General features: G+C 37.9%; 2 protein-coding genes across 2 annotated transcripts in view; one reads left to right on the top strand and one right to left on the bottom strand.

Annotated features, from left to right (window-relative positions):
- Positions 1-1,222, top strand: part of LOC149949104 (NPC intracellular cholesterol transporter 2-like) — a 6,509-nt gene extending 5,287 nt beyond the window's left edge. Inside the window, exons 3-4 of the mRNA XM_090169347.1 lie at positions 1-100; positions 1,139-1,222. The exon at positions 1-100 is cut by the window's left edge and continues 76 nt beyond it. Of these exons, the coding sequence (XP_090025473.1) occupies positions 1-100; positions 1,139-1,222 (184 nt within the window). The remainder of the gene's footprint in view (positions 101-1,138) is intronic.
- Positions 1,223-50,345: 49,123 nt separating this feature from the next.
- On the bottom strand, positions 50,346-63,490 carry LOC149949103 (uncharacterized protein F54H12.2-like). The gene is made up of 4 exons (XM_090169346.1): positions 62,593-63,490; positions 52,769-52,798; positions 52,566-52,718; positions 50,346-50,356 (listed from the first exon to the last, which is right to left on the bottom strand). Exons 1-4 carry the CDS (start codon positions 63,488-63,490, stop codon positions 50,346-50,348), a joined length of 1,092 nt encoding a protein of 363 aa, XP_090025472.1.
- Positions 63,491-72,089: the final 8,599 nt, after the last annotated feature.

Raw genomic sequence — 72,089 nt, 5'->3', positions numbered from 1 at the left:
TCTCAACGTGTGTGACTCGAAGAACATTCGTTGTCCGATTCAGATCAACAATCCATACGTTTTGAAGCTAGAATTCGAAATGGAAGAATTTTTCCCACCAGTAAGTACCGTTCTCTGAAATGTGGAAACAGTAAAGGGTCATTTTGAAACAGTAGCGGACACCTGAGAAAGTTTATTTTACATAAAAATATCGCATCAACGACGTATTTACTTAACCTTAGCTAGAATTACATTGTTGAGACGATTTTAGTGTTGCTCCAATCGGTCTCACGCTCTAACTGTAAGCTCCTTCCTCCTAACAAATCAACTCAGCCAAGTCTCCCATTGGTTTCCTAAAACGGCATAGGTCGATTTCCTACCGTAAACGTTGCTACTATAGCAAGTAAACCAAGGAGCGGAATCACTATTTATAACGCATTGTTATTTGATATCAGGCATAGCTCTTTTTGTCAAGATTCGTAGGGATAGAATACATTCCACGCCCGACTTTACCTGGTGCGTAAGGCTTGGTGCTGTCCTCTAGGTTGGGTTATAGATGGCCCAAAGCATTTTTTAGTATGGGGTTGGTGGGCGCCGCGTGCCCCCGGCATTCGAGCGAAGTGAGTGCGCGTCGCCGTCAGGCGACATTACTCGGCGATGACTTCGATCACCCCTCGGAATCGCGCACTAAGTCCGGCGAATCCAAACCGCCACGTTTCTCGTGGGCCGATGTCACGTCGGTCGATTTTAGGGAGCTATGCCAGAGAATACATATATAAAGATATATAATACGAAAAGATATGTCAGAGCCATGCCGATCTGCAAAAAGAGCTATGCCTGATACCAAACAACAATACCTTATAAATAGTGACTCCGCTCCTTGGTTTACTTGCTATAGTAGTAATGTTTACGGTATTAAATCGACCTATGCCGGAACTATGCCAACTATGCCACCTATGAATTTTTATTGAGTATCCCTAAAACGTACGTTTGCTACCGTTCTTTAGTGGTAGACTATGCTATGCTACATTTCACTGAGCGCGTTTCCTTAACCCACATTATCAATTTTCTGTGCCCGAAAGTAGACTTCCACCGAGAAGAGGAGGCGATAAAGAAGATGAACCCAAAAAATTGAATAATTTTACCCATTGTTTTTCAGATGCTCTCTGCAATGACCATCGATCTAGTTGGAGAAAAGAACACAATCTTTTGTGCTGTAATTCCAGTTAGAATAATAAACTGATTTTGAAAATTTAGCCTTTTCAATTGTAGTTGTGCAAACTGTTAATTATAGGCAAAGATCGTATACAAATTGAGGTTCACATAAGTAGTGAATGCAGGGAGCTATCGGCTCGAGTGGGATAAGAGCCTTGCCTACTACGTAGTATAACACGGCTCTAATATCTTGTGGTGTATGATGAATGATTAAATAATCTACATTATAACTAAAATTAACTTAAGTCTATTTATAATTAATACAGATTGAATTAGGCCGCGCAATACGTTTCTCTGACCTGGATAATACCTCTCGTGCTATCTCTGTTTTGGCACATAAAGACTACAGGAATAAGATATCATTATACAGATAATCAACGAGGCTAATACCCAAGGCACCACCTTAGGCCTAAGTCATCATGTGACTTTTAAAGCCATTAATTCAGGTGGCCGGGTTACAATGCGCAGGAGGGTGGTTGCAGGCCCTTCATGCCATGCGAGCCAACAGCTCCCTACACTAACTATTACAGTTAACCTCAACCAGTTTTTATGGAAGGGGAAACTGAAGAGCTCGGGGAAAAACCCCTTAAACCAGTGGGGAGAGAACTTGCAAATTAACACAGAAGGAGTTGTTCTGATTTTTTACCCAGTGCCACAAGCTGGGATATAAACCGGCTCCTCTTGCTGCGAGGCGAAAGTGCTAACCACTCCGCCACCCCACGTATAAAAATGATATTGAACACCGGCAACCTGAATTAACAGTCGCTAGGTCATTTTGTGGTACCTTTGCTTAGGTTCTATTCCGGCGGATTATTATTATTAACTGTTCTTCATAGAAGAGTATGTTGAAAACTGTTTACCTAGGCAGAGGAAGTTCAAACTGTTCATCATAGGCAGAGCAGGCTCAAAATGTTCGTCATGGATTTATTTAGTTAACCATGATTGGATTTCTTCATTATTTAAGTGACATCTTTGCACGGGGTACACGGCTCCGTCTACTGGCCTTTGGCGCTACTAAAGTGCGTGGGAGAATCCTATGTCCGACCAAACTGTCTCGCGTTTGTCTGACCGCGCCACGTCTAGCCGCGACAAGGCCCGGCTGCTGTCGGTAAAATCCAAGGAGTCCGGCGCTTGGTTAAACGCTCTTCCGTCGCCATGTCTCGGTACCCATTTGGACAACGACTCGTTTCGTATCCCCGTCGGTATTCGGCTAGGTGCACAAATATGTGTCCCACACACGTGCGTATGCGGATATGACGTTGATTCTTACGGCACTCATGGGTTGAGCTGCAAAAAGAGCTCATGCCGGCTCTCCCGTCGCAGTGCGGTAAATGGCATTTTAAAACGTGACCTTATGTCCGCGGGCATTTTTACCGTTCTCGAGCCTTCTGGTTTGTCGCGTGATGACGGAAAGCGGCCCGACGGTATGTCACTCGTCGCTTGGTCCAGTGGGAAATCCTTCGTTTGTGATTATACTTGTACAGACCCCTTAGCGCCATCTTATTTGGCTTCTTCTTCCACGGCCCCTCTCTGGGCAGCAACCCAGGCTGAAACGAAGAAGAATGCCAAATATACTGAGTTGGAGGGCCGTTTTATGTTCAAGGCCATGGCTATCGAGATTCTCGGCTCTTTTGGTCCAGGCGATAGGGCGAAGATTTCGCGAAGCGTCTGGCGAGCCGCGCGCAACTGAGTACCTCACCAAACGGATCTCAATTGCAGTGCAACGCGGTAACGCAGCTTGCATTTTAAACACTTTTCGCCGGATTCCTCGTTAGAGGACGTTTTATATAGTCTACATTAATTTTGTGTCCAATTTTGTATCTTGTGATTATATCGTAAATAAAATATAATAACCAGCTTGATCTGTCTTTTTTAACTCAGGCAAATTTTATTTAATATGAATATAAGTTAAATGCGATTGACATCTTCTTTAACATTATATATCTACCTAATATTTAATTACACGAATGTGACCTACTCGACTTGAGAGATTTTTCAAAAACAAACATTTTCAGGCTAGATATATGATCTTTTTCGAAAAAATTGAGTAAAGAAAATAAGTTATTTAAATAAGTTTTATTAAAACGCAATGTATCACAGTTTTGCACAATTTATTGACAAATAAACTGTCGTATAGAAGTCTGCCGTTGGTCGGGTTATAAATGTGTAATGTCTCTTTCAAATTACGAGAGTTAATACAATTTAGGGTCAGCGTTCGGTCTCCAAATAGTTGAAATGATAAGACTTATTGAGTGGTCCAAAATTTTAGGTCACCATACCGACTGTAAAAGAGATCAAAAACATACGCAATATTATCTCAAAAACGTTCAAGACTTTTAAAGTCGGCATTTGGACAAGGGCCCAAAAGCAACTTTTCAACCAAAGCCCGACCATAAATCGACTCTTTGTGCTACAAGGGGTCTTACCTTATTGCGACGTTAAAAAGAATCCCCTATGGACTGCATTGCAAAGGATGATAAAATTAGCAAATAAGTAGATTAGTCGATTATGAAAAGGGATAAAAAAGCTAAACTCTAAACAAAATTTGAAGAAATTTAAAAACTTACAAAAGCTCGTACCGATAGGTCTTCGAGCAAACAAAATGACAAAATTGGTTTCTTTACCGTTGTATTCGCTCTTAAAGTAGTGTTTATTTTAACAACAGTTTTATCTTCCATGTACGTAACTTCAAAACCAAGTAATAAAATGCCATGCATGCCAGATTACGTTCGGTTTGACGATTGAACTCCTGGCCCAAGACCATGCAAGTTGACTGTTCATATAAGAGGTTCCTGCCGGCGTGATCCCACCAAAAGGAGGAACCATCCCATTGATTTGGTTACCGTTGTCTTCACTCTTAATGTAGTGTTTATTTTAACAACAGTTTTATCTTCCCTGTACGTAACTTCAAAACCAAGCAATAAAATGCCATGCATGCCAGATTATGTTCGGTTTGACGATTGAACTCCTGGCCCAAGACCATGCAAGTTGACTGTTCATATAAGATGTTCCTGCCGGCGTGATCCCACCAAAAGGAGGAACCATCCCATTGATTTGGTTACCGTTGTCTTCACTCTTAATGTAGTGTTTATTTTAACAACAGTTTTATCTTCCCTGTACGTAACTTCAAAACCAAGCAATAAAATGCCATGCATGCCAGATTATGTTCGGTTTGACGATTGAACTCATGGCCCAAGACCATGCAAGTTGACTGTTCATATAAGAGGTTCCTGCCGGCGTGATCCCACCAAAAGGAGGAACCATCCCATTGATTTGGTTACCGTTGTCTTCACTCTTAATGTAGTGTTTATTTTAACAACAGTTTTATCTTCCCTGTACGTAACTTCAAAACCAAGCAATAAAATGCCATGCATGCCAGATTATGTTCGGTTTGACGATTGAACTCATGGCCCAAGACCATGCAAGTTGACTGTTCATATAAGAGGTTCCTGCCGGCGTGATCCCACCAAAAGGAGGAACCATCCCATTGATTTGGTTACCGTTGTCTTAACTCTTAATGTAGTGTTTATTTTAACAACAGTTTTATCTTCCCTGTACGTAACTTCAAAACCAAGCAATAAAATGCCATGCATGCCAGATTATGTTCGGTTTGACGATTGAACTCATGGCCCAAGACCATGCAAGTTGACTGTTCATATAAGAGGTTCCTGCCGGCGTGATCCCTGCAAAAGGAGGAACCATCCCATTGATTTGGTTACCGTTGTCTTCACTCTTAATGTAGTGTTTATTTTAACAACAGTTTTATCTTCCATGTACGTAACTTCAAAGACAAGCAATAAAATGCCTTGCATACCAGATTATGTTCGGTTTGACGATTGAACTCCTGGCCCAAGACCATGCAAGTTGACTGTTCATATAAGAGGTTCCTGCCGGCGTGATCCCTGCAAAAGGAGGAACCATCCCATTGATTTGGTTACCGTTGTCTTCACTCTTAATGTAGTGTTTATTTTAACAACAGTTTTATCTTCCCTGTACGTAACTTCAAAACCAAGCAATAAAATGCCATGCATGCCAGATTATGTTCGGTTTGACGATTGAACTCATGGCCCAAGACCATGCAAGTTGACTGTTCATATAAGAGGTTCCTGCCGGCGTGATCCCTGCAAAAGGAGGAACCATCCCATTGATTTGGTTACCGTTGTCTTCACTCTTAATGTAGTGTTTATTTTAACAACAGTTTTATCTTCCATGTACGTAACTTCAAAGACAAGCAATAAAATGCCTTGCATACCAGATTATGTTCGGTTTGACGATTGAACTCCTGGCCCAAGACCATGCAAGTTGACTGTTCATATAAGAGGTTCCTGCCGGCGTGATCCCTGCAAAAGGAGGAACCATCCCATTGATTTGGTTACCGTTGTCTTCACTCTTAATGTAGTGTTTATTTTAACAACAGTTTTATCTTCCCTGTACGTAACTTCAAAACCAAGCAATAAAATGCCATGCATGCCAGATTATGTTCGGTTTGACGATTGAACTCCTGGCCCAAGACCATGCAAGTTGACTGTTCATATAAGAGGTTCCTGCCGGCGTGATCCCACCAAAAGGAGGAACCATCCCATTGATTTGTTTACCGTTGTCTTCACTCTTAATGTAGTGTTTATTTTAACAACAGTTTTATCTTCCATGTACGTAACTTCAAAACCAAGCAATAAAATGCCATGCATGCCAGATTATGTTCGGTTTGACGATTGAACTCCTGGCCCAAGACCATGCAAGTTGACTGTTCATATAAAAGGTTCCTGCCGGCGTGATCCCACCAAAAGGAGGAACCATCCCATTGATTTGGTTACCGTTGTCTTCACTCTTAATGTAGTGTTTATTTTAACAACAGTTTTATCTTCCCTGTACGTAACTTCAAAACCAAGCAATAAAATGCCTTGCATACCAGATTATGTTCGGTTTGACGATTGAACTCCTGGCCCAAGACCATGCAAGTTGACTGTTCATATAAGAGGTTCCTGCCGGCGTGATCCCTGCAAAAGGAGGAACCATCCCATTGATTTGGTTACCGTTGTCTTCACTCTTAATGTAGTGTTTATTTTAACAACAGTTTTATCTTCCCTGTACGTAACTTCAAAACCAAGCAATAAAATGCCATGCATGCCAGATTATGTTCGGTTTGACGATTGAACTCCTGGCCCAAGACCATGCAAGTTGACTGTTCATATAAGAGGTTCCTGCCGGCGTGATCCCACCAAAAGGAGGAACCATCCCATTGATTTGTTTACCGTTGTCTTCACTCTTAATGTAGTGTTTATTTTAACAACAGTTTTATCTTCCATGTACGTAACTTCAAAACCAAGCAATAAAATGCCATGCATGCCAGATTATGTTCGGTTTGACGATTGAACTCCTGGCCCAAGACCATGCAAGTTGACTGTTCATATAAAAGGTTCCTGCCGGCGTGATCCCACCAAAAGGAGGAACCATCCCATTGATTTGTTTACCGTTGTCTTCACTCTTAATGTAGTGTTTATTTTAACAACAGTTTTATCTTCCATGTACGTAACTTCAAAACCAAGCAATAAAATGCCATGCATGCCAGATTATGTTCGGTTTGACGATTGAACTCCTGGCCCAAGACCATGCAAGTTGACTGTTCATATAAGAGGTTCCTGCCGGCGTGATCCCACCAAAAGGAGGAACCATCCCATTGATTTGGTTACCGTTGTCTTCACTCTTAATGTAGTGTTTATTTTAACAACAGTTTTATCTTCCCTGTACGTAACTTCAAAACCAAGCAATAAAATGCCATGCATGGCAGATTATGTTCGGTTTGACGATTGAACTCCTGGCCCAAGACCATGCAAGTTGACTGTTCATATAAGAGGTTCCTGCCGGCGTGATCCCACCAAAAGAAGGAACCACCCCATTGATTTGGTTACCGTTGTCTTCACTCTTAATGTAGTGTTTATTTTAACAACAGTTTTATCTTCCCTGTACGTAACTTCAAAACCAAGCAATAAAATGCCATGCATGCCAGATTATGTTCGGTTTGACGATTGAACTCCTGGCCCAAGACCATGCAAGTTGACTGTTCATATAAGAGGTTCCTGCCGGCGTGATCCCACCAAAAGGAGGAACCATCCCATTGATTTGGTTACCGTTGTCTTCACTCTTAATGTAGTGTTTATTTTAACAACAGTTTTATCTTCCCTGTACGTAACTTCAAAACCAAGCAATAAAATGCCATGCATGCCAGATTATGTTCGGTTTGACGATTGAATTCCTGGCCCAAGACCATGCAAGTTGACTGTTCATATAAGAGGTTCCTGCCGGCGTGATCCCACCAAAAGGAGGAACCATCCCATTGATTTGTTTACCGTTGTCTTCACTCTTAATGTAGTGTTTATTTTAACAACAGTTTTATCTTCCATGTACGTAACTTCAAAACCAAGCAATAAAATGCCATGCATGCCAGATTATGTTCGGTTTGACGATTGAACTCCTGGCCCAAGACCATGCAAGTTGACTGTTCATATAAAAGGTTCCTGCCGGCGTGATCCCACCAAAAGGAGGAACCATCCCATTGATTTGGTTACCGTTGTCTTCACTCTTAATGTAGTGTTTATTTTAACAACAGTTTTATCTTCCCTGTACGTAACTTCAAAACCAAGCAATAAAATGCCATGCATGCCAGATTATGTTCGGTTTGACGATTGAACTCCTGGCCCAAGACCATGCAAGTTGACTGTTCATATAAGAGGTTCCTGCCGGCGTGATCCCACCAAAAGGAGGAACCATCCCATTGATTTGTTTACCGTTGTCTTCACTCTTAATGTAGTGTTTATTTTAACAACAGTTTTATCTTCCATGTACGTAACTTCAAAACCAAGCAATAAAATGCCATGCATGCCAGATTATGTTCGGTTTGACGATTGAACTCCTGGCCCAAGACCATGCAAGTTGACTGTTCATATAAAAGGTTCCTGCCGGCGTGATCCCACCAAAAGGAGGAACCATCCCATTGATTTGGTTACCGTTGTCTTCACTCTTAATGTAGTGTTTATTTTAACAACAGTTTTATCTTCCCTGTACGTAACTTCAAAACCAAGCAATAAAATGCCATGCATGCCAGATTATGTTCGGTTTGACGATTGAACTCCTGGCCCAAGACCATGCAAGTTGACTGTTCATATAAGAGGTTCCTGCCGGCGTGATCCCACCAAAAGGAGGAACCATCCCATTGATTTGTTTACCGTTGTCTTCACTCTTAATGTAGTGTTTATTTTAACAACAGTTTTATCTTCCATGTACGTAACTTCAAAACCAAGCAATAAAATGCCATGCATGCCAGATTATGTTCGGTTTGACGATTGAACTCCTGGCCCAAGACCATGCAAGTTGACTGTTCATATAAGAGGTTCCTGCCGGCGTGATCCCACCAAAAGGAGGAACCATCCCATTGATTTGGTTACCGTTGTCTTCACTCTTAATGTAGTGTTTATTTTAACAACAGTTTTATCTTCCCTGTACGTAACTTCAAAACCAAGCAATAAAATGCCATGCATGCCAGATTATGTTCGGTTTGACGATTGAACTCCTGGCCCAAGACCATGCAAGTTGACTGTTCATATAAGAGGTTCCTGCCGGCGTGATCCCACCAAAAGGAGAAACCATCCCATTGATTTGTTTACCGTTGTCTTCACTCTTAATGTAGTGTTTATTTTAACAACAGTTTTATCTTCCATGTACGTAACTTCAAAACCAAGCAATAAAATGCCATGCATGCCAGATTATGTTCGGTTTGACGATTGAACTCCTGGCCCAAGACCATGCAAGTTGACTGTTCATATAAAAGGTTCCTGCCGGCGTGATCCCACCAAAAGGAGGAACCATCCCATTGATTTGGTTACCGTTGTCTTCACTCTTAATGTAGTGTTTATTTTAACAACAGTTTTATCTTCCCTGTACGTAACTTCAAAACCAAGCAATAAAATGCCATGCATGCCAGATTATGTTCGGTTTGACGATTGAACTCCTGGCCCAAGACCATGCAAGTTGACTGTTCATATAAGAGGTTCCTGCCGGCGTGATCCCACCAAAAGGAGGAACCATCCCATTGATTTGTTTACCGTTGTCTTCACTCTTAATGTAGTGTTTATTTTAACAACAGTTTTATCTTCCATGTACGTAACTTCAAAACCAAGCAATAAAATGCCATGCATGCCAGATTATGTTCGGTTTGACGATTGAACTCCTGGCCCAAGACCATGCAAGTTGACTGTTCATATAAGAGGTTCCTGCCGGCGTGATCCCACCAAAAGGAGGAACCACCGCATTGATTTGGTTACCGTTGTCTTCACTCTTAATGTAGTGTTTATTTTAACAACAGTTTTATCTTCCCTGTACGTAACTTCAAAACCAAGCAATAAAATGCCATGCATGCCAGATTACGTTCGGTTTGACGATTGAACTCCTGGCCCAAGACCATGCAAGTTGACTGTTCATATAAGAGGTTCCTGCCGGCGTGATCCCACCAAAAGGAGGAACCATCCCATTGATTTGTTTACCGTTGTCTTCACTCTTAATGTAGTGTTTATTTTAACAACAGTTTTATCTTCCCTGTACGTAACTTCAAAACCAAGCAATAAAATGCCATGCATGCCAGATTATGTTCGGTTTGACGATTGAACTCCTGGCCCAAGACCATGCAAGTTGACTGTTCATATAAGAGGTTCCTGCCGGCGTGATCCCACCAAAAGGAGGAACCATCCCATTGATTTGTTTACCGTTGTCTTCACTCTTAATGTAGTGTTTATTTTAACAACAGTTTTATCTTCCATGTACGTAACTTCAAAACCAAGCAATAAAATGCCATGCATGCCAGATTATGTTCGGTTTGACGATTGAACTCCTGGCCCAAGACCATGCAAGTTGACTGTTCATATAAGAGGTTCCTGCCGGCGTGATCCCACCAAAAGGAGGAACCATCCCATTGATTTGGTTACCGTTGTCTTCACTCTTAATGTAGTGTTTATTTTAACAACAGTTTTATCTTCCCTGTACGTAACTTCAAAACCAAGCAATAAAATGCCATGCATGCCAGATTATGTTCGGTTTGACGATTGAACTCCTGGCCCAAGACCATGCAAGTTGACTGTTCATATAAGAGGTTCCTGCCGGCGTGATCCCACCAAAAGGAGGAACCATCCCATTGATTTGGTTACCGTTGTCTTCACTCTTAATGTAGTGTTTATTTTAACAACAGTTTTATCTTCCCTGTACGTAACTTCAAAACCAAGCAATAAAATGCCATGCATGCCAGATTATGTTCGGTTTGACGATTGAACTCCTGGCCCAAGACCATGCAAGTTGACTGTTCATATAAGAGGTTCCTGCCGGCGTGATCCCACCAAAAGGAGGAACCATCCCATTGATTTGTTTACCGTTGTCTTCACTCTTAATGTAGTGTTTATTTTAACAACAGTTTTATCTTCCATGTACGTAACTTCAAAACCAAGCCATAAAATGCCATGCATGCCAGATTATGTTCGGTTTGACGATTGAACTCCTGGCCCAAGACCATGCAAGTTGACTGTTCATATAAGAGGTTCCTGCCGGCGTGATCCCACCAAAAGGAGGAACCATCCCATTGATTTGGTTACCGTTGTCTTCACTCTTAATGTAGTGTTTATTTTAACAACAGTTTTATCTTCCCTGTACGTAACTTCAAAACCAAGCAATAAAATGCCATGCATGCCAGATTATGTTCGGTTTGACGATTGAACTCCTGGCCCAAGACCATGCAAGTTGACTGTTCATATAAGAGGTTCCTGCCGGCGTGATCCCACCAAAAGGAGGAACCATCCCATTGATTTGTTTACCGTTGTCTTCACTCTTAATGTAGTGTTTATTTTAACAACAGTTTTATCTTCCATGTACGTAACTTCAAAACCAAGCAATAAAATGCCATGCATGCCAGATTATGTTCGGTTTGACGATTGAACTCCTGGCCCAAGACCATGCAAGTTGACTGTTCATATAAAAGGTTCCTGCCGGCGTGATCCCACCAAAAGGAGGAACCATCCCATTGATTTGGTTACCGTTGTCTTCACTCTTAATGTAGTGTTTATTTTAACAACAGTTTTATCTTCCCTGTACGTAACTTCAAAACCAAGCAATAAAATGCCATGCATGCCAGATTATGTTCGGTTTGACGATTGAACTCCTGGCCCAAGACCATGCAAGTTGACTGTTCATATAAGAGGTTCCTGCCGGCGTGATCCCACCAAAAGGAGGAACCATCCCATTGATTTGTTTACCGTTGTCTTCACTCTTAATGTAGTGTTTATTTTAACAACAGTTTTATCTTCCATGTACGTAACTTCAAAACCAAGCAATAAAATGCCATGCATGCCAGATTATGTTCGGTTTGACGATTGAACTCCTGGCCCAAGACCATGCAAGTTAACTGTTCATATAAGAGGTTCCTGCCGGCGTGATCCCACCAAAAGGAGGAACCACCCCATTGATTTGGTTACCGTTGTCTTCACTCTTAATGTAGTGTTTATTTTAACAACAGTTTTATCTTCCCTGTACGTAACTTCAAAACCAAGCAATAAAATGCCATGCATGCCAGATTATGTTCGGTTTGACGATTGAACTCCTGGCCCAAGACCATGCAAGTTGACTGTTCATATAAGAGGTTCCTGCCGGCGTGATCCCACCAAAAGGAGGAACCATCCCATTGATTTGTTTACCGTTGTCTTCACTCTTAATGTAGTGTTTATTTTAACAACAGTTTTATCTTCCATGTACGTAACTTCAAAACCAAGCAATAAAATGCCATGCATGCCAGATTATGTTCGGTTTGACGATTGAACTCCTGGCCCAAGACCATGCAAGTTGACTGTTCATATAAGAGGTTCCTGCCGGCGTGATCCCACCAAAAGGAGGAACCATCCCATTGATTTGGTTACCGTTGTCTTCACTCTTAATGTAGTGTTTATTTTAACAACAGTTTTATCTTCCCTGTACGTAACTTCAAAACCAAGCAATAAAATGCCATGCATGCCAGATTATGTTCGGTTTGACGATTGAACTCCTGGCCCAAGACCATGCAAGTTGACTGTTCATATAAGAGGTTCCTGCCGGCGTGATCCCACCAAAAGGAGGAACCATCCCATTGATTTGGTTACCGTTGTCTTCACTCTTAATGTAGTGTTTATTTTAACAACAGTTTTATCTTCCCTGTACGTAACTTCAAAACCAAGCAATAAAATGCCATGCATGCCAGATTATGTTCAGTTTGACGATTGAACTCCTGGCCCAAGACCATGCAAGTTGACTGTTCATATAAGAGGTTCCTGCCGGCGTGATCCCACCAAAAGGAGGAACCATCCCATTGATTTGGTTACCGTTGTCTTCACTCTTAATGTAGTGTTTATTTTAACAACAGTTTTATCTTCCCTGTACGTAACTTCAAAACCAAGCAATAAAATGCCATGCATGCCAGATTATGTTCGGTTTGACGATTGAACTCCTGGCCCAAGACCATGCAAGTTGACTGTTCATATAAGAGGTTCCTGCCGGCGTGATCCCACCAAAAGGAGGAACCATCCCATTGATTTGTTTACCGTTGTCTTCACTCTTAATGTAGTGTTTATTTTAACAACAGTTTTATCTTCCATGTACGTAACTTCAAAACCAAGCAATAAAATGCCATGCATGCCAGATTATGTTCGGTTTGACGATTGAACTCCTGGCCCAAGACCATGCAAGTTGACTGTTCATATAAAAGGTTCCTGCCGGCGTGATCCCACCAAAAGGAGGAACCATCCCATTGATTTGGTTACCGTTGTCTTCACTCTTAATGTAGTGTTTATTTTAACAACAGTTTTATCTTCCCTGTACGTAACTTCAAAACCAAGCAATAAAATGCCATGCATGCCAGATTATGTTCGGTTTGACGATTGAACTCCTGGCCCAAGACCATGCAAGTTGACTGTTCATATAAGAGGTTCCTGCCGGCGTGATCCCACCAAAAGGAGGAACCATCCCATTGATTTGTTTACCGTTGTCTTCACTCTTAATGTAGTGTTTATTTTAACAACAGTTTTATCTTCCATGTACGTAACTTCAAAACCAAGCAATAAAATGCCATGCATGCCAGATTATGTTCGGTTTGACGATTGAACTCCTGGCCCAAGACCATGCAAGTTGACTGTTCATATAAAAGGTTCCTGCCGGCGTGATCCCACCAAAAGGAGGAACCATCCCATTGATTTGGTTACCGTTGTCTTCACTCTTAATGTAGTGTTTATTTTAACAACAGTTTTATCTTCCCTGTACGTAACTTCAAAACCAAGCAATAAAATGCCATGCATGCCAGATTATGTTCGGTTTGACGATTGAACTCCTGGCCCAAGACCATGCAAGTTGACTGTTCATATAAGAGGTTCCTGCCGGCGTGATCCCACCAAAAGGAGGAACCATCCCATTGATTTGTTTACCGTTGTCTTCACTCTTAATGTAGTGTTTATTTTAACAACAGTTTTATCTTCCCTGTACGTAACTTCAAAACCAAGCAATAAAATGCCATGCATGCCAGATTATGTTCGGTTTGACGATTGAACTCCTGGCCCAAGACCATGCAAGTTGACTGTTCATATAAGAGGTTCCTGCCGGCGTGATCCCACCAAAAGGAGGAACCATCCCATTGATTTGTTTACCGTTGTCTTCACTCTTAATGTAGTGTTTATTTTAACAACAGTTTTATCTTCCATGTACGTAACTTCAAAACCAAGCAATAAAATGCCATGCATGCCAGATTATGTTCGGTTTGACGATTGAACTCCTGGCCCAAGACCATGCAAGTTGACTGTTCATATAAGAGGTTCCTGCCGGCGTGATCCCACCAAAAGGAGGAACCATCCCATTGATTTGGTTACCGTTGTCTTCACTCTTAATGTAGTGTTTATTTTAACAACAGTTTTATCTTCCCTGTACGTAACTTCAAAACCAAGCAATAAAATGCCATGCATGCCAGATTATGTTCGGTTTGACGATTGAACTCCTGGCCCAAGACCATGCAAGTTGACTGTTCATATAAGAGGTTCCTGCCGGCGTGATCCCACCAAAAGGAGGAACCATCCCATTGATTTGGTTACCGTTGTCTTCACTCTTAATGTAGTGTTTATTTTAACAACAGTTTTATCTTCCCTGTACGTAACTTCAAAACCAAGCAATAAAATGCCATGCATGCCAGATTATGTTCGGTTTGACGATTGAACTCCTGGCCCAAGACCATGCAAGTTGACTGTTCATATAAGAGGTTCCTGCCGGCGTGATCCCACCAAAAGGAGGAACCATCCCATTGATTTGGTTACCGTTGTCTTCACTCTTAATGTAGTGTTTATTTTAACAACAGTTTTATCTTCCCTGTACGTAACTTCAAAACCAAGCAATAAAATGCCATGCATGCCAGATTATGTTCGGTTTGACGATTGAACTCCTGGCCCAAGACCATGCAAGTTGACTGTTCATATAAGAGGTTCCTGCCGGCGTGATCCCACCAAAAGGAGGAACCATCCCATTGATTTGTTTACCGTTGTCTTCACTCTTAATGTAGTGTTTATTTTAACAACAGTTTTATCTTCCATGTACGTAACTTCAAAACCAAGCAATAAAATGCCATGCATGCCAGATTACGTTCGGTTTGACGATTGAACTCCTGGCCCAAGACCATGCAAGTTGACTGTTCATATAAAAGGTTCCTGCCGGCGTGATCCCACCAAAAGGAGGAACCATCCCATTGATTTGGTTACCGTTGTCTTCACTCTTAATGTAGTGTTTATTTTAACAACAGTTTTATCTTCCCTGTACGTAACTTCAAAACCAAGCAATAAAATGCCATGCATGCCAGATTATGTTCGGTTTGACGATTGAACTCCTGGCCCAAGACCATGCAAGTTGACTGTTCATATAAGAGGTTCCTGCCGGCGTGATCCCACCAAAAGGAGGAACCATCCCATTGATTTGTTTACCGTTGTCTTCACTCTTAATGTAGTGTTTATTTTAACAACAGTTTTATCTTCCATGTACGTAACTTCAAAACCAAGCAATAAAATGCCATGCATGCCAGATTATGTTCGGTTTGACGATTGAACTCCTGGCCCAAGACCATGCAAGTTGACTGTTCATATAAGAGGTTCCTGCCGGCGTGATCCCACCAAAAGGAGGAACCATCCCATTGATTTGGTTACCGTTGTCTTCACTCTTAATGTAGTGTTTATTTTAACAACAGTTTAATCTTCCCTGTACGTAACTTCAAAACCAAGCAATAAAATGCCATGCATGCCAGATTATGTTCGGTTTGACGATTGAACTCCTGGCCCAAGACCATGCAAGTTGACTGTTCATATAAGAGGTTCCTGCCGGCGTGATCCCACCAAAAGGAGGAACCATCCCATTGATTTGTTTACCGTTGTCTTCACTCTTAATGTAGTGTTTATTTTAACAACAGTTTTATCTTCCATGTACGTAACTTCAAAACCAAGCAATAAAATGCCATGCATGCCAGATTATGTTCGGTTTGACGATTGAACTCCTGGCCCAAGACCATGCAAGTTGACTGTTCATATAAGAGGTTCCTGCCGGCGTGATCCCACCAAAAGGAGGAACCATCCCATTGATTTGTTTACCGTTGTCTTCACTCTTAATGTAGTGTTTATTTTAACAACAGTTTTATCTTCCATGTACGTAACTTCAAAACCAAGCAATAAAATGCCATGCATGCCAGATTATGTTCGGTTTGACGATTGAACTCCTGGCCTAAGACCATGCAAGTTGACTGTTCATATAAAAGGTTCCTGCCGGCGTGATCCCACCAAAAGGAGGAACCATCCCATTGATTTGGTTACCGTTGTCTTCACTCTTAATGTAGTGTTTATTTTAACAACAGTTTTATCTTCCCTGTACGTAACTTCAAAACCAAGCAATAAAATGCCATGCATGCCAGATTATGTTCGGTTTGACGATTGAACTCCTGGCCCAAGACCATGCAAGTTGACTGTTCATATAAGAGGTTCCTGCCGGCGTGATCCCACCAAAAGGAGGAACCATCCCATTGATTTGTTTACCGTTGTCTTCACTCTTAATGTAGTGTTTATTTTAACAACAGTTTTATCTTCCATGTACGTAACTTCAAAACCAAGCAATAAAATGCCATGCATGCCAGATTATGTTCGGTTTGACGATTGAACTCCTGGCCCAAGACCATGCAAGTTGACTGTTCATATAAGAGGTTCCTGCCGGCGTGATCCCACCAAAAGGAGGAACCATCCCATTGATTTGGTTACCGTTGTCTTCACTCTTAATGTAGTGTTTATTTTAACAACAGTTTTATCTTCCCTGTACGTAACTTCAAAACCAAGCAATAAAATGCCATGCATGCCAGATTATGTTCGGTTTGACGATTGAACTCCTGGCCCAAGACCATGCAAGTTGACTGTTCATATAAGAGGTTCCTGCCGGCGTGATCCCACCAAAAGGAGGAACCATCCCATTGATTTGTTTACCGTTGTCTTCACTCTTAATGTAGTGTTTATTTTAACAACAGTTTTATCTTCCATGTACGATACTTCAAAACCAAGCAATAAAATGCCATGCATGCCAGATTATGTTCGGTTTGACGATTGAACTCCTGGCCCAAGACCATGCAAGTTGACTGTTCATATAAGAGGTTCCTGCCGGCGTGATCCCACCAAAAGGAGGAACCATCCCATTGATTTGTTTACCGTTGTCTTCACTCTTAATGTAGTGTTTATTTTAACAACAGTTTTATCTTCCATGTACGTAACTTCAAAACCAAGCAATAAAATGCCATGCATGCCAGATTATGTTCGGTTTGACGATTGAACTCCTGGCCCAAGACCATGCAAGTTGACTGTTCATATAAAAGGTTCCTGCCGGCGTGATCCCACCAAAAGGAGGAACCATCCCATTGATTTGGTTACCGTTGTCTTCACTCTTAATGTAGTGTTTATTTTAACAACAGTTTTATCTTCCCTGTACGTAACTTCAAAACCAAGCAATAAAATGCCATGCATGCCAGATTATGTTCGGTTTGACGATTGAACTCCTGGCCCAAGACCATGCAAGTTGACTGTTCATATAAGAGGTTCCTGCCGGCGTGATCCCACCAAAAGGAGGAACCATCCCATTGATTTGTTTACCGTTGTCTTCACTCTTAATGTAGTGTTTATTTTAACAACAGTTTTATCTTCCATGTACGTAACTTCAAAACCAAGCAATAAAATGCCATGCATGCCAGATTATGTTCGGTTTGACGATTGAACTCCTGGCCCAAGACCATGCAAGTTGACTGTTCATATAAGAGGTTCCTGCCGGCGTGATCCCACCAAAAGGAGGAACCATCCCATTGATTTGGTTACCGTTGTCTTCACTCTTAATGTAGTGTTTATTTTAACAACAGTTTTATCTTCCCTGTACGTAACTTCAAAACCAAGCAATAAAATGCCATGCATGCCAGATTATGTTCGGTTTGACGATTGAACTCCTGGCCCAAGACCATGCAAGTTGACTGTTCATATAAGAGGTTCCTGCCGGCGTGATCCCACCAAAAGGAGGAACCATCCCATTGATTTGTTTACCGTTGTCTTCACTCTTAATGTAGTGTTTATTTTAACAACAGTTTTATCTTCCATGTACGTAACTTCAAAACCAAGCAATAAAATGCCATGCATGCCAGATTATGTTCGGTTTGACGATTGAACTCCTGGCCCAAGACCATGCAAGTTGACTGTTCATATAAAAGGTTCCTGCCGGCGTGATCCCACCAAAAGGAGGAACCATCCCATTGATTTGGTTACCGTTGTCTTCACTCTTAATGTAGTGTTTATTTTAACAACAGTTTTATCTTCCCTGTACGTAACTTCAAAACCAAGCAATAAAATGCCATGCATGCCAGATTATGTTCGGTTTGACGATTGAACTCCTGGCCCAAGACCATGCAAGTTGACTGTTCATATAAGAGGTTCCTGCCGGCGTGATCCCACCAAAAGGAGGAACCATCCCATTGATTTGTTTACCGTTGTCTTCACTCTTAATGTAGTGTTTATTTTAACAACAGTTTTATCTTCCATGTACGTAACTTCAAAACCAAGCAATAAAATGCCATGCATGCCAGATTATGTTCGGTTTGACGATTGAACTCCTGGCCCAAGACCATGCAAGTTGACTGTTCATATAAGAGGTTCCTGCCGGCGTGATCCCACCAAAAGGAGGAACCATCCCATTGATTTGGTTACCGTTGTCTTCACTCTTAATGTAGTGTTTATTTTAACAACAGTTTTATCTTCCCTGTACGTAACTTCAAAACCAAGCAATAAAATGCCATGCATGCCAGATTATGTTCGGTTTGACGATTGAACTCCTGGCCCAAGACCATGCAAGTTGACTGTTCATATAAGAGGTTCCTGCCGGCGTGATCCCACCAAAAGGAGGAACCATCCCATTGATTTGTTTACCGTTGTCTTCACTCTTAATGTAGTGTTTATTTTAACAACAGTTTTATCTTCCATGTACGTATAACTTCAAAACCAAGCAATAAAATGCCATGCATGCCAGATTATGTTCGGTTTGACGATTGAACTCCTGGCCCAAGACCATGCAAGTTGACTGTTCATATAAGAGGTTCCTGCCGGCGTGATCCCACCAAAAGGAGGAACCATCCCATTGATTTGTTTACCGTTGTCTTCACTCTTAATGTAGTGTTTATTTTAACAACAGTTTTATCTTCCATGTACGTAACTTCAAAACCAAGCAATAAAATGCCATGCATGCCAGATTATGTTCGGTTTGACGATTGAACTCCTGGCCCAAGACCATGCAAGTTGACTGTTCATATAAAAGGTTCCTGCCGGCGTGATCCCACCAAAAGGAGGAACCATCCCATTGATTTGGTTACCGTTGTCTTCACTCTTAATGTAGTGTTTATTTTAACAACAGTTTTATCTTCCCTGTACGTAACTTCAAAACCAAGCAATAAAATGCCATGCATTCCAGATTATGTTCGGTTTGACGATTGAACTCCTGGCCCAAGACCATGCAAGTTGACTGTTCATATAAGAGGTTCCTGCCGGCGTGATCCCACCAAAAGGAGGAACCATCCCATTGATTTGTTTACCGTTGTCTTCACTCTTAATGTAGTGTTTATTTTAACAACAGTTTTATCTTCCATGTACGTAACTTCAAAACCAAGCAATAAAATGCCATGCATGCCAGATTATGTTCGGTTTGACGATTGAACTCCTGGCCCAAGACCATGCAAGTTGACTGTTCATATAAGAGGTTCCTGCCGGCGTGATCCCACCAAAAGGAGGAACCATCCCATTGATTTGGTTACCGTTGTCTTCACTCTTAATGTAGTGTTTATTTTAACAACAGTTTTATCTTCCCTGTACGTAACTTCAAAACCAAGCAATAAAATGCCATGCATGCCAGATTATGTTCGGTTTGACGATTGAACTCCTGGCCCAAGACCATGCAAGTTGACTGTTCATATAAGAGGTTCCTGCCGGCGTGATCCCACCAAAAGGAGGAACCATCCCATTGATTTGTTTACCGTTGTCTTCACTCTTAATGTAGTGTTTATTTTAACAACAGTTTTATCTTCCATGTACGTAACTTCAAAACCAAGCAATAAAATGCCATGCATGCCAGATTATGTTCGGTTTGACGATTGAGCTCCTGGCCCAAGACCATGCAAGTTGACTGTTCATATAAGAGGTTCCTGCCGGCGTGATCCCACCAAAAGGAGGAACCATCCCATTGATTTGGTTACCGTTGTCTTCACTCTTAATGTAGTGTTTATTTTAACAACAGTTTTATCTTCCATGTACGTAACTTCAAAACCAAGCAATAAAATGCCATGCATGCCAGATTATGTTCGGTTTGACGATTGAACTCCTGGCCCAAGACCATGCAAGTTGACTGTTCATATAAGAGGTTCCTGCCGGCGTGATCCCACCAAAAGGAGGAACCATCCCATTGATTTGTTTACCGTTGTCTTCACTCTTAATGTAGTGTTTATTTTAACAACAGTTTTATCTTCCATGTACGTAACTTCAAAACCAAGCAATAAAATGCCATGCATGCCAGATTATGTTCGGTTTGACGATTGAACTCCTGGCCCAAGACCATGCAAGTTGACTGTTCATATAAGAGGTTCCTGCCGGCGTGATCCCACCAAAAGGAGGAACCATCCCATTGATTTGTTTACCGTTGTCTTCACTCTTAATGTAGTGTTTATTTTAACAACAGTTTTATCTTCCATGTACGTAACTTCAAAACCAAGCAATAAAATGCCATGCATGCCAGATTATGTTCGGTTTGACGATTGAACTCCTGGCCCAAGACCATGCAAGTTGACTGTTCATATAAAAGGTTCCTGCCGGCGTGATGACACCAAAAGGAGGAACCATCCCATTGATTTGGTTACCGTTGTCTTCACTCTTAATGTAGTGTTTATTTTAACAACAGTTTTATCTTCCCTGTACGTAACTTCAAAACCAAGCAATAAAATGCCATGCATGCCAGATTATGTTCGGTTTGACGATTGAACTCCTGGCCCAAGACCATGCAAGTTGACTGTTCATATAAGAGGTTCCTGCCGGCGTGATCCCACCAAAAGGAGGAACCATCCCATTGATTTGTTTACCGTTGTCTTCACTCTTAATGTAGTGTTTATTTTAACAACAGTTTTATCTTCCATGTACGTAACTTCAAAACCAAGCAATAAAATGCCATGCATGCCAGATTATGTTCGGTTTGACGATTGAACTCCTGGCCCAAGACCATGCAAGTTGACTGTTCATATAAGAGGTTCCTGCCGGCGTGATCCCACCAAAAGGAGGAACCATCCCATTGATTTGGTTACCGTTGTCTTCACTCTTAATGTAGTGTTTATTTTAACAACAGTTTTATCTTCCCTGTACGTAACTTCAAAACCAAGCAATAAAATGCCATGCATGCCAGATTATGTTCGGTTTGACGATTGAACTCCTGGCCCAAGACCATGCAAGTTGACTGTTCATATAAGAGGTTCCTGCCGGCGTGATCCCACCAAAAGGAGGAACCATCCCATTGATTTGTTTACCGTTGTCTTCACTCTTAATGTAGTGTTTATTTTAACAACAGTTTTATCTTCCATGTACGTAACTTCAAAACCAAGCAATAAAATGCCATGCATGCCAGATTATGTTCGGTTTGACGATTGAACTCCTGGCCCAAGACCATGCAAGTTGACTGTTCATATAAAAGGTTCCTGCCGGCGTGATCCCACCAAAAGGAGGAACCATCCCATTGATTTGGTTACCGTTGTCTTCACTCTTAATGTAGTGTTTATTTTAACAACAGTTTTATCTTCCCTGTACGTAACTTCAAAACCAAGCAATAAAATGCCATGCATGCCAGATTATGTTCGGTTTGACGATTGAACTCCTGGCCCAAGACCATGCAAGTTGACTGTTCATATAAGAGGTTCCTGCCGGCGTGATCCCACCAAAAGGAGGAACCATCCCATTGATTTGTTTACCGTTGTCTTCACTCTTAATGTAGTGTTTATTTTAACAACAGTTTTATCTTCCATGTACGTAACTTCAAAACCAAGCAATAAAATGCCATGCATGCCAGATTATGTTCGGTTTGACGATTGAACTCCTGGCCCAAGACCATGCAAGTTGACTGTTCATATAAGAGGTTCCTGCCGGCGTGATCCCACCAAAAGGAGGAACCACCGCATTGATTTGGTTACCGTTGTCTTCACTCTTAATGTAGTGTTTATTTTAACAACAGTTTTATCTTCCCTGTACGTAACTTCAAAACCAAGCAATAAAATGCCATGCATGCCAGATTATGTTCGGTTTGACGATTGAACTCCTGGCCCAAGACCATGCAAGTTGACTGTTCATATAAGAGGTTCCTGCCGGCGTGATCCCACCAAAAGGAGGAACCATCCCATTGATTTGTTTACCGTTGTCTTCACTCTTAATGTAGTGTTTATTTTAACAACAGTTTTATCTTCCATGTACGTAACTTCAAAACCAAGCAATAAAATGCCATGCATGCCAGATTATGTTCGGTTTGACGATTGAACTCCTGGCCCAAGACCATGCAAGTTGACTGTTCATATAAGAGGTTCCTGCCGGCGTGATCCCACCAAAAGGAGGAACCATCCCATTGATTTGGTTACCGTTGTCTTCACTCTTAATGTAGTGTTTATTTTAACAACAGTTTTATCTTCCCTGTACGTAACTTCAAAACCAAGCAATAAAATGCCATGCATGCCAGATTATGTTCGGTTTGACGATTGAACTCCTGGCCCAAGACCATGCAAGTTGACTGTTCATATAAGAGGTTCCTGCCGGCGTGATCCCACCAAAAGGAGGAACCATCCCATTGATTTAGTTACCGTTGTCTTCACTCTTAATGTAGTGTTTATTTTAACAACAGTTTTATCTTCCCTGTACGTAACTTCAAAACCAAGCAATAAAATGCCATGCATGCCAGATTATGTTCGTTTTGACGATTGAACTCCTGGCCCAAGACCATGCAAGTTGACTGTTCATATAAGAGGTTCCTGCCGGCGTGATCCCACCAAAAGGAGGAACCATCCCATTGATTTGGTTACCGTTGTCTTCACTCTTAATGTAGTGTTTATTTTAACAACAGTTTTATCTTCCCTGTACGTAACTTCAAAACCAAGCAATAAAATGCCATGCATGCCAGATTATGTTCGGTTTGACGATTGAACTCCTGGCCCAAGACCATGCAAGTTGACTGTTCATATAAGAGGTTCCTGCCGGCGTGATCCCACCAAAAGGAGGAACCATCCCATTGATTTGGTTACCGTTGTCTTCACTCTTAATGTAGTGTTTATTTTAACAACAGTTTTATCTTCCATGTACGTAACTTCAAAACCAAGCAATAAAATGCCATGCATGCCAGATTATGTTCGGTTTGACGATTGAACTCCTGGCCCAAGACCATGCAAGTTGACTGTTCATATAAAAGGTTCCTGCCGGCGTGATCCCACCAAAAGGAGGAACCATCCCATTGATTTGGTTACCGTTGTCTTCACTCTTAATGTAGTGTTTATTTTAACAACAGTTTTATCTTCCCTGTACGTAACTTCAAAACCAAGCAATAAAATGCCATGCATGCCAGATTATGTTCGGTTTGACGATTGAACTCCTGGCCCAAGACCATGCAAGTTGACTGTTCATATAAGAGGTTCCTGCCGGCGTGATCCCACCAAAAGGAGGAACCATCCCATTGATTTGTTTACCGTTGTCTTCACTCTTAATGTAGTGTTTATTTTAACAACAGTTTTATCTTCCATGTACGTAACTTCAAAACCAAGCAATAAAATGCCATGCATGCCAGATTATGTTCGGTTTGACGATTGAACTCCTGGCCCAAGACCATGCAAGTTGACTGTTCATATAAGAGGTTCCTGCCGGCGTGATCCCACCAAAAGGAGGAACCATCCCATTGATTTGGTTACCGTTGTCTTCACTCTTAATGTAGTGTTTATTTTAACAACAGTTTTATCTTCCCTGTACGTAACTTCAAAACCAAGCAATAAAATGCCATGCATGCCAGATTATGTTCGGTTTGACGATTGAACTCCTGGCCCAAGACCATGCAAGTTGACTGTTCATATAAGAGGTTCCTGCCGGCGTGATCCCACCAAAAGGAGGAACCATCCCATTGATTTGTTTACCGTTGTCTTCACTCTTAATGTAGTGTTTATTTTAACAACAGTTTTATCTTCCATGTACGTAACTTCAAAACCAAGCAATAAAACGCCATGCATACCAGATTACGTTCGGTTTGACAATTTAAATTTTGGCCCAAGACCATAAAGTTGACTTTTCATATCGAGGTTCATATATAGATTGCTGCGGGTGTGTTCCCACCGAAACGAGGAAACATCCTATTGGTTTTTTTAACCGTCGTCTTCACTCTTCATGTAGTGTTTATTTTAACAACAGTTTTATCTTCCATGTACGTAACTTTGAAACCAAACAATAAAACGCCATGCATACCAGATTACGTTCGGTTTGACAATGGAAACAATCGGTGGTGTCATGGGGACAGCCTAATAAGATCCTTGGAAACCCGCAAGTGATTTAACATCCAAAAAAAGTGTCTTAACTGTGATGAAAGTTGTGATTCCTAATGCCAAAGCAAGCAGAGGTTCGAAACTGGATATCAGAGGTACTTGTTTGTTAATTTTTAATATTTTTGCTGGTTAATTTTCTTAGGAACATAGACCCGGGTATCAACTAAAATCTAAGATTTTTACCAGAAATGTAATTATGCGTGGGACCTATAAATGGGTGTATATTTGTAAAATATCTTGAATTAAATACGAGGACTTAATTAATGCTTCTCGTATCCATAACAAAATCCAAAACAAACTCAAATATGGCGCCACTAGCCTTTTGACCGTTAGGGGGCGCCGCCTACGAAACGAAGATAGTAAACCTGCCCCTGGTCGTAGCTCACCATTCTTGTTCCCACCTCGGCCTGGAGACGTAGCTCCAAACTCATTATATGTAAGGCAACGAGGACGAGAATCCGGATGATTAACTTTATTCGTTTACATCTATTAGTAGCCGGTTATATATAAAACACGCGTAATATCGTATAACCAACATCTACAACGTATTCCAAAAAGATATTCGAGAAGAATCAACGCGTTTTACGAAACTAACAGATTCTGCACGCTCCAGTTTTCGAAAAAAAATTGGAATTATGGGACCAATACGCTGAACGATTGGACGGGTATTTCACGGCCAACAATATCATCCACAATGTTACATCCACGATGGAACATGTCCGCCTAAATCACGTGTGAACGCATTTATTATCCACGTGAGTTACACGAGTAAAAAAACCTAATCGACACCTTTCAAATACTGACTTTACACCATCTTAACACCTTTTAACCACCTACTAACACTTCCTCAAAACCCTGCTTTCAAATTATCAACACCCTACTTTCACTTCCTCAACACCCTACTTTCACTTTATCAACACCCTACTTACACTTCCTCAACACCAATCTAATAGTTGCTGGTCAATATTTTGCGGTGATTTTTTGACATCGAAAATAAACGATATAATTAGGCCGTATTAATCATTTTTCTACTGTTTATGAAACATGCTGTTTCAAAAGGTGATGCAAAAATTTGAAGGAGTTGTAAGAGGTTAGTTGAGAATTATGCCTGTTTTTTCCCCATTTTCGTACGTTGAGTTAAAAAAGCGCCAGAGAGCTTCAAAGTGTGGCCTACTAGCCCCAGGAAGTAGGCTGCAAGAAGAGCAAAATCAAGCAGCAGGAAAACGCGAACATTTATGTTTGGGTTCGTGTGATAGGTAAAAAGGGATTTTGTAAACAAATCGAGGTAACCAGCGTAAAAAGTAAACTAAAACAGTATTTAAAGTCCCTGCTGCTAGGTTTCGCGCTTCTTGTAGTCAACTTGCAGGGGCTAGTAGGCCACACTTTGAAGCTCTCTGGTGCTCTTTTAACTCTTGGTAGGAAAATGGGAAAAAACCATCATACTTCTAAACTCACCCCCTACAACTCCTTAAAATTTTTGCATCACCTTTTCAAACAACCTGTAGATAAATAGATCAATTCTTGGTGAAATCTTATAATTCTGAGTTCTTTTTCTTTATTCACCTTAGAAGGGAATGACGATGGACATTTTATTATGGGTTAAATTTTGTAGATTAAGTGTTAATGATTTCATTTTATTTAATATATTATTTTAAGTATTTCTGGTTCCCTTAGTAGTGATCGTTGTTCCACATCAGGGAAATAACAATTAAGGCTGTTCCTTGTGTAAATGATAGACTGAGTAGTTAGGCTCTTAAGTTCTTTATTTTTAATAATTTATTAGCCTAATAATGGGTTAAATAAATATTAGCCTATTTATTATGGAATTATTTCGAGGGGTTTTTAACCAACATCATAAGGGTGTTTTGAGCAGAGGTCTAAAAGCGGTGATTCCGTTTATTTGAAAAAAAAATGGGAAGGTTGAAAATAAGTTAGTTATGATCCTCAGTTTAATTTTTAATTTGCCCTCTTGAAAAGTTTTGGAGAGATTGATCTGCTACAAATTTCAACGACATATTTTATAAATCTTTCGTCTACGGGTATTATATAGAAGCATCTTGCGTTAAAGGCTATCTCGTCTAAAGGGCCCGGCATATTTACCACGTGAGTGTATCCGCGCTTAAATATACACTCTTGCCCAAGGATGTAGCCATCTTGCCCGTGGGCTCAACCATTAAAATACTACACGTACAAGAGCGCCGTCTATCAATATTCATTAGCACTTTAATGGTTTATAAACGGTATCTTTTTAACGTCCGGAACGAAATTCACTTTTATCGTTATTATAGGTTTTTATTTTCTTGCATTATTAATTATTGGTATAATAAATTCAGTGTGAAACGGTAAATAAAAAAATGGATAAAAGTGATTTTTCAGACCTAATATGTTTGTTAAGAATATCTTTTATTTGATAAGCCTTGGTAACTCCCTTATAATTAACCTTGTTAATATTTTGTTTTTATCAAAGATGATCAAACTGTCCTTCCACATCCAACGACAATTGGTTATGATTTATGGATAGATAATATGAAGTTATGGCCAAAATTGGATCAACCACCTATTTTTTACTTTGTTCAGTCTAAAGCATGTGATTTCAGATAAATGAAATGTTACACGAGCCTTCAATCTGTGAATCAGCTAGAAACTGGATCGGTGCAATCAGTTTATGTGTATGCTATTAGGAAAATCATGCGATATTTTAAATGTTTAGTAACCCCCTCCCAAGCTTTGTCTAATCATCCTCACAATGCTTGGGTTTGCATACGCTTAAAGGGTGAAAATGGTGAAATATTGAGAGGTGGGTGCTCCTGTATGGGTGGATTAGGAAAGACGTGTAGCCATGTTGGAGCGCTTCTTTGGAAGATTGAGATGGCAAATCAAAAGGGCTTTGTTGGTGTTGCCGCAACTGACAAAGAAGCAAGATGGAATATGGACACTAAAAGAAACATTGAGCCAACGCTGGTTAAAATATCATTTTTAAAAAGGCTAAACATGGTGATGAAGTTGCATTTCATTTGGCCCAAAATAATGATCAAAACAAAACTTTAAATTTGAAACAATATGACACACATAAAGCAATGATTGAGAATTTAAAATCTCAAAGATTAGGAGATTTTATTAGTATTATTGGAACTCGGTTTCATTCAATGGTCTCAACAACCTCAAGTATTATTGTGAGAGAAGAAAAGAAGACTACGAATAAACCGTTGCATGACCATTCCGATGTTGAAAATCAACCTCACTCTTGTCATTCATGTAATGCATTTTACAATAAGTATATTAACTTATCAAAGAGTAAAATAGATGTCATTTGCAGAGAGACACGACAAAAGGTAATCCACCTAATTGTTGGAGTGAAAGCAGACGTTTGCGAATAACGTGCTAGACAAACCCAAATAAATTTCTGTATCAGAAATTATATCCACCATTATAAATTGGTTATAAATTTAATAGCAATGTATTAGACGAGGAGGAAAATGCCATAATGCACTTAAAAAAAACGGATTATTCTGTTCGCAAAAGTGGAACTTATATTTTGAAGAATGACCCATGGCTTTCAGCAAGTTGGTTCACGATGACAATATATTAGAAGTTAAAGGTCCTTATCCAAATGGACGAGGAATTGAACTCGAAAAGGTGGATTTGAGAGAAGAAGATGGAAATATAATATTAAACCCTAAGGGTGCAATGGGTTTCTACACTCAAATGCTACTTACAATTTATTGCACTGAAAGAAGAAACGCACACTTTTTTGTTTATAACTCGACAGATCCTAGCGAATCTCATTGGATTGATTGTGAATATGATGAAAATTCAACTGCTGATATCTTAGTGAGACTTTGGTCTTTTTATTTTAATCACATGCTCCCAAAAATGGTAGACGCACATTATGTCAATCATCTAGTTATAAATCTTAACTACGAAATGTTTGCTTCCCATAAATAAATTCATTTTTCAAATTTTCACTCATTAATCTCATTTTTTAAATAAAATTTACTTGTTTCCTTAATTTTTGCAGCGTTTAAAATACTATACTTTTTGGCTGTTAACTATGCTAGCCAGGTACACATTTCATGTTTAAAAAAAATATTTTAATCCTCGTCTCATTACTAACATGAATCAATGATTTCATGGTTTTTTCCTTTAATCAAATTGGCTTTGAGGTTGGATAAAATAGCGCATATTATTAATATATTATCAACATTACGTGCTAGTTTATTAAGGTGTAGCTCTTGTTTTAGAATTCTAAATTCTTTTAACATGTATTCGTACGCTGGCTATTCTTCTACTCACTACTTCCTGTTCGGTGAGTTTTTTTTTGGTGAATGATGGCACATTTAATTTTACCTGTTGAACTGTTAAACCACGATCTGCCATTACTTTATTGCCGGTAAGTGTGTATTTTATAAATTGTGAATCATTAAATATGAACTTATCACTGGCTCTTCCACCATAACACTTTGACAAGAACATGAAGAATCCATTGGGAGCGACTCTAACCAGAAATTTGACAGTATTATGAGTCTTATATGAACTGTATGTTTGAGCTCTTGCACGCAGAAGGGATGGCCGGTTAATAAAGATTTCTGAACAGTCTATGATGCAAGTGGTGTTTGGATAGCACTCTTTAAAGCAGGGGGGTAGAGTAGCTTCTATCGACTCTCTTGGCATCCAAAACACACTAAAGAGCTATTTTTCACAAAAAAGTTAATTTGTCCGTAGTAAGTTACATTATTCAAGTAAAACCTAACAGCGGAAGAGTCATGCTTTAATCCATAGTTTTTATTAAAGCTGTTGTATATATACAGGGTCTTTTTTTTGCTCGGAAAAGTGTTTTTTTTTCAAAAACTATTTATAGTACCGATTTCAAATTTGGAAGGTCAATTCTCTATACCGGGGGACATCAGTTTGAGAAATTTGAGCGTTTTCGGTAATGTTTTTCACCAATTTTGAAAAATTATTTTTCGACCACTAGGTGCGAGATAAAAAATTTCTATTATAAAGTTGTAGGCCGTCATCGAAAACCCTTAAAAATTGTTCACTCGACGAAAAACAACTTATTTATCATTGAAAATTCGAGCTTGAAAAATTTACAAGTTGGTGAAGCCAAATTACGATTGTTTGAAACGATAATTGAAAAGGGAACAAGTCTAATACAAACGTAGTAGAGTTTTCACACTTGAAAAAATGTACACGTTTGGTTTTTAAATGCAGATATTTTATTCACATAAATTTTTACAAAACATTTTCAATAATATCACCATTGGCTGCAACACAGGTTTGTGCGCGGACAATTAAGTTCTCAAACGCTTTCTCTACCATTTCTGGTGTGACGTCTCGGCAAGCACTGATTATTCGTCTAATGAGTTCCTCCCTAGTTTCAATGGGCGCGGCGTATACCTTTGCTTTAACGAATCCCCAGAGAAAATAATCCAGCGGTGTTAGGTCAGGTGACCTTGCTGGCCAATGCACTGGACCATTTCTCCCTATCCACCTTTCAGGAAACTCGTTGTTGAGGTGCTCAGTTACTTGCCGGGAAAAATGCGGAGGGGCGCCATCTTGCTGAAACCACAACTGACGTCTTTCAGCCAATGGAAGGTCGTCGATTGCGTCACTCAGTTCGTTCTGTAGAAAATGTAAATACCTTTGGCTGTTGAGGTTCGTCGGCAGGAGAAAGGGACCAATCAAACGGTTTCCAACAAGTCCAACCCAAACATTGACCCGTTCAAATTGAACCTGGTGATGATATTCAAAACCCCAATGTGGGTTGATGTCAGACCAAAGATGGCTGTTTTGATGATTAAAGGGCCCATCTCTGGAAAATGACGCTTCGTCGGAGAACAAAACATGGCGCAAAAATTGTCTATCTTCTTGGACAGCATTTAGTAACCAGTTGCTAAATTCATAACGTCTTTGATGGTCTCCGTCAATTAGTCCTTGGTGGAGCGTAGCTCTGTATGGGTGATAGCGATTCTTACGAAGAATTTTCCACACACGATTTGCAGAACAACCCAAATCAGCAGCGGCGTTAGCGCAACTGCGACGAGGATATGCCACAAAGTACGCGAGTACATTGTTCTCGAAGTCTAAATCCGGTTGACCCAATCCGCGAAACCTAGGTTGCAAGTTACCAAATTGATTGAAATCGTGAATTGCTCGTCTTACTGTATTTACAGATGGTGCTCCATTTGGATGTCTTTCTGCGAAGATTTCAGTCACTCTTTTAAGGTTTTGCGCTGCTTCTCCATAGTAAATGGCAACTATCTCGGTACGCTCAGCTACTGAATAACGAGGCATTGTTCGAAATATTATCAAACACTGATAATAATCTCCCAAAGTTTTCCTTTAAATACCCAATGCATGTTTAGGATTGACCTATAGCCTCGTGTTTTTTAAATCCGGTCGTTTTTTTAACCAAAGTTTCAACTGGATTAGGTAATTCGGTTTCAATTATCGTTTCAAACAATCGTAATTTGGCTTCACCAACTTGTAAATTTTTCAAGCTCGAATTTTCACTGATAAATAAATTGTTTTTCGTCGAGTGAACAATTTTTAAGGGTTTTCGATGACGGTCTACAACTTTATAATAGAAATTGTTTATCTCGCACCTAGTGGTCGAAAAATAATTTTTCAAAATTGGTGAAAAACATTACCGAAAACGCTCAAATTTCTCAAACTGATGTCCCCCGGTATAGAGAATTGACCTTCCAAATTTGAAATCGGTACTATAAATAGTTTTTGAAAAAAAACACTTTTCCGAGCAAAAAAAAAGACCCTGTATAACGACCAATTTTAAGTTAAGGAAATATTTGAATTATTCCTATCTCGTCAACTGAATCTAGCAACAATTCCCTTAGGTCGACAGAAATGTTATCAGCTATATTTTTATATAAACCAAGAGAAGTAACTTATTCAGAAATGTTTTTTACAATTTTAAACGTCTTTGCATGATTAAGCATAGACTTACAAAACATTTTTAATTCAGAGCCTTCATTAAGTTTGGCAAACATGCTAGGTTGGTGTATTATATATGCCATTGCAGAGGATATTTGAATTTCTGGGTGTTGAATACCATGGACCAATTTGGTTATTTTACCATTTTGAAAAGTTTGAGGTGACCCACGCTGGCCCCAAATGGTACACGTCATTTGTTAAATGAACCAATTGATGTACGACAGCAGTCATGAATTCCAATCCATATAGCTCTTGAAACATGAACACATATTGGAAAAATATCTTGTCAGCAAGATCAATTTCACTTGGACTAACTGAATTCTGACTCACAATAAATGTTGCCGTAACAAGGATAATATGATGGTCCAGGAATTGTTTTGGTAAAATGTCACATAACAATAATGAATATTATAGGAGAAAATTTTGAGTTTAGATGCTTTCCAATAATGTAGATCACGAAGGCTTCTTGGAACTATTTGTACAAAATTTGGTGGAGTAACGTTAAGTAGTCTGTTACTAACTTCGTCTTAAATCTAGGTTTCCGTGTTTTCCATCGGACCATAATCCCAATAGCTTTTTCATTACACCCAAATAAATGGTATGCATTACGTCCACATCTGTAGAGTTAATGATATCAGAAACTATTTAACACATTACTGATGGCCCTTTAATACCATTGAATATTTTGTTTTCCATGACAGCTTGCTGACCTTCCAACATAGTTTCATTATGCGTTCTTCGTGGCCCTTTAAAGTTATCCTTCTTTAATGGATATACATGCTTATGATCCCTGTTAGCTGTGATGTAAGTTTCGCCCCTCTGTTTACACTTTGCGCATCCGTAGGCACCATTACCCTGTAGCACAAACAACTCGCTTTAAGGTCGGGTAGTGGCCGCAAAGTCGTTTTAAGGTCGACGACCATAAGCCGACTCAAAAAAGTTACAAAATATTTTCAATAAAGTTTGCGGATATATTTGTAGCTACGATTTTGTGACTATTTTCAGTCGGTTTGCCGACCATAAATTCGCAAATCATTTAGAGACTATTTTGAGTCGGTTTGCCGACCATAAATTCGCAAATCATTTAGAGACTATTTTGAGTCGGTTTGCCGACCATAAATTCGTATATCGTTTTTAAGACTATTTTGAGTTGGTTTGCAGTCCATAAATTGGTAAATTCGTTTTTTTGTGACTATTTTGAGTCGGTTTGCCGACCATAAATTCGCAAATCGTTTTTAAGACTATTTTGAGTCGGTTTGCCGACCATAAATTCGCAAATCGTTTTTAAGACTATTTTTAGTCGGTTTGCCGACCATAATTTAACCATTTTCCGACGTTAAAAATACCTTATATCTTTTTAATATATGATAGAACCTAATATATTAAATTTCAGGTTTTATTAAGACAAAATATGAAAATTCATATTCATTGCGGTAAATCTCTTGTATTTCTAGCGCCCCTGCAATAAAGCATCGCGTGGTATACACAGTTTGTATAAATTCTATTAATAAAAACAAGAGGTTGTTATTTATTTATTTATTTTCTTTTAGAAATGATTTCACCTTTCATATCTTAAAACTTAAAAAATAAATTTAAAAACGCGCCATAAAATGTTGCTGCGCCATCTATGCACCAGTTTGGTAACCATTTCAGTCTGAATTATTATGTTTTGGCACGTTCTCAGTTGTTCCGCCTATTTAATTGTAAGAACTCCACATTTCAGTGTTGAAATATTGAGTGTTAATCTCTATAAAATAGGTTTAGTTAAAACCGTTGAATATATTGTTAGTGTAACGCTTTAAAGTAAGTATTGCAATCACTAATTCTTTTTAAATTCAGAATATCTCGATCCTTTTAAGGGTAAACTTTTTAGTTCTTAAGCCTTTGCATTTGTTTATGTTACATTTTATCTTTATACATACGTAGACACGTTGAGTTTAGGGTTTGATATATGGTTTTTTAAATGATTTAAAATGTCTAAGAGGGGTCCTTACAAAGATGAAACTGAAGTAAGTGATAGACAAAGAAGAAGATTTCAGTTGAATTTCGTGAGAAACGTTGTAGATCAGGTGATGCTTGATAAACCTGACTTGGAAGATCTTAATCGGGATGGTTTTGTTTATAATGGTCAAACGTATATATGCAACTTAAAAGGTCCACTTATTTTGGATACTCCAGCACGTGCGTTTGTAAAAAACACCAAAGGTCACACTGGTTACCATTCCTCAGACAAATGTGAAATAAGTGGTTTTAGATTTAAAGGAAGAACTGTATTCTGGAGTGAAAATGAAATCCCCTTGCGAACAAATGAATCGTTTAGAGATGAAGCTGTCGAAATGCACCATTTAATTGGAGGTCCAACGCCATTGACGAAGCTGGACATTGATATGGTTATCCAATTTCCATTGGATTACATGCACCTCGAATGCCAAGGAGTGATGAAAAAAATAGTAATTAATTGGCTCAGTGGGCCGTTGAATGTCAGGCTAAGTAGTCGTATTGTGGATTTATTTTCAGAAAAGCTAGAAGCGTGCAGATCCTATATTCCTTCGGAAATTGCACGTAAACCCCGATCTTTAAAGCACATTGATCGTTGGAAAGCAACTGAGTCAACGTCAATTTCTTCTATACAGAGGACCAATAATAGCAATGGAAATTTTGGAAGAAAACGTTCTTAAAAATTTCAGAGCTTTTCATTGCGCAATATACATACTGGCGCATCCAGAATTTCATAAATATCAAGCCCAGTATGCCAATGACCTTCTGCAATTTTTCATTTCTACCTCCAGCAAACTTTATGGAATGGAATTTGTAATAATGAATGTTCACGCACTTTCGCACATGACCAGGGATGTAAATGTTTTTGGACGACTTGACGCATATAGTGCATTTCCTTTTGAGAACCATTTACAGTTCATAAAAAAGTCACTAAGAACACCTAATAAACCCCTTCAGCAGTTAATTAAGAGAAGTGGAGAAAGAGCCAGCCATATTTTCGCAAGGAGAGAGAAAAATATTTCATTGAAGAAGCCATTTCAATCTAATAACCCAAATTTACCTCTGGATGCTGTATCATATAAGAAATTACAAACTCCAAAATTTTTAGTATCATCTCTGGCCGATGGAGATAGCTGGTTCAAATTGGAAACTGGGGAAGTTGTGCTAGTACGTGACATATATCAAAATCAAGAAGCGGAAATATTTGTTCAGTGCAGTATTTGCAAGAAAGTGGATAATTTATTTGTGTACCCACTAGATTCATATGAATTAGGAATATTTATTGGTAAATTCGTGAATGAAAACCACACTTATCCATATACCAGTTTAAAACAAAAATGCTTAAGGATGCCAAACGCTACTGAAAATGTACATACTATAATTCCATTACTTCACGATGCTTAAATTGATCAACGTTTTAAATATATTTAATTTTTTTTTAAATATTCACAATTGATTAGATATGTTTGCCGTTGTTCATTTCGAAGCGGATAATACTGTAGAAGTGGTACCGGTTTCGTGGTGTCTAAGTAAAAAACTATGCTATTGGCCCACTCACTTAAAAACTACAGAAACATCTAAATTAGTTCAAAAACAAAAGTTGCCGGATGAGAAAAAGTGGAAAAAGCTGAAAATTAAATTACTAACTCCAACCCCAAGTACTTAAATATTCTATATAATGAAATCAAATAGCTTTAGATTTTCAGTGTTCATTATATTTTATCAATTACCATGTAGTTGCTAGTCTTGAAAAAGCTAGAAATAAATGCAAAATTGCTGAAGATACTTCGGATTTGGCCACAGATACAGAACTCAGTAAAGGAAAAAGAAAACGAAAGGCTAACTCAGCAAAAGTATTTAGTGGCAGCGAAAGTGATAAAGGAGATGAGGGTGGAGACAGTGATGAAAACATTGAAACAGATGAGGGTTTGTTTTGTTTTTTCATTTTTGAAAATTTAAAATAAAATTAATTTTACTTGTTTATTATAAGAACCTTTGGCGAAGTTACAAAAGAAAAAACAAATGGTGAAAAAAAGGAATATTGGTATATATTTTTTTAATTTTTTTTTAAGTTTTGACAATTAAGTCTGAAATATTTACGTATAGGGATTCCAATAAATGATATTGCAATGAAAAATAAAAATACCATTAAAAGCAAGACACAATTCAAAATGCCAGCTCCACCGCCGTTCAATTCCAATAATTGTATATAATTTCAATATGATTATAATTAAGATTTTACATGCCTTAAAATTTGTGTCACGATTATAGGTGCTCCGCAAGAAAAGAATTCGAGCAATAATGATACTCAAATTCCAGTGTATTCGTCTCTTTATTCATGGAATAGATCAGCAGTGGTACTTAATTTTTTAACGCAAATATTAGTTATTGAAAAATTAAAACTTGGAAATAAATGTAACTTCTCACTTTGTAGCTTGCAGTGGAACCTCGCAATCTACTCAAATACAAAAGGAAAAAGAAAAATTATCACACCATTCTAATGTGTTGACGAGACCTGAAAATGCTATTGTGTCAGATGGAGGGTCTAGTCCGAGTACGTTGTATAATGTTTTAACAAATATAAAATTTGATTATTAATTGTATGTATTGTTTCGATTTTATAGTTATTGATTTAAACAATTGCGGTAATGCTTATCGTGTGACAACTCGCACTAACTTAGAACTTGTTCACTATGATGAAATTGATTCTGAATACAATTTTGACGGAGGTAATATTATTATAAATTTTACATCAAGCTCATGATCTTTAACTATTAAATTTATATAATAGAAACCCATCTAGAAACATCACCGCATCATCTTCCCAACTCTGGTTGTACTACAAATCTGTCTAATACTGAAACTCCACAGCTTCACAATCGCAGCTCCCAGTGTACTACTAAAACGGCACAGTCCAGTTGGAATATGAACTCCAACCATTCAATTGGTATTGAGAAATCAAACCCATTTTAAAATATATTCTAAAAAATGCATATTAATTTTTTATGCATCTCAAAAATAATTGGATACGGGTTGGACTCCTTCAGCAGATTTTCCATCCCAAGAATCTCCCCCTAATGTGCAGAGTCTTAGTAGACCTACAATGAATTATCAGCATTCTTCGAGTAATATATAATTGGTGTCAAATAAAATTATATCAGTTTTAAAATGTTATATTTTTCAAACAGCCTGCTGTGCCAAAGACGAAATTTTTAGGCGTGCAGTATTCAAAATGTTTTCGGGGCTGGATCGAAAAGTGACTCAAATTCATCAACGTATGCTTTCCAAGAATAATTACAGTGGATTTCTGGACATTGAGGGTTTACCACCGTTACCGTTAGTGTCATCCACTAATTTGAAGGACTTCGAAAATATTTTAGAACGGGATTTAGAAAGAACACAAGTTGTAAGTCAAAGCTAAAATATTCGTTGTTTCGCACCTACTTATAATTGCTTTTTTAACTATAGGTATCATACCTTTCTTCTTTCGGAGGTAGCTCACTTAAAGATACGATAAGAAGAATTATGAAAAATGTTTTTGACCACAAGCTGGTACTCGAAATAAATTGGAGTGGAAAGAGGTGTGGGGACAAAGAATTTATCCCATTTTGTAATCTTAAAATTAAGAATGTGATTATTGGTAAGTTTGCTGAATATATATTTGTAATTATTTGTTTTGTTAATGCAAAAGTCGCTGAATATTTATTTGTTTTAATTTTTTGTTCATACTAAAGCTTCAGTGCGAGCAGGGATTACATATCGAGAAACAACTGATTATGAAATTGAAGAGGTAATCAAAAGTTGGTTTAAACATAAAGCCGATCGAAATGGAGGTAGACAGCGCCGAGCGGTAAAGCAATTGGAGCAGAAACAAGATAAAAATAAAGAACTCGAACTTGGTACCGAAGCAGACGATATAAGTTCGGATTAAATGTTTTTGGTTGGTTTTCAACAGCGCTTAATATACGAAGTATTTCACAGTTCCTATCGTACTATAAGATTTAGTACGTAAAAAACTTTTTAGTTCATGTATCCTAAGTTTTTTATATTTAAGAAAATGTGATATATATAAGTTAGCCAATGCACCTAGTTCAATTGTTTAGTTCTTAAAAATATCCAGTGCAATCATTTTTCTGAGTTTCCAACAGCTTTTACTACTAGCTGATTTACATTTTTTTTAAAGTTACATTTAAGAAAATGTAATAATAAAGATATTTTAATAAAACAACTATTTTCAATAATAAAATATTTTAATATGTTAAAGATTGTGCATACATTTTTATATCTATATACACGAATTAGCCTAAAGTAAAACGGGCGGGTGAGCTCGGCGCGAGAGCACCCGCGCGTTTTCCAAATTTGAATAGTGGGATATGATCATTTTTGTCGGCCCGACGACGTTTTGGAGTACGTTTTCAGAACATTTATAGTCGGATTGGATACGGTAAATTGTCGCGATTTTAAGGCCGGTCGACGTCGGACCGACCAAAAACGCGCTAGGACATTTCGACGGTTAATAGTGATGTTGGCCGACCGTCGGCCGACTTCGAAATTTTAGTACATTCGTCGACGTCGGCCCGACTCAAATTTGCTACAGGGGTACATTGGTGCATATTTAGAACCAAACAATTATAGCAAGCAATGTATTTTACTTTTTAATTTCAGGCTATTCAAACAGCGTCCGCCACAATAAGTACCGCACCACCTGCCACACTTAGTGCCGCAATATCCATCCCAATTAGTACCGCACCATCTGTCTCAAATAGTACCGCACCATCCGTAACCATAAGTAACTCAACGGAAGTTCCGGTTCTATTTCTAAAATGTCCTTCGCTAATTCAAGCAATACATCTATTAATCCCAAGGTTACTATTTCAATTTTCTCATTAAACTTCCCCAGAATTATTTCACTGAAATTTAAAATTTAGGCAAGGGATAGAAACATTGCAGAGAGGTCATTGTCACTTATTAGTACCGCAACATCCGTCCCAATCAGTACCTCAACAGTTGTACATGCAAAGGTATGGTTTAATTTTTTTAATATTTAGGTACATTTCAAGTTCTTCCATCCTTTTTTATACTTTCCTACGTTTCCAGTGGCGTAGACAAGGGGGATGGTTTGAGGTCATGACCCCCCTTGGCCTACCTTTGACTTTACAAAATTTTGACCCCCTTCTCCACCCCCTCCCTTAACGAATTTCTGGCTACGCCACTGTACGTTTCAAACAATTTTTTTTATTATTAAGCAATTGCAAACTCCAATAATAAAGTCACCGGAACTTATTTCTACAATTTCCTTCGCTAATACCAGCAACGTAAGTGTGTTACTATTTCTATCTTCCAATTAAGCTTATCGCTAATATTTAATATCTAGGCCATGGCTGAAAACGTTGCGGGTAGATCATCGCTGCTTACTGGTATTGCTCATAAAAATTCATTCTCTAATTATGATTATTACAATACAGGCTATGAACCTGAAAATGAAATACCCAATTTTTATTCTAAAGCTTGTAAGTGAACCAGTAATTTAGGATTTGCGGCTGTTTATAACTTAATATCTCTATCATATTAAGATAACTCTGTGTATCAACAACGGAAACAATTAATATTTGACGATGGATAATAATCAGCAATGCCTTTCATCTAAAACGTATACTGATATGGATGATGCAAAATTTGAGAAACTCAAATTTGAACAAAAGAATAAAGATACAGTCATTTCTGAACTTCACTTGGAAATTGGTATGTATAGTCAAGAAATTCCATAATTATACGCGTGAACACATCACTTATAACGAATTTACAAAATTAGGGAAAATAGATAGTACGATAAAAGAACTTGAAAAACAAATGGGTTCCACATGTGACAACTTAAAAAATGGTAAATCAAATTGGGCCCTTTTTCTCATAATTTAATCAAACTAAATACTTAGATTCATTTCTGTTTTTAAGTTATGAAACATTTGGAGAGCCATATCAAAACTGTAAAAGTTCCCTTGTCTGATTTAAAATTTGAAAAATCTGATATGAAGTCACAAGTAAATATTCTTAGAAAATTCAATATTGCTTAATTTGGACAATTAATGTAATAAAATACCATGAATGTGTTTATAAATCCAACAATTTATTGGATCAAATTGCCAAATGGAAATGACTGTTCCATTGTATGAAGGATGTCCAGTTTTGATTACAAAATTTCAAAAGCATAATTAAAATTTTTCACCTCTCCCAAAAAAAGTGCAATAACGATTTTAAACATGCTTTATAAACCAGATGAACTCTCAAAAATGAGTGTTTCTGGTTAAAGTGGTACAATCGATATTCCGAAACAAGAGTATAACGCCATAACAGGTATGTTTTACATATCTTGGTTTTAATACTGTGTATTGAAAGATTTCCTTACAGCTTATATTAGTAGAACTTTTAGAGGAAAAAAAAAGTGGTAAAGTTACACAGAAGAAGATCACGAAATGCTTAAACAACCGTTGCTCTTCAATGGTTCGAAGATTAAAAAAAAATGTGGTGAAAGTTACAAACCCTTAAGAACAAAATGATGCAGGAGAAAGTACCGAAGATGGTGTGGAAGGAATTTACAAATAAAATTTAAAATAAAAACATTGTTAACTAATTATGATCTGATATATTTAAATACACTTGTGTTAGTTAAAATAGTAAAAAAAGTATGGATGGGGGCCACAAGTAGCTGTAAAAATGCTGGACCAGCGGTACAAAGTAGCTGTAAAAGGGCGCTGTAAGCTGTATAAGGGCTAGACCTGGGCTATAAATAACTGTAAAAAGGCTGGAATGTTGCTTAAAACAGCTGTAAAGAGGCTTCACTGTGGCTAGAAGTAAAGGGTTTAGGAAAGCTGTTAAATGGCTGAATCTGTGCTGTAGTATAGCTATAAAAGGGCCAAATTAGGGCTACAGTATATCTACAATGTATCTGAAACAACGCTGCATTTCTTCAAAACAAATACAGCTTTCAATTGGAATTGAGTTGCTGTAAATTGCAGTTGAAAGTGCTGTAATATAGCTGATTTTGACCCAGTTTCTGCCATGTCCCAGCCTAGATGCAGTGCTTTTGCAGTTTTTCAGTAATCTTTCTGCAAGGCAGCCAAATTTCAGCCATTTTTAAATTTTTGTAAGGGTATAATCATGTAGAAGAAAATCTTCCCACTGAGTTGACATATCATGTTGGGATATTCCACACTGACAAGTGAGATCCTACACTACTGTGTTTGATTTCAAGGTCTAATTTATCGCTGAAACCAGAATCCAGTAACATTCCACTTGGTTCCGATCCAAATATGGATTTTGAATAAGTGCGGTCTAAATCCTATAAATTTTAAATATTAGATTAGTAAGTGAAACTTGAAAGGAAATCTTAATTGATTATAAATTTAAAGCAAAATCGTTTTCCTCCAAGGCACGCTTTGGAGATTTTATCGGAAGTGGAAGGTTTTCACGTGAAATTGATGATTGCAGGAACTCTATCTTTTAAAGATTGCTAAAATAACAGTAATTTTGTGAGTCATATTCCCAGATATATCAAGGTGTTGGAGTAGGGGAGGTTTACAGTCTAGCATTTAAAGTTTTTCGTTCGCCAAGCTATTTTTAGTTTGTTCCACGAGCGCAGTATGTGGGAGACTACACCATGGTCCCAAGGGTCCCCCTTTTTACCAAGTAGATTACAGGGGCTTTCCTCTATAAGTGGCCCTCCAGATACGAATATCCTCATATACTTCTGGCTTGGGACATTCTACTAATATGGGCCATATATTTTCTTTGTCTGCCCTACACAGTTTGCATTCCAGACTATATGGGCCAAGTTCAGCCTGCCTTTCTCCAGTCAGAGACTAGAAATAATTAAAGATGATACTTACATCGGGCGTGAGCATGACCTGTTCCTGTGAAATTCAATCAGAAATGAGATAAAAGGAACTTGTAATTATTGAGTCTAACGTATTCTCAGATTTAATAAATTATCTTCCCCCTCACCCCCACATTACATTGGTGGCTTTTTCAAAACTTTGGTTTGTACATTCGCGTTTTAGAGAAGCATTATGTGTTTGACAGAATCAAATTTGGACCCCAGCAGAAGGGTTGTTATTTTAGCGCATACACAAAATAGAGAAACTAAAGCAACCGGTGTAGCCATGTTTCTACTGTACAGGGGTTTTTAGATTTGATCGGCCCAGGTATTTTTCTGAAAAAATATTTAAACCAGAAATTTGTAGGTATAGGATAGCTATCTCTTTAAATTTAAATTTCAGAACAATCTGATGAGATTTGAAAAAAAATATTTTATTTAACCGGTAGGCGGAAGGCAAAAAGTTTCGATAGGAAAGTTGTTCAGCATACGCTATAACATACAAATAATGTCGGTTCGTTCATTTATAGGCATATTTTTCAATAAGATATCAGAACAAGAAAAAAAACAAATCTGCACTACCCAAAATATTTTTTTTTGCTGGAGCGATAAACAAAAACCAGGTAAAAAATTAGGAATTTTTAAAAAAGCTAAGAAGTCAGGAGAAGGTCACGGAATATAAAAATAGTTTGAAAAAGTCAACCAAAAGTTAAGACATATAAAAGAAATGACAAAAATTCAATATTACGTCGACACCTTTTGTAAAATAAATTTACTCTATTTCTTTGACAAATTCTGTGATTACTATGACGTATTGGGTTTTTTTTCGTAAGCCTTGGCACGGCTAAGACTCAAAATGGGTGATATTTTTTAATCGATTAACAGGCCCTGCTAATTAAATAATAAATGTTTAATTTAATAGTATACTGGAAAATTTATAAAACAAATTATGTGATTGTTATTTAGGTCCTTAAATGTTTTGCTATTGCCTTTATACCGAAATATCAGAGCCCCTTATATTTAAGAAATATGAGTTTATATTCCGAGGTGTTGTGTCTGAAAGGAAAAAATTTCATAAACCAAGTAAACATCCGCCAGCCCACGAAATTCTAATTGTCTGTAATCCCAACTAAAGGTGTTTGAAAGATTTCAATAGAAGCTTCAATAAAACATCTTCAAGGAAATTGCCTATAATATTTCCGAGAGCCAGGACCTGCAAGTCATTATTTATATAGTGATGATAAAATACGCGAAAAAGAAGATAAGTCCATAATTAAAATTGATAATATAGCTAAATCCTAAACAAATTTGAAGAAATTAAAAACTTACTAATAACTCGTACCAATAGGTCTTCGAGCAAACAAAAAACGCGAAACTCGGATCAAATAGATCTTCGAGTAATAAACTAAATTAAAAATAAATAAAATAGCCAGAAATTCCAACGGTAGACCGGTTTCGTTCTATTTGGAACTCATCAGTACCGTACGGGAAATCTGGCTGGCGAATGTCAAATCTAAAAGAGAAACTAAGCCTAAACATTAAAAATTTCAAAACGCGTTGCATATAGCAACGGAAAGCCTTCTCACCCCATTATTTATATAGTGTTTGTTAAAATAATGGACACTTTTCATCTATACGGTACGAGTTAACAAGTTCAATCCCGTAGCTTTTTTTGACATAATAAGACAAAGCAAAAACACGACGTCCTGTTTACATCTGAAAAGTTTCCATTATTATCAACAAGCACTATATAAACAGTACTCACTTGGCGAAGGATGTTTATTTAAGCGCCTCTTTCCACTCCAGCGGAAGCGTTGTTATTGAACTAGAAAAATTAATAAAGTGAAACATCCGCCCGCTCTTTCCGCGGTGATGATGTAGGGATGGACGGGGGTTGGAATTAAGGGGTGGGGGAGGTTATGGGGGTAGAAATCAGAAACGACAGAACTTTAATTTCAGTCAATTCATTTCAATAGTTGCGGTTATGAGCGCTGTTATTAGAAATTCAACTCATAAATTTTGCCTTCTATAATTTTATCAGTTAATCATATTTTCGGATTAAGCTTATTGAAGTTTACTCGAAACAGCTATATTGGAGCAATTCAACAGGCCAAAAAATGTAAGCATAACTTCGTGGAATGCTTATCATGATGTTTTAGCTCATAATTAATTTTAAAAACCAAGGCTTGATTAGTTAAAATATTAGTTTTATTTTGCATGTTAAAGAAATTATTGTCATATGCATTAAATAACTTTAGTACTAGATACAACGAGATGAGGTTTTTTCTTTATAAAATTACAACAAAGACGACTTTGACTAGATGGTATTTAATTGACTAGCAGTTATCCTAATCTTTTTTGAAATCTTGGAATTCGATCTAGGTTAGTTTCAGAAGTATTTCCCCACAAGTATATATTGAACATAATATGTGGGTACACTTTCGTGCGAGAAAATGATGTTAAATAGATATGATCATATTTAATTTTTTAAGCTAGTTTTACCCGATTTAAATTCCGAGTTTTTAAAAAAAAATCTTTTTCTACGTGGGACCACAGTCTTTGTATTCCATTTTTCTTAAGAAGCCTATTGTTTTTGTTTTTCCACTAGATTCAATGCCATTTCTGCGCAGGTGTGGTGAATCTTATTTCAAATAGACAAAGTCACCTTCGGATAAGATATTCTGGTATTTGTAGCCAACTCCCAAAGGGTCATCAAAATTGCATTGCATTTTGGATCAGATTTAGATTTAATCTGGCTTTTTTAAAAACTATATAGATATTTCAGTGGGGGAAAAAAAGGGGTATCAATGTTGTCGGCTGCTTATATATGGCCAGCTTCGATCTGGTAAAGGTTGGCAGTACTTGACATACAAAAGAAATAGTTTACGGTCACCATCTTGTGCGGGTTATTTCGTTCGTGTTTATGTATTAACTTAGTCGTTTTAGCAGGTTTAAGTAATTAATTTTCGTTGAAATATTAAAATGGCAAAAAGTTATCATCTTACTTGGAAAATTTAAGTGATGGTAACTCCAAACTTACCTGAGCAGAATTGTCTAAAATATTTTTACTTGGTTAATATCATCAAAGGAGCGTTAGCTTTATTAACCAGAGCCTTAGCCTTTCGGAAGATAATTCTGCCGTTTTTTCGTTTTGGTGTTTTGTAACGGATGGTATTTCAAATAACCCTATAACATCACGAATTTTCAGCACCATTTCTTTCGCCCTCACAATTAATAATGTAACACCTTCGATGTTTACTCATTTTTAATAGTAAACTGTCGAGTGCACCCGCACAATATGGCTGCATCAAAAGAAATATTATAAATTCCCTAGATGGCAGTAGTATAGAGATTTTTACTCCCTTAAAAATGGTCAACCGCTTCCCCAATATGACGTTTCAAAAATCCGCGTTGAAATATCTCTATAGTAAGTATCTTTGTAATTATCCATTCTTTATCGCTAGATGGCGCCAGCCTCTCTATTTCGAGAAGGCTCCTTATTTAACTTTGCGCGATCGCCAGCGCTGATTAGTCACCGCGCCGTGTTAAGAAGACCACTGATGTTCCCCTCACTCTCTGTTCCAAAGATGAGTCTCATATTACAACTAACAACCTTAAAAAATCGACCCATCACGTACACATTAAAAAACTCGGCGACGGAGTATGCCCAACGAAGCCCTGTGAATGGCTCAACTTCCTAGAGGTTTAGAGGATTAAAGGTTTATTTAAGCCGTACCAGTGTACCCCCCTTAGAATCAGGGCGGCTCCAAATGGAGCACACCAAGTAATAACAATGCAACAATTAAACACTGAACAAAAAAATAAACTATATATATATATATATATATTGATCACCACTAAGATAGGTAGGTTCTGCATATTGTTTTTTCGCTAACATATACGAAGATAGATATTTTTGATACAATGCTTTAAATAGGATAAATAACTCTGTGGGAAATGGGTTGTTTTGTGTTTTAGTTAAGTTTATAGATGAGTTCTTCTTTGTCGCGAACTTCACTTTTTCCCCAAATTGATCTTTTCCATCTCCCGAAATTCTGACTTAGTTAAAAATTGAACAAAAATATGCAATTAAAACTAACCACTCTTTAAGCTCTGATTGGTTAAAACCTTTCGATCGTCTGTACCGCAGCTTTACATATTACTCAGTTATAATCATTGCACCCTATGAAATTTTAAGGTTAGGCCTAAAATCGGATTTGAGTTTTACGAAATATTTCGTTAATATTGTTATTTTATTTTGTTTAGGACTTTCTAGAAGAAGTTTTTATGGATAAGCAACGCTTCAGAACTTTGTTCGTATTAACTTAAAACTATAAATTGTTAAATCGGAAAGGTATGTTGTTATATACCAAAATAAGTTCAGACATTTGTCAACCGAGGGCGCCAGGTACACAATAAGTTAAAAAGAGGTTTCTTATATACTGGCGAGGACGCAGGAGGAAGTTAGTCTTGCACAGTGATAATAAAAGGGAGTAATGAAACGCATCTCAATTACTAAAATATTCATAGTTATGTAAATAATTGATTCTTTATTAAATGCCAATTGTTAAACAACGCTTTATTGATCTACCAACAAACACAACAAAAATGGCGACGGAGATGGGACGAAGAAAGTTTACAAAAAAATTTCACTTTAAGTCAAGACTCAAGCCAAGGCCAACCTAATTCAAAAAGAAATAAGTAAAAAAATACCCTAAATAACAACATTGAAAATGCCTCATCATTTAGAACAGTTTCATCTTTTGAATCAACAACAACAAAAGAGACATGGTCAATTTATTTGGAGCGACTGGAACAACACGTTTTGGTTCAAGGTTTAGAAGAAGTTGAAGACGTCAATCGAAATGCCAAAGTTTTAATCAAGAAAAGAGCAACACTCTTAACAGTTATTGGTTCCGAAACTTATACAACACTTAGAGATTTGATTGCGCCTTCTAAGCCTACAGATAAAACATATTATGAGTTAATAACTGTACTTAACAACCATTTTAGTCCAGCACCTTCAGAATTAGTATGCAGATGTAAATTCAACAACCGTGTCAGACAAAAAGGAGAAGCGATTGCTACATTTGTTGCACAACTTCAAAAGCTTACTGAATTTTGTAATTATGGTGCAAATCTGAACACAAACCTACGAGGCAGATTAGTCGCAGGGATCACTGACGATGAAATGCAAAGAAAGTTATTCTTAGAAGATCCTACAACACTTACTTTTACGAAAGCTGTGGAAATAGTTACACGTATGGAATCTGCGACCCAAAACGCCATGGAACTCAATAAGGGATCTAATAATGGCAACAATCATACTACAGATAATACCACAGTAAACAAAATAAACCAACACTCAAAATTGAAATCAAACAACAACCAAAAGAGCAACCTTTCTGGAAATCAAAGAAGTGGTAGAACTCAGCAAAATAAATATGTAAAATATGGAAACAACAATTCCAAAAGTTCACACAGTTCACAACACAAACCATGTATAAGATGTACATCAACTGACCACGTATCATGGAAATGTACTTTTACCGAATCAACATTTAATTATTGTAAAAAGGTAAGACATATTTACAAAGCATGCATTAAACGTAAAACAGATAATAAAAATGAAAATTAAAGAAAGGCAAATACAAACAATTCGCATCATATAAAGATCATATGCATGATGAATACAGTGAAATGAATCATATTAAAGAACTAGAATCAATTAATCATACGCAAAATCTTAATAATAACACGAAAGTTCCACCACCTATAATGATACTATGCAAAATCAATGATATGGATACACAAATGGAACTAGATTCAGGCTCAGGTCACTCTATGATGTCTGAGGCTGACTACAACAATTTACCGCAAGAGTCACCCATTGTACCATATGGCAACAACTTGAATTATTTTACTGGTCACACAGTCAACATCAAAGGCCTCACAATGGTTACTGCTAAATATCAAAACAATCTAGCAACATTACCTTTATTGATTTATAAAGGAGCAGGACCAACCTTATGTGGAGGCGCATGGATTTACTCAGATTTACAGATTCACCTTCCCACGTTCCAACCAAGAATTCAAATATCAACAATTGTGGAATTCCCTTCCAAGTTGCAATCCATTATGGACAAACATCAAGCGCTCTTCTCTCCTGGATTAGGCTGTCTCAAACGAGTCAAGGTGAAATTATACGAAAAGCAAGATGCAATTCCAAAGTTTTTAAAACCACGTACCATTCCTTACGCTCTCACTGAGAAAGTTGAAGAAGAGCTGACACGACTTCAAGAAATTGGAGTAATTAGCCCCATTGCATATTCGGATTATGCTGCACCAACTGTACCAATTAGAAAACCAAATGGTGGCATACGTATTTGTGGTGATTGCAGTGTAACTGCTAACAAGGCTATTGATAAAGAACAATATCCTTTACCCAAACCTGAAGCTATTTTTGCATCATTATCTGGATGCAAGGTATTCTCGCGTTTGGATATGCGCGATGCTTACAACCAGTTAGAGTTAGATGAAGCTTCAAAAAGATTGCTTGTTATCACAACATCTAAAGGCCTATTTAAACAGAACCGTCTTCCTTTTGGAGTATCTTCGGCATCAGCAGTTTTCCAACGACATATGGAAACTCTTCTACAATTACACAAACGTGTGACTCCATTACAAGATGATGTTCTTCTAGGTCATGAATCTACGGAAGCTCATTTACAACAACTGGAAGAAATTTTTACAACACTTGAGAAAGCTGGCATCAAATTAAGAAGCGATAAATGTAAACTGTTACAGACATCTATCGAATTTTTAGGACACAGGCTTGATGGAGAAGGTCTTCATCCGCAATAAGGTAAAATGCAAGCCATCATGGTAGCTCAATCGCCTCAGAACATTGAAGAATTGAGATCTTTCCTCGGTTTACTTAACTATTACGTTAAGTTTTTGCCTAACAATGCAACACGGCTCGCACCACTTTATAAGTTATTGCATAAAACCACACCTTAAACATGGAATGAAGACCATGGTCTATCAACGATTCCAACATCCTTGTTAATTATGATCTAAGCAAAGAACTTTTATTGGCATGTGATGCATCGCCTGTTGGCATAGGTGCTGTGATTACCCATGTAGAGAATGGTGGCGAGTTCCCTATTGCTTTCGTATCACGTTCCCTCTTCAAAGCCAAAAGAAATTATCCCCAGATTGAGCGGGAAGCCTTATCAATAATATTGGGCGTTACTACGTGATCACCTGTTAGGAAGAAAATTCAAACTAGTCACGGATCACAAACCTTTGGTTGCGATTTTTTTTGCAAACAAATTGGTCCCACAAATGGCTGCTGCCAGGATACAGCGTTGGGCTCTAATGCTCAGTGATTACGACTATGAAATAGCCTACAAAAAGAGATCTACCCACAACAACGCTGATGCATTAAGTAGACTTCCGCTTCAGGTTCAAGATTTTCAGCCACCACTTCCAACAGATCATGCACTATTACTCGAATCTCTCATGAAAAGGCCAATTACCTACAGCAAATTGGTTGAAGAAACCAGAAACGACATTGAATTACAGAAAGTCATTGACTTTACACAGAACGGTTGGTCATTGTTACAACGTAACAATGCACTACTTAAAACATTTTATCGCAGACGACTTGAGTTAACTATATTACATGACATTTTGTTAATTGGAAATAGAGTGGTTGTTCCTGAAAAACTAAGACCAGCTTTACTTGACGAACTGAATAGTACCCATCAGGGAATAGTTCAAATGAAGAATTCAGCCCGCTCTACTGTTTGGTGGCCAAACAGTGACCACGACATAAAATTGAAATCTCAAACCTGCAATGTTTGAAACCAACATCCGCCTATGCCAGCAAAATCACATTCACCGTGGCCTACACCAGATGCACCATGGCAACGAGTGCACGCCGATTTCGCTGGACCGGTAGAAGGAAAATTTATACTGGTGGTAATTGATACTTTTTCCAAGTGGATGGAGGTTGCTGTAACTTACAACGACAGAAATTGTAATCAATATACTACGCAGTCATATGGCGCGCTTTGGAATTATCCCAACTCTAGTAACGGACAATGGGACTTCTTTTACAAGTGAACGATTTGAAAACTTCACCAAAAGGAATGGTATTATCCATATAACAACAGCTCCCTTCAGCCCAGTATCAAACGGACTAGCCGAACGCTCTGTACGTACGGTTAAAACATCCTTGAAAAAGTTGTCTGGTGAAACATCTGAAGAGATAACTCTACTAGGACTTGGGCTGGAGAAGTATAAAAATGATCCGCTTATAACTAAAGTTTCCAAGTTTCTCATAAATTATCGCAGAACGCCCAGTGCTAGTGGAAATTCACCAGCTGATAAAATGTTGGGACGAAACATTTTAACAAGGTTAGATTTATTCCACCCAAAGAGACTTCAATCAAGACCTGAAGAACCACACGACAAAAATAAATATGCTATAGGCGATAATGTTTTTGCAAGAAATTTTCAGCCGGGTACTAAATGGTTCCCCGGTGTAGTTACCAAACATATTGGTAATGTGATGTATGAAATCAAATTATCAATGGAATCATTCGAAGACATGCTAACCAAATGAGACCACGACAGCTCAGTTCCGGTAGTGAAGTTGTGCCAATGCACCATGACAACCACGAACCGACAAACAGTGGCAACAATGTACCGTCAGCCTACTATACAATACCTGACCAATATGACACTACCAATGAGGAAGGAACCTCAACGCTGATTAGACCACCACTACACATATCACCACATGGCAGTATTCTGACAACGGTGAGCAGCCCTGTAAATAGACAATCACAACCAGGATTGTCCGCAGAGACCCCAAAAAGTGTGATTAGTCCTTCCTTGTCAACCCATGATCTCACACAGATGCCAGTGCGGCAATCATCAAGAATACGAAAACCAAAGATCCTAATGAACTTATGAACTACTTTTAAATATATTCTTTTTATTTTCATTTCTTAATAAAAATTAAAAAAGAGGGAAGGTATTATGTTATATACCAAAATAAGTTCAGACATTTGTCAACCGAGGGCGCCAGGTACACAAGTTAAAAAGTGGTTTCTTATATACTGGCGAGGACGCAGGAGGAAGTTAGTCTTGCACTGTGATAATAAAAGGGAGTTATTAAACGCATCTCAATTACTAAAATATTCATAGTTATGTAAATAATTCATTCTTTATTAAATGCCAATTTTTAAACAACGCTTTATTGATCTAACAACAAACACAACAGATGTTGACGGCGGAAAAATGGCAATTGAGCACCCGCGAAGAGGTGATGTTCCAGTGCGCAGAGTGCATCGACACCACTAACAGAAATTATCATTTCACTGTGCGCAACAAAAACACAACGGAAAAAAAACCTTTTTTTGTTACCAGTGTAACTACACAACTGCCCATAAGAGTAGTTTGATTGTTTACTAAAGTATGCATTCCGGTGAGAAACCATGTGAATGAGACCAGTGCTGCTACTCCTGCACGCAAAAGACCAGATTGATTGTTTACAAAAGAAGACACTGGCGAGAAACCCTTTGGATTCACCAAATGCGGATACCGGGCCTGACATAAGAACTCGTTAGCACTCCACGACAGAACACAACATGCTCAGGAGACAAAGCCCCCCAAAATTCCAAGTAGCGACGGACACTTCGCGACGAAAGAAACCGTCCAATGTCACTCACGAATTCACGGTCAGCCCGGTAACGAAAGTGGCCTTTCGAGCTGCCTCAATGGACGGCCATCACGGAAAACATCGTCACAAGCACGGCTAATCGACACCCTTTGTCGTCAAACGTAAGTTAAGTCTTGCTCGGTGCTACTTCGACGCTTGACGGATGAAGAGCACGGCTAATCGACTAGGAAATCCCGGTTTGAGAGCAATGGCGCAGTCGGGGTTTGCGGTGCAGGATTCAACCTGTTAAAAATACGATCTAAATAATAGTTCCAATATATCATCGCTACTTGCTTGTCCGCCGCAATGTCTTGTGCGATTAAATACAGTTCACCACGTTCCATGAACATGTAGGTTAGTCAATGGCATGACGAAGCGTCGAAAGCCTCCATTAAAAGTCTGACGATGTACGCCAGTAGAGGGACAATGAGAGAGCTGGGACACGAGCTGGAGGTGGGATTGTGGTGTATGTTATAACCCGTAGAAAAACAACATATGTTATTTCGTTGTAGTTTTTTTTAAAGGAAAGATAAGATATTGATGTCATACCCATTTAAGAAATAAACTGGTATATAAGGCGATGACAAAAACGTCATCTGCTAACCTCGTATCACAACTTGAAAATAAAGCCTAGTAAGTAATTTTTACATGTTTTCAATAGATTTTCATACTAAAAATATTTATTTTAGAAGATGCCTTGTATAATTGAAGGGAATTTTCTCCGTGTGAACGGATACTACAACGTTTCTCTTGACGGAAATTGGGGAAAAAGCCGTCTATAATTTAAAACCCAGTTCTCTTACAGGGAAGTAGTTATGTGCCCTCTTCCTAGCCAAAAGGGGGCGTGGCTACCGCGTCCCCAGCTGCGTGACGGGGAGGAATGAAGCGGGGAATCGCGATTCCGCCCCCCCCCCTCGGGCGCGTGTCACGCGCGCGTGACCTGAATAATTAATGAGATTAACAGGTGTTAATTAGTTGACCTGTCAATCAAGTAGGTAAGCAAGTGTTTTAAAAAGGGTGCATATTAATGAGCGTGGTATTGTTTAACTAGGTGGATTACCGTTATGGGTCATTGACCTGTTAGATAGTAACATGTGTTTAGGATCATCAAGTAGTTATATTATATGTTTGAATATTAATTTTTGGCGGGAAAGTGTAAGCGTCGTGTGTATAAAAATCAACAAGTGGTTAAACGCTTTAGGTTTATTAATGTACACTTATGTTTGACATGAATATTAATATATGGCTTAAGTTTGTACCTTTATAATTAACCGTTAGGGTTCATGACCTGGTAGCTATATGGTTGTTAAAGTTTTGGCGCGAATTTAACATGTGTTCTGAAGACCGTTAGAAATTGTAAGCGTCGATTAACAAGTAGGAATGGTACGTTTTAACCAATCTGTATGAAAATGGTTTATATAATACAACTAACGTGTATATTAAGAAAGAGACAAAAATAAATATAAACAGTTTATTTAAATTAAAATTTTAAGGGCGCCACCTAAAATTACATAAATTAGTTGCTAATATAATAAAACATGTTGAATATATTACCCCCTTCCACGATGATTTTGATCCCCGGCGCTAGAAAAAATTCATATTATAATTTCATACGTATTAAAATATATTTAACGAATTACCTTTCCTCAAGTCCAGTACTCGCATTTCCGCCGACAATGACGGGTTGATCAAAATCTCCCGATAGGGAATCGTGGGAGAGTTCGAGGGCGTTGGGGAGTTCTCGGGTGTTGGTGGGTCCGAAGGCGTGGAGGGTGGTGGCAGCGTGTCGGGTCCTATTGTTAGAAATTTTATAAAAGTATAATAAAAAATAGAAAATAATTACTTCGAACTGGTCCTAGGTCCGCGTTTTCTCCTATAATTTAATAATTATCAATTACTTGTTACAGTATATTATCAAAAGTACATTACTTCCGCGTCCTCTCCCCTTCACTACTTTAATGAAATCTGCTGTAGTGTTGGAAGCCCTAAATTTTTAAATTTTTGTTGAAAAGGTTCGTATTAAGACGTTTTACAACTTACATTGTAGTTCAGGAACGAAATGTGATAAAACATGAAAAAATCACGCCTTTTATACCCGGCAATCTTAACCTAAATATTTGATTTACTATAGCTCGAGGTTAGGTTCGTGTATGGAATTTTTCTCGAGAAAACATTGATTTATTTTAAAAAACCGTTGCGTTAATAGAGTACGTAAAAATTGTTACAAAACCATTAGAAAATGGAGTTTCCTAAGCATCCCGCTAGGGGTTTATTTACCACATGTTGATATAAAAAAAAACGTTGCGTTAATAGAGTACGTAAAAAAAAAATTGTTACAAAACCATTAGAAAATGGAGTTTCCTAAGTATCCCGCTAGGGGTTTATTTACCACATGTTGATATAAAAAAAACCGTTACGAAAAATTACGAGTACCTAAAACCGTTATGAAAATTAGCATGTGTTATAGAAGTTCCTAAGCGTCCCGCTAGGGGATTTTTGTTTATTACGAAAAATTACGCATGCATTAATAAAAAGCGTTAGATAAATTAGCATGTGTTATAGAAGTTCCTAAGCGTCCCGCTAGGGGGTTTTGCGACTATAAATAGAGGGACGCGCTTTATTTGCATTTATTTCACAACTTGCATTCGACTTGAAGAAATTGTAAGTAAATTTTAAAATTTGGGGAATTACCTTTTTTAAATGACCGTTTATTGTTAGGAAATTATTCTGGCACGATGGACTTTGACCGCAAAGTAATAGTTTATTAATTCAGTCTATTTTTTATACCATTTAATTTAGTTTAATTTTTAGAACCAATCCGAAACACCTCCCTGCTCCCAGGTCAATAAGGTCCGTCGTCGATTAGATTTCGGAAATAAAGTAAATATTAAGAAAACTCGTTTCGAAGTAGACATCCCGAAGAATCAACCCGATATCATAGATTTAACATGCCACGAGGTACTCGATAGCCCTTCGAAACAATCGCCATTCAAACCAGTTGATGCGCCACCCAAAAGCACCCTATCCAAGCCAGGTCCATCTCAACCGGGTCCATCTCAAGCCGGTCCATCTCAAGCCGGTCCATCTAAGCCAGTAGACGACGGCTGGACGGATATAGTCGTAGAGTTTTCCCGCCATAAAAATTTCGGGATAAAAATTGCAAGTTTCAAAAATAACTTGTATTTAGATATAAGGCGTTACGTCAAAAATAGCGATCGGCCAACCGCGACGAAAGACGGCGTTTGCGTCAAACTAGATTCGGCGTATGAGTTAAAAGAGTATCTAGAACAGATAGTTTATGAAGAAGGTGATTTTCAACTAAGAAACGAGAAGGTTGAAATTCTAGCGGGTCGGCGAGGTGAAGTTCTAGTTTACAAGAACCGTGGACGTCACTACGAAAAACTATTAAACTTGCAGAATTCCGGCGAAGTTTACGACGTCGCGACAACGATTCAAACCGTATTAAATATTTACGCAGGACTTTAAAAACACCATGGCCCTCGATCTTAGCACCCGTTTCAACCCTAAAAATTTTTACTCGATAGATAAAATCATTGCCAGTTCTTCTCGAAAGTATAGGTGTAAATCTATGCTATTCGAGTGTAATTTTAAAAATTTAGACCAATTAAACCACGCGGATATCAGTAACCAACTGACCCGTATTTTCCAATCAATATTAGATAGAATTACGGCCGATAATTTAGGCTACACGCGCGTCAGGGTGGTGGTAATTTCCGATGAGCTGCACGATCCGATAAATTTCCAACTAATGAATATTAATGAGTTGACAGCTGAGAGAATTTTAACGGGGATTGAAAAGGTAGCGCAGTCCGTTAAGACAATTTATTTAGAATCACCCCTCAGATTCGACCTAATATTTCTTCAAGATACCCCTATGAGAGGACCCCCTCGCAGCGTTAGAACAAGAAGTTATGAATGTTTAGATCAGTATATCAACCAAGGTAACACATTTATTCCCATTAGAAATACGGACAATTTATGTTTTACGAGAGCCCTGGCGGTGGGAAGAGTTTTGGCCGACTATCAGCATTTAAAAAGTTTAGGACTGGGTGCTAGTTTTAATCAAAACGATTTAAAGACAATTAGAAACGGGACAAAACCCGAACAAGAAATTGAAGCCAAAAAATTACACGCCCTAGCGGGGGTTCCCGAAGGCCCCGTAGAAATAATTGATATTAACCGATTCCAAAATATATTACCCGACTACCAAATTATATTAATCTCGGCGGACGATAATTTCGATAAAGTGTTTATTGGACCCTTCAAAGAAAAACAAATTTTCCTCTTAAAAATTAAAGACCACACCCACGTCGTACGATCTTATTCGGCCATGTTTGGGGTAAAATCTTTCTGTAAATTTTGTCTTACCCTGTTACATAATATCAAACAGAAAAAAAGTCACGACTGCGGACCCAATCTTAAATGCCGCCGGTGTCACGGTCCGGAATTCCACCCTAGTTTAGAACAGGCTACCCGTTGTCATGACTGTAATAGGTATTTTGCCGGAACAAATTGTTTCTCCCAACACGTAGAACTAGGAACCTGTCAGGTTTTAAAACGGTGCTTGAATTGCGGGAAAGACTATGAAGGCAATCATAATTGCGACAACAAATGCGCTTTTTGCAAAATTGAGCATGCCAAAAACGAGTGTCACGTCCGCCCATTAGAAATAAAATCGAATGAGAAACGACTATGTTATTTTGATTTTGAAACCATAACGACTGACACTAAAATTAGACCAATTTTAATCATTTCCGCGATGCAAGAAGCGCCATTTTCGACCAATTATGATTACCGAAAATTTCACGGCTTTGATTGCGTTCAAAATTTCCTAGATTATTTATTAGCATGCCAGGTGACAGTTAATGGTCGGAAAAGAGATACGGTTACGAGGCCGGTCTTTGAAAACGTCATATTAATTAGCCATTTCGGGAGTGGTTTCGATACGTTGCTTATTCTTAACGGTCTATTAAAACGAAAGATTAAACCCGAGATAATTTATACCGGTTCCAAAGCCCTGGGTATGTTTCTCGCCCAATTTAAAATAGCCTTTATCGATAGTTTCATGTTCCTACCTACAGCCCTTCGAAATTTCTCGAAAACTTTTAAGATTGTCCAAAAGAAAGGTTATTTTTGTTATTCATTCGCTACGGAAAACAATTTAGATTACATCGGCGTCCTCCCCGAGAAAGAATATTTTGGTATCGACAAATTTACGGACGAGGAAATCGTGGAATTTAATCAATGGTACGACTCCCAGCGTTACGTCGTTTTTGATCTAAATAAAGTTTTAACCGAATACGCGATCGATGACGTTAAACTTTTACAGAAAGGATTCGATAGTTTTAGAAATTTATTTTTAAAAACAGTCGATTTTGATTTGTTAGGGTCAAACGCCATAACGTTGCCGGGAGCCGTCACAAATTTATTCCTTAGTAGATTTGTCGAACCAAACACTATCGCGATTGTTCCGGGGACGGGTTATAGGAAACGGCATAGTGTCAAGGCCCTAAAATGGTTAGCTTATTTGGAAAAAAAACTCAACGTGAAATTTCAAACGGCGCGATCGCTAGGTGGAGAACATGTCATTTACCCCTATCGATTAGACGGTTATTGTTCCTCGCCCGAAATAATTGCCGAATTTTACGGCTGCCATTACCATAAATGCCCACTGCACACTGACCACCAGGCTTACGATAAACAGTTAAAAGTTTATAATTTAAATATTTATCTCAAAACCCTCGACCGCGAAAATTTTTTAAAAAAGGAAAGGCCTAATGCACAGTTTATTAGTATATGGGAACACGAGTATGATCAGTTAGTAGAAGACCCAGCAATTGCGAGTTTTTGCGAATCCCTACCCTTTACCAAACCGATAGGAGCGAGAGACGCCATTCGTGGGGGGAGGGTCGAAAACTTTGTAATTTACGCCGAAGCCACTCCCGATCGACCAATCAAAGTTGTGGATTTCAATAGCATGTATCCGTCGGTCCAGATGAGTTCCTATAAATATCCCAAATCAAGCCCCGAAATTATAACTTGTAACTTTAATTTTTCCGTTAACGCTTATTTTGGTCTGATTAAAGCTACGGTGCTGCCACCTACCAATTTAAACCTCCCAATTCTCTCAGCTAAAATTAATAGTAAAATTTATTATACTCTCTGCTACAAATGTGCAGCTGAACAATGTTTCGAATGTACCCATACTGATCGAGAGCGTAGCATAACCGACGTGTGGACGACTCCCGAGTTTTATCTAGCGATAGAGTACGGTTACAAAATTATTACAATTCACGAAGTACATCATTACCGAGAGACATTTGATAAAGATTGTCCTCTATTCGATGACTATATTCGGCTTTTTTACAAAATCAAAGTTCAAAATTCGTCGTATCCAAAAGACATAATTACATTAGAACAAAAACTTAATTATTTACGAGACTTTAATGAAATTGACGGGTTAGATTTAAATTTAGACGATATAACCGATAATCCCGCTTTAAAAGCTATCGGCAAACTTAGTCTAAACAGTCTGTGGGGCAAAAATTCCATTAATTTAAATCGAGGCCAAAGTGTTTTTATTAATTCTTATAAGGAATTAGTCGAAATTTTGGCCGATAAAACCAAAGAATTAACGGATTTTAAACTACTAGACGATGATATAGCCTTAGTCACCACTCGTTTTCGGGAAGACTACGTTCCAACTTATCGGAAAGGGTCACCAACGATAGGCGCGTTTGTAGCCAGTTACGGCCGTATTAAATTATACAAATTAATGGCTCAAATTGGTTCTAATTTAAATTACGTCGATACTGATTCTGCTTTTCTTTATATGAGTAAAGACTTAAATATTCCGCTAGGGACTACCCTAGGTACATTAGCTGACCAGTATCCCAATGAAAATATAAAAGCCTTTGTTTCCTTGGGATGTAAAGCTTATTCAATTTTATTCGAATCTGGAAAGATTGTCACTAAACTTAAGGGCATTACATTGACTAAAAAAAATCAGTCAATTGTCAACTTTGAAGCTTTGAAGGACCTCGCTACACGCAACCAACAATTGAAATACAGCGTCGAAGTCCCATTTAACGTGAAACGTTTAAAAACGGGGCAGCTATTCCAAAAACCAGCTGAAAAACTCGTTGGATTTACGTCTAACAAGCGAATCTTCAAGAGCGACGGTACCAGTATTCCCTTCGGCTACAAAAATGTCAGTAACGCGGCTCAAGTTTAAATCGCCGACCACGTTCCTCATCAGTGGACCGAGTCGATGCGGAAAAACAGTTTGGACTTTTCGGCTTTTAAAAAATCGACACACGCTGTTCGAGAAACCTCCCGAGCGAATCATTTATTGTTATAATATTTGGTCGGAAAAATTCAATGAGCTTAAAAAAATTATACCTGATATCGAGTTTCATCAGGGTTTATTAAGTGAGAAACCGGAAGAAATATTTGATAGTTCTATAAATAACTTGCTCGTTCTCGACGATCTCTCTCAAAGTTGTTTAAATAACGCGTACGTTTCGGAATTATTTCGTGTTGGTAGTCACCACTTAAATTTAACTATATTATTCTTAACCCAAAATGTTTTTGGTCAAGGTCGAGCGGCTCGCGATATTAGCTTGAACTCATCGTACATTGTTCTATTTAAGAGTCCGCGTGATCCTAGTCAGATTAAATGTCTCAGTCGACAAGTATTTCCTAATAACCCAAATTTTCTAAGTACTGTGTACAATAATGTAACTGCTTCTCGACCCTATTCTAATATTGTTTTAGATTTAAATCAAGAAACACCAGAACATTTCAAAGTGCGAACAAATTGCTTATTTGAAGAGGGCCCAATGATAACTTTTCTAGAGTAATGGTGACGGGTTTAAAAATAATGTTTAAAAAAAAATTTATTCTGTTAAATATATTCTATAAAAAATATGTGAAAATGTTTTCATTGTATAAATTCTTTGTGTTTTTTGAATAAATTTGAATGTATTTATAAAATTGTTTCATTACGTAAGATGACTTGGCCACGAGCGATACGGGAACATAAACCTTATTTAACGCTCATTAAAAAAGCTTCCCCCAGTCAGCGCAAATTTTTAATTAAAAACGCTAGTCCCGAACAATTAAACTCTATTTCTAATATTTGTCTTAATATTACCCGGGGGGCGCTACCTGTAGGCGCAAATAGGAAAAAAATATTACAGCGCTATAAAGCGTGCATCAGAAAACTTGCTCGTAAAAATTTAACCGACTTAAACCGTCGAAAAATTCTAATATCTCAGCGAGGCGGATTCTGGGGTGCAATTCTCGGTTCATTAATTCCCGTGGTTCTTAACCGTATTATTAATCGATGAAAAAATTCGTTTTAGTCCCCGCTGATAGCTATTTTAGCGATACGGCCAAATTAATAGACATTATTCAAAATCAAATGAAAAGTATCATAAATAAACCGATTAAAGTAGGGAGTGAGGAGGATACGTTACGAGAGTATTTAACTATGCTTCAAAGGTACTTTAAAATTAAAGAATTTCAAGGAGTCCCCGCCGTTCGTTTAGAGCCCCCAGCGATGCCTCCTCCATCGAATACGTTAGCTCCTCTTCTCGCACCGGCGCAGATTATACGGCCCGTGGCCCCTCTTCTCGCACCGGCGCAGATGATACGACCCGTAGCTACACCAACAAATTCTCCGAGAAATGTCTCTCGCGGTTCCCCCGTTTCACCCAGTACTACGTTGATTTCTCCCGATCCGATTCCCGTTTATCTACACGCGGAACCGAGACCCCCTCTTCGACCTACTCCCCCAGTCCCGGCGTTTCTACCGGATCATTTGATAGCGGAGTCAACACCGAATATTCCCGAAGCCGTCCACGAAGCACTCCGCCGCGAGTTTGATCCTCTTTCAAGTAGTACACCACGCCGTTCCGAAAGTACCAGTAACATAAGGAACCTCTTCAATACGTCTGAAGGCGCGACGGGTACTACACGAGACAGCGACGTAACGTATAGGCCATCGGCTGAAAGCGTGGAGAATTTATCGGAGGCTGTGTCTCTACCATTTTCGGATAAAGATTTGCAAACGAATGAAAAGCACGTGAAGAGGAGACTAAATGTTCGCAAACCTTATCCGACACCTAAAAACAGACGCCGCGCATTAAGCCCTCTTAAAAAATGGAAAAATTGATACAATAAAAATTTATTGATTACAATATTTATTTTCGTGATTCATTAAATGCAGACACATATTCCATAACGAGATTATGTCATTGATATATAGAGTATCATTATACATATCTAATATTTCTCTATAAGTATACCCCGAACATTTACATACGATATAAAATAAACAATGAGCACCGCATGTTTCCGAGTCAATCGGTTGGATAATATTTTTATTATATACCCACTTTTTAGCTAAATGACCCAAGTTAAAATTGTACGTAACAGGTGAATTTCCAAACGAACAGAAAAATTCTCCCTTTCCCGATTCAATAAACACAGCGACCCAATGAGAACCTGGTTCCGTCGAATCGTCCGTATTTATAATAAAACAATACGTTTTCTGTTTCGGCGCTTTTTTGGGAATCGCGTCTTTGGAAAATGTACCAATGTAAAATGGGCGCGTTCTATAATCACATTTCAAAAATTCATCAAGCTGATTAGTATTCATGATAGAATCTTTTGTAGTTCTTCGGGATAGAATGAACCCAAGATGACTTGATTATTTTGATCTTGTATGACGTAAACAGGACGAGGTCTATTAATCACTCTCTTAATAGTAAACACTTCCTTCGACCAGTATCCCTTGTAGCCTTTAGTAAACGCTTTCGGGGCTTTTGTTAATCGAACACGTTCACCGACTTTGAATTTGGCTTTTTCCCTAATTGATTTTTTACCGTAAAGATTTTTCCAAACTAAATGCTCATTATCAACCGTTACTTCACACGGTTTGAACCCGGTCGACCTGTGTACACTGTTATTATACGATCTAACAATTTTCGGTAAATCCTTAATGAAATTTGGTTTCTTAGTTTTAGTAATTAAACGATATATTTTGTTCTCGAGAGTTCTATTGGCGCGTTCTACGATTCCGCATTTTATGTCCCCGTAACTTACAAAATGTTTTATATCGTTCTTTTTTAAATAATCCTGTACGGTCTTATTAAGAAATTCCTTTCCTTGATCCGTATTAATTTTCATGGGTTTATTAACTTTGTGAATTTTTTTTAGCGCCTGTAGAACGTCTTTCCCGCTCTTTGTTTTCAAAGGTAACGCGGATAAAAAGCGCGATAAAACGTCAATGTTAACTAAAATATAATTATAATCCGGTTTCAACTCGTCCAAAACTATTAAATCCATTTGATGAATTTCATTCAGTGACGTCACATATGTTGGTGTACGAGCAAATTTAAGCTTTCGGTCTCTATGCAACGTATAGGGGTCTTGCGTTAACAACCATTTTTTAATTTTGGTCTTTGGAATTAAGGGCAAACTTTTTTCTAATCGCTTGACACCACCTAATCCCCCTGGATTTTCAGGATCGTAATAGACTTTCTCTATGGTTTTATTCATGGCCGCGCGCTTTGACCTTTTAACTTGTAATAAAAATTAAACAAACCATATTCTTAAATTTATACTCTTTATTAAAACAAAAATTCTGTAATAATTTCATTTACATCGTTAACCATTGCATGAAATAAATTATGTATGTTTAAAGAACAATGTGGGTAGTTTTCGTTAAAATTATTTAGAGTCTTTTGATAATTGACCAGAGGAAGAGCTCTTTTCACATTAGCCTCAAGCCTTTCAGACCAATGCGAAGCTACGGGAAGGCACGTAATGTCATGAGCCAATTGAAAGTGACATGCTGTATTTTCACAGGATCCCGTTAACGACATTAGAATCTCGGTTAATTCGTCTTTAATACATTTCTTCATACACTGGTAACAGTTTTTTCTCTCCTGAATTTCCGTATTAAGACTTAAGCGAATAATTTTTAACCGCTCCCAGCTTGTTTTACACATTGCAAAACCGTTTGAAGTCGAGTACAAGACATTATACTTGTCATTAGCTCCGCGGACGTGCGAACGCAAATCAATAAATTTACCTCTTTGACATATAAATCCTTCGAGTTTTACGTAATCGGTTAGCCAACTATGAAATCGGGTTGGGGGTTTTGTCAAGTCAAAGAATGTGTCAATTTCATCGGAAAATGTCCATAAGTTTTCCCAAACGTTAAGATTAAATGAAACGTATTTTCTATGCCCTTGGCGTTTAATTTTAAGATCGGTACCCGGAATGTCATTTGAAAGAAAAATTTCCAGTTTATCGGAGAGATAATGAGAGCGTGACATGGTTGAACGATTGCAAGCGAGGAACTGTTAAACCGCTTAAGGTAAAGTGCTTTAAATGGGTTTTATTCGGCGTTATAAATTACTTTGCGATCGCGTGTTATCAAAATCTCATTATCGAATTCAAAATACATTATACATGTCACATTATGTGTTAATGCGTTTTTAAATTGCACATCGAGTCGTAAACTACCGTCCTTTCTAAGAGACATATAATCCCCACTAGCATTGTTGTCGCTTGTTAGATCGAATAGATACATGTTATACCCGGATTTAAAATTTTTAAAACTTATGAAATTACCACGGTCGGCCCCATCGATCCCCATCGCGGAAAATAGACTCTGATAAGGTAAACAATAATTCCCTTCGTCGTAGTCCATTTGGAACCCATCGGGAGGATAACGATCAGGACCCACCGAGAGGGACAAACCGGTCACGTTTAAATGTTCAAATTGTAAACTATTACTATTCAATGACCCGATAAACGCATCTTCCTTGACAAAAACCACAATAGCTCGTTTCGGTAATCTACCTAAAATGATGTTATCGCGGTTTATACTCGTTAGGCCTCTCGCTACGCTAAAATTTTTAACAATCGTTTGCGTTAAGGGAAAGATAGCTGGAATATCTGATTCTAGCATTTTTGCATGCGCCAATACGATTGAAGGATTAACTTTAACTTTTGTCACGTACAAGTACGCTTGGTCTATAACTAGTTTATAATCCTTGCCTGCTTCCATAGACATGACGGTAGTTAGGCGCGGGCTTCTAACTAAACGAAATCGTACCGGAACTTGGTTTAACATAAACTTATTAATTTTGCAAATATCAACAGACAAAGGCCCCATTATTTCAAAGGATTGCGATTCTTTTGATCTTGAGCCTCGCTTCAGGGCCCCGTTGGACTCTGACTTGAACGTATCTAACCACATCTCCGAAGGCTTGGTCGTAGACTCCATATAAAACATTCCGTTTTGGAGCTGCGAATTTTTTGCATCTTCTCCATAGTTGACTAATTTTTCAATGTAGGAACTGTAAGCGTAGCAGTTGTTCGCGGACTGGGTAGAAGTATCCCCGAGATAACAATCGCATTGACTAAAAAGCGACCCTATAAGATTATTCGTTGGTGCCACTTTTGTTTCAACGGCTGGGACATTCGATCCATCGTTATGTAAAAGTCTCAGTTTCAATTTTAACATAGTTTTTGATAAATCCATATATAAATCTTCCGACGCGGGAATAAAAAATTCCAGAGGGCCATTGTCCGATAAATTGTTTGTTGGTAAATATCTTATTTCCGTTGTGGTAATTACATTAGTATTGACCAATGGGCGTTGAAAAATATCAAGCTGACTTAGCATTCCCTCGTAAACCGCCATTATTATCCTAAAAAGTCAAGTTTGGTTCTTTTTGTAACTCTCCGTTTGGACACTTTTTTTCGTTTCCTAATGGGGCCCGTTCGTCGTTTACGGCAGCCGCTGCCAGACTGATTTCTCGTTAATCGATCAGCCGCTTTATGTAATAAATTGCTACCGGCGATTCTTAAATTGTTCTTTAACGTTTCTTTAGGGTCATGTCCTTGTTTTAAATCTTGCCACCATCTCTTGCCTACTCCAAAAGCCTCATTGGTCACGGGTTTGATAATGGGTGTTATATATTTTATCAGCTTTTTAAAAATTCCGCCCACGCCTCTTCCCCGTTGATAAACAGGTCCGGCAAAAAATGGTCCGCCACCATATTGTTCGCGGTAATATTTGAAATAACTTTCACTGTCGGCCATTTCGTCTCAAATGAAGTCTAATGACACTTTTTCCGTTTATAAAGGCTATTGTTTCGCCAAAATCCGTTTTCATGTCAATGTCAACTATTTCTGTATTATTTGTTCTCAAAGGATAGTAATCAATTTTGTCAAAAATAATAGATTTTTCAAACGGCTTATCATTTCCAGCTAGCGGTATTATTTTCATCAAAGGGGCAAACGTATCGCCTACATATTGAGGGTATATTAAATTTGAATATATATATAGTGTTCTGGCTCCCATTGATAAATCAGCAGCGTAGAGACTATCTGTATTGGCCAAGAGTTCACTAAAGCGCGTAAAGCCTAGCATTTCACCGAGACCTTTCTCAGATGAATGAAATATAATTGCAAACCCCGCCGCGGCTCCAATGTGAACGGATCCATTATGGTTAATGGTTAATTGAAATTTATCCCTTATTTCCTCATCCAAGGTTAACATCATTGCGTCTAAAATGTCTTGGACACTCGAGTAAGCACCAGTCGGTATTTGATAATCAATTCGAGTTTCGACTCTAAACGCGGCGTCTTGTACATTATCACTTCTAATTTCAATGTAATTAAAGTTATTTAACGATAAGGACTTTATATAACCAGCAAAAGGTTTCGTACAAAAATATGACCCAATATGAAATCCGTCTTTCCGATATGGATTTATGTTAGGTTCAAAATCGAGAAGCTCTTTAATTGGTCCATTGGGAATTCTAATATGGTAGTTATTGGTGGTTATCAAATTCCAACAGAGCCCGTTTGGTTTTGTGTGGAGTTCAATTTTAATTTCATTATCAAGCCCAAATTCTTTTAAACTTTCATTAAGCGCTGCAATAAGTTTGCGCACGACACTATATCGAAGGATATTTCCATTCTGGTCTTTCTCCGCTTCAATTTTACCCACTTTCACTGATATTTTAAAGTATGTAAACGGTTGCACGTTTTTAACGGTTGTCGTGGAAACTGCTAAAAATGACCGGTTTTTTTCTGTAATATTTTCCCATGTTGGCGGTAATATAATTTCGCTAATTCCAACTTCAAAATTTGAAGGTACATTTAAAGGTCGTCCTAAATTTACTTTATAAGTAGACGCTGTATTTTCCGGGTATAAATCGCTCGAAGCGTTACTCGGTAATGTTAAAAATAGATCGTCCATTGCAAAAATAATATGGCCACTAGTCTGAACCACCACGTAAACTTTAATTAGATACGATATTAACAACTGGTTATATACTATGACATTCCTTTCTAATTTATAGGGCTATTCACCTCTAGTTATCGATAACCTGATTCTGATTTCCAGTTTTTCCTGGATTTACCGATATAAAAGGACGGGATTTTTTCCATGTTTTCTCACAATTCGTTAATGTTTCTGATAAAAAGTCTTACGTTCCTTATGAAAAATCAACAATCTACTAGTAGCTGGGATCTCTCTCGACATGGTAATATACTTATAATAGCATTCAAATTATTGTAAAATATTCCACCAAAAAATGTGTGTTAAGCTAGTCTTAAAACAACTTAATGTTTCCCCGACATACGTTCTAAAACGCCTCACTTGGTGGCGCTGGAGAAACTTTTTGACGGGGCCTCGTACCCAGTTTAACCCCCCCGACCTCCCATAAATCTTTCTATCATACACCTTATTTAAATTGAATAATACAATATATATATATATATATATATATATATATATATATATATATATATATATATATATATACGACCCAAAACAAAATACTAGCTCAAAATTATAGTTTTTTACCTTGTCAAATGACAATGATGAGTCCGTTACTGTTCGTTGAGTTTCACCAATGGCCGTTAGTAATGGCGTACATCCTAGAACGTTAAAATATTTTAAAAAATGTTCATTTTTAAGCCTAAAATTTTACCTGGAAAGTATGCGGCCAATATAATTCCTAGAAATCTAAAAAAAATGTTAAAAGTTACGCGGTTAGATACTTAGCACAATTTAGTTCCCATTAGCAATAACTAGAGTGCCCGAAACCCTATTTAAAACGTTCAAAACTTAAAACATTATCTACACAATACTTCTGGCTTAACTTTCTTTTGGAGAATGGCTATTTCGACCGCGTTGCTTAAGATGCTGGGTGAAGATGCTGGGTGAAGAAAGTGGCGCCATCTAACTTAAATATTATATATAAAAATTTAGTAATTTATAAAGTGTTATTAATATTGATATATAATAAACAAATTAGCCTGATATTTATGCTATATATTTAAAAACGTTTTTGTTCGAAAATATATTTTTATGGTAATCTTGCAACGTAATACATAGATGGCGCTAGTGGGCTTGGAAAGGAGAGATTTTGGCAATTTTTCAGGAGGCGAGTTGCTTAAAATTATCGGTTAGGTTAAATGTTATATTATATTAATTATAAAGTGTTATGAATATTGGTATATATTAAACAAATTAGACTGATATTTATTTTATATATTTTTAACAGCCCAAAAATATATTTTTATGGTAGTGATTTAGTACAATAGATGGCGCTAGTGCGCTTGGAAAGTAGGGATTTTCGTGGAGGCGCGGTAAATTCGAAATGTCAATATAAAATGTTAAGTTATTTATCGTAAACTTTATGCTTTGTATAATAGGAATAATGGCCATCTGGTATAATGAATTCAATACGAGTTCTATGGGAGTCAAAAGAGTTTCAGCAACTAAATATTTGGACACTGATAATCCTGGACTCTGGACATCTGAAGAAGTCTTAAATTTCGAATTAGAGGATGAAGGTCCAAAAGAGTTTCAGCAACTAAATATTTGGACACTGCTGATCCTGGACTCTGGACACCTGAAGAAGTCTTATACTTAGAGATTTATGGTTCGGTGTTGGTCAAATCGAAAATATTCAATACACCTTTTTAACTATTTTTGTTTAACCACTTGTTGATCGACGCTTACACTTTCCCGCCAAAAATTAATATTCAAACATATAATAAACCTAAAGAGTTTAAACACTTGTTAATCGACGCTTACAATTTCTAACGGTCTTCAGAACACATGTTAAATTCGCGCCAAAACTTTAACAACCATATAGCTACCAGGTCATGAACCCTAACGGTTAATTATAAAGGTACAAACTTAAGCCATATATTAATATTCATGTCAAACATAAGTGTACATTAATAAACCTAAAGCGTTTAACCACTTGTTGATTTTTATACACGCGACGCTTACACTTTCCCGCCAAAAATTAATATTCAAACATATAATATAACTACTTGATGATCCTAAACACATGTTACTATCTAACAGGTCAATGACCCATAACGGTAATCCACCTAGTTAAACAATACCACGCTCATTAATATTCACCCTTTTTAAAACACTTGCTTACCTACTTGATTGACAGGTCAACTAATTAACACCTGTTAATCTCATTAATTATTCAGGTCACGCGCGCGTGACACGCGCCCGAGGGGGGGGGCGGAATCGCGATTCCCCGCTTCATTCCCCCCCGTCACGCAGCTGGGGACGCGGTAGCCACGCCCCCTTTTGGCTAGGAAGAGGGCACATAACTACTCAGGGATTTGGGTGCCAAGGTTAAGTGAACCAATGCGTGGATCGCCCGTAATATTTGCAACCTGCATTGGGATGATGAGGAGATTGAATTCAACGATTTATCAGATGTAATGGCAGTCATTTTCACCAAATCAACACTATTTTACACAAAAAGTTTGGAGAAAGGTATGATTTTCTCCAAACTTTTAACACAAAATGCTGTAAACTTGGAGGACAAAAATTGTCCCAAATATAGTTCTTTAAAAAAAATTGGAGAGGAATATATATGTAAATATCATTTTGAAAATATCCATTGTTAAGCCCTGTATGAATAAAAACCAATAACAGATTTTTGCATTGAAAATATTTAATACAACAATTAATTTGTTTATTTTCCTATAATCCATTCACCAACGTTTAAGCCATATTCATAGGCATATCTTAAGTCCCTACCTATCAACTGCGAGATGACATGGGAGAAGAGAAAGGCTTTCATTTCTTCACAAAATCCATTCAGCAATCGATTTTGGATGATATTTGTAAAGACTGGAATTTTAATGACGTTTTAGAGATTATTCCTAAGAGTTGAAGCGGTTCCGATAAATTAAAATTATTTTATTAACTCTTTAAAATATTCTTTGGAATATTTCCTCAAATTAAAAATCCCACGCTTTCACCACGTTTTGACATTGCCAATCAAAGAAATATCAGTTAGAAAGTTTACAACAAACTTAGGTGCTTCAAGTTTTGGGTATAAAAGCCTACTGATTTATGAAAATTGTATCCATTCTCTCTCTCCCTCGATTGAGACAAACTTCCGCTGCTATAATAGTCTAGGCGCTAGCTATGGTTCCATGGGCACTTCGATGTCCCCGCAGTTTCTCTTTAGGGTAGTTAAAAGGATCCCTAGGGCATGTAACAAAATTTGGTCACATGACCCAAACCTGGTGCCAATGTCCGCCATCTTGGAAAATGCCGGGAAATGTTTAGTATTTTATATTTCCTAATCGTATCAGCCGATTTCAACAAATAAGGGGTCGTGTTCATCCTTAAGGTTAGACCTATCTACTTAAAATCTTAAAGCTGAAGTATAGGTCATAGGTCAAATATTATAAGCCAATAACCACAACCCCACCTCCAAAAAAATGAAAATTTAAGATTAATTAATATTTGAAAGTTATGGTATAATTTCATACGTATTTTAATAAATTTGACGTATCACCTTTTCTCAAGTCCAGCACGCGCATCTCCGCTGACAATGACGGGTTAATGAAAATTTCCCTATATGGTATTGTCAGGGAGTCCGAGGGTGTTGGGGAGTCCAAGGGCGATGTCTGCGGTCCTTTTGTTAGAAATTTTTATAAATGTATAATAAAAAAATAGAAAAATAATTACTTCGAAGAGGGCCAGGGCCGGCTTTTTTTCTATAATTTAAAAATATCAATTACTTGTAAAAGTATATTAGCAAAAGTAAATTACTTCCGCGTCCTCGCCCCTTTACTATTTCTTTAATGAAGTTGGCAGAGGTAGATTGGGCCCTTAATTTTGATTTTTTTTAAATGGTTCGTATTAAGACGTTTTACAACTTACATTGCAGTACAAGAATGAAATGTGAAAAAACATTAAAAAATCTCGTCGTTTTATATCCGTAAAAGAGTGGCAATCTTAATCTAGATATTTGATTTACTATTTCGAACGCTCGAGGTTAAGTTCGTGTATTGAATAATAACTTATTTCTCGAGAAAAAGTCTACATTGATTTGTAATTTACCACGTATAAAAAAAACCCTTACGAAAAATTACGTTAATTGAGTACGTAAAAATTGTTACAAAACCGTTATGAATAAAAACGTTAGAAAAATTAGTATGGAGTTTCCTAAGCGTCCCGCTAGGGGATTTTTGTTTATTAACAATTTACCACATGTGTAATTATTTGTAACGGTTTTTTTATATCAACATGTGTTGATAGAGTACCTAAAATTCGTTACAAAACCGTTATGATTAAAAAGCGTTACAAAAATTAGATGTGTAGTTAAGTTTCCTAGGCGTCCCGCTAGGGGATTTTGTAAATATAAATAGAGGTGCGCGTTTTATTTGCATTTATTTCGCAACTTGCATACGACTCGAATAAACTAAGTACATTTTGAATTTTGGGGAATAACTTTTTAATGACGGTTTATTGTTAGGAAATTATTCTGGCACGATGGAATTTGACCGCAAAGTAATATTTTATTAATTCAGTTTTTTTTACGCAATTTAATTTCTTAGAAGCGCCGGGAGTAGTGGCTCACTCCTGTAATCCCAGGCGTCCGGGAGGCAGAGTTTGTGGATGGCCGTGTGAGGACGACCACCAATCCCCCAACAGGTGGTCGGAATACTTCCGCCACGGGTGTCCCCACCCCTGTCCCCACGTATCCCCCCGTTGGCGTGGCCGTTACACATATCTCGCCCTGATTAATCAAATGGACGAGAGGACTGAATTGTCCCACACGTCACAATCGAATAAAAAAAAATTTCTTAGAAGCAATCTGAAACACTCCCAGATCAATAAAGTCCGTCGTCGTTTAGATTTTGGATAAGAAGGGGATATTAAGAAAAGTCGTTTCGAAGTAGCCATCCCGAAGAATCAACCCTCAGCTGGATTCCTAGATTGTCCCTCCAAACAATCACCTTTCAAACAACTAGATGTGCCACCCAAAACCACCCCATCCAAGCCAGGTCCATCTCAACCAGGCCCGTCTAAACAAGTAGACGATGGGTGGAAGGATATAGTCGTAGACTTCTCCCGCCATAAAAATTTCGGGATAAAATTGCAAGTATAAAAATAACTTTTATTTAGACGTAAGGCGTTACGTTAAAAATAATAATCAGTCAACCGCGACTAAAGATGGTGTATCCGTGAAACTAGAATCGGCGTGGGAGTTAAAAGAATATCTAGAACAGATAACTTATTAAGAAGGTGATTACTCTTCAAGAAACGAGAAGGTTGAGATACTAGCGGTTATGCGAGGTGAAGTTCTGGTTTACAAGAACCGTGGACGTTCCTACGAAAAACTTGAACTTGGCCACAATTCAAAACGTAATGAATATTTATCGCTGGACTTTAAAAAAACCAATGACACTCGATTTAAGCAACCGTTTCAACCCAAAAAACTTTTACTCAATAGATAAAATCATTTCCAGTTCTTCTCGAAAGAATAGGTGTAAATCTATGCTATTCGAATGTAATTTTAAAAATTTAGCCCAATTGAACCACGCGGATATCAGTAATCAATTAACGCGAATTTTCCAATCAATATTAGATTGAATTATGGCTGATAATTTAGGCTACACGCGCGTCAGGGTAATGGTCTTTTCAGATGAATTGCACGATCCAATAAATTTTAAAGTAATGAATATTAATGAGTTGACAGCTGAGATAATTTTAACTGGGATTGAACATGTAGCGCAGTCCGTAAAACAACTTATTTAGAATCACCCCTCAGATTTGATTTGATATTTCTTCAAGATACTCCTATGAGAGGGCCCCCTCGAAGGGTTAGAACAAGAAGTTTTGAATGTCAAGATGAGTATATTAACCAAGGGAATAAATATATCCCCATTAGAAATACGGATAATTTATGTTTTACGAGAGCACCCGCGGTGGGGAAAGTTTTAGCCGACTATCAGTATTAAAAAAATTTAGCACAGGGTGCCAGTTTTAACATCTATAATTTAAATACAATTAGAAATGGTAAAAAGCCCGAACAAGAAATTCAAGCTAAAAAATAACACGTGATAGCTGAGGTTCTCGAAGATCCCGTAGAAATAATAGACATTAACCGATTCCATAATATTTTACCCGACTACCAAATTATTTTAATCTCGGCGGACGATAATTTCGATAAAATGTTTATTGGTCCCTTCAAAGAAAAACATTTTCCTCTTAAAAATAAAAGACCACACCCACGTCGTACGATCTTATTCGGCCATGTTTGGGGCAAAATATTAATGTAAATTTTGTCTAGTCCGGTTATATAAAAACAAACAGAAAAAAGTCACGACTGTGGACCCACTCTTAAATGTCGTAGGTGTCGCGGCCCAGAATTAACCCTAGTATAGAGCAGGCTAGGCGATGTAAATCATGTAATGACTGTAATCGATATTTTGCCGGACCAATTTGTATCTCTAAACACGTAGAGCTAGGGACCCGACAGGTTTTAAAACGGTGTTTGAATTGTGGGAAAGATTTTAAACGAAATCATGATTGCGATAAGAAATGCGCTTTTTGCAAAATTGAGCATCCTAAAAACGAGTGTCAGGGCCTCCCATTAGAAATAAAATCAAATGAGAAACGGCTATGCTATTTTGATTTTGAGACATTAACGACTGACACTGAAATTAGACCCATTTTAATCATATCAGCGATGCAAAAAGCCCCATTTTCGAGCAATTATCATTACCGGAAATTTCAGGGTTTTGATTGTGTTAAAAATTTTCTA

This window comes from Leiobunum rupestre, chromosome 3, assembly GCF_980474605.1.
Source record: "Leiobunum rupestre chromosome 3, qqLeiRupe1.1.hap1, whole genome shotgun sequence".
Classification (NCBI taxonomy): domain Eukaryota; kingdom Metazoa; phylum Arthropoda; class Arachnida; order Opiliones; family Sclerosomatidae; genus Leiobunum; species Leiobunum rupestre.
The sequence above is the reverse complement of the archived record's forward strand: the minus strand, read 5'-3'. Positions and strand labels throughout refer to the sequence as shown.

What these genes read in the sequence shown, in the direction of transcription:
- LOC149949103 (XM_090169346.1), bottom strand. Translation starts at nt 63,490, where the DNA reads ATGTTAAAATTGAAACTGAGACTTTTACATAACGATGGATCGAATGTC. An exon ending in GATCGATGGGGCCGACCGTG is followed by an intron (nt 52,799 to 62,592) that starts GTAATTTCATAA and finishes ATTAAATTATAG; the next exon opens with GAGAAAACGCGGACCTAGGA. An exon ending in GGACCTAGGACCAGTTCGAA is followed by an intron (nt 52,719 to 52,768) that starts GTAATTATTTTC and finishes TTCTAACAATAG; the next exon opens with GACCCGACACGCTGCCACCA.